We start from the raw sequence: 72,089 nt of genomic DNA on the forward strand, positions 1-72,089 counted from the left end.
TTCTATAGTAAAAAAAAAAAAAGAAAAAAAAAAGGGGCAGAGTTGATGAATGAAGATGTAAGAGGAAAACGAAAGCTCAAAAGTGGTTGGCAATGTATTTCAAGTTTGTGGCAACGTAGTTTGAAAAATTGGTAGATGATTGATTTTGAAAAAGAGGCTTCATCACCCTTTGCTTCACGGTTAGGCTAAGCACCAATTTCCAAATTTTTCCACACCCTTACCCCCTAGCCAACGTTACAACCCATTCAATGCCCTTTTGACCTAAGTTGGTTGAGTCACTAGTTGGTGGAGGGAGCTGGATCTCAAGCATATGGAGAGGGCATGACTTGGTAAGATGTTGGGTTCCTCTATTTTGCAGTGTTTTATCTTTGTTCCGGCTCTTTCGAGGAGTCACTTGATGCTATCTCCAAGGGCGGATATGAATCTTGATGAGGGAACGCAGTGAGATTGTATGTAATGCGGGGGGAGTGGTGCATGTTAGAGTTCTCTATGCTTAGCATGACTTATCCATCAATCAACCTTCGGCATCCCCTTGCATGCTCACTTCTACTACTCAGAAATTTTAGCATTCATTCATGTTTGTTATCTCCAAAATATCGATTTGGCTATGATTTGTGTTGGATTTTTTGTTTCTCTTTCCCTTGTTTTTGGTTTGTCTTGAACCCAATTTTGTACGAGTTGTGGGGTATGCTCTTTGGAAACTCTCACGAGATCACAACTCGTCCTCATCGGCGACCTTGGGGTTTAAATGGCTTGTTGCTTTTGCTAAAAGCAATTTCGGTTTTTCTTTTGTTCCTTGCTTGTTTGAATAACTAAATCTTTCTCCCTTGTTCATTTTCCTTTGCTTTGCTCGAGGGCGAGCAAAGGCTAAGCGTGGGGGAGTTTGATGAGTGACATTTATGTCACTCTTAGGGGTAGTATTTAGGTCTTTTTCCTCCTATTTTTCTTAGGTTTTTCCACCTCATTTCTCCTCTTATGGCTTCTTTATGTGTTAATGAGAAGTAATGCTTATTTGCGCTTGTTTTGATAATCTTTATGCATTTTTTTTATCATCCCCACGCTCTCGTGATCTTTGCTATCTTTTGCAGGTTCCATGGCGGTCCTAAGCACGGTGGGAGGCCCCTTGGCCAAGTATGGAGACATGGACAAAGGCAAGAGGAGCAAAAAGGGAAGGAATGGAAGCAAGAAAAGGAAGTGCAAGAGGAGGTGTGGCCGAACCTCTGAAAGGTTCGATCGAACCTAGGTGTTGTCAAACTTTTGAAAACTTTGACCGAACCTCCAGGGTGCAAAAAAGGCAGTGTCAAACCAATTTTCAGCAATTTTGCAGGAGGGGTCGAACCTCAAAAGTTCGGCCAAACAAGGATCAGGGAGGTTCGACCGAACCTACCCAGAGTTCGACCGAACCTACCCTGAGTCCGACCGAACCTACCCAGAGTTTGGTCAGACCTTTTCCCGATCTCAGCCAACTTTGTACTAACTATTTAAGGTCCTTTTTAGATCCTTATTGGAAAAAAGGAAAAAAACAGTAGAATAGTTTTCAGCAAAAACTTTCTCTTAGTTAGCACCTTAGTTCATTAAATTAGTTGATGATCTAGTTTGGAAACTCTAAAATCTAATCATTTGTAGAAGCAAATTTCAAGATTTATTTTTAAAATTTCAGCAATTATCCAACATTCTTGAAGCTTCAATAGTAACTTCTTTCATTTGTCCTTCACTATTTTCTGATTTTATTTTTGTATTGTAAGTCACTTGATTCTCTCTCAATCTTGATATATATGTTGTTGTTGCATGTTAGCTTTGTCCATAGATAATCACTTTTCCCCAAATTTTAGCATTACTTATAATCCAAACTTGGAATTTGCATGTTACTCACAATTCATTGTGAGTAGTCCTCTTGGCTAGGGGTAGGGTGAAACTTAACCTATTGGTGATTATGTGAATTTGGGAGCGATTTTGATGATGGATTGCAATTAAATTGGATTATATGGGATTGCTTGTTATTTCTTTATGATAGGAGTAATTAACCTAGATTATTGAACTTGATGGCATGAAATGTTTGGTTCGACATGGAAATGTGAGTTGAATGTTTCATTACCTATTGCAGTATGATTATGTATCTTTTGTTAGCTAAGTTAATGAGTGATCTAAGCTTAGTAATTCGAGTTGTTTTCATATCGTTTGATGTTGGTCTTGCATGTGGTCTTTGCTATTCCATTATCCCTATTCCTCCCTATTTGCCTAATTGCTATTGGTTGAGTGAATCCCATTCCCCTAGTGTTTTAATCCCTTGAATTCAACCTTTAGTTGTAGTTTGTTAGTTAATCACCACTCATACCTTGATTTTGATTTAGCTTGATCGTTGAGATTATTTAGCAATTGATTCCCGTTCTCCGTGGACCGAACCCTTGCTTGCCTTTGTACTTGTTTGAGTAAAGTGTTTGTTATAAATGTGTTTGAATGAGCCTAAATTGTGCGACCGATTTAGCGCTTGTCAGTTATCCACTTCCAAATATCGACAATCTGGTCGACTCTAAAGCCGGACATGTTTTGATGAGCTTTATGGACACCTATTCAGGCTTTTACCAGATACCCCTGTGGAAAAAAGATCAAGAGCAGACGATATTCGTCATTGATCAGGGGTTATTCTACTATACAATGATGACGTTTAGCTTTGAGAATGCGCCTTCTACTTTGCAACGAATGATTAATACAGTCTTCATTAATTACATTGGGAGGAATGAAGAGGCGTACATTGATGACATGATAGTCAAATCCAAGCAACAAGCGGATCACCTTGCTAACCTCCGAGAAACATTCGCTGCACTAAGGCGCCACAAGGTCATGCTCAATCTAAAGAAGTGTGTCTTTGGTGTTGAGTCTGAGAAATATTTCAGATTTTTTATTGATCAAAAGGGGATAGAGGCTAACCTAGAGAAGATACAGGTGGTCATTGACATAAAGTCACCCCGCACTGTCAAAGAAGTTCATAAGCTAATTGATTGTCTGGCGGCATTGGGGAGATTCTCAGCCGGTCAAATGACAAGTGCCTCTATTTTTTTCAAGTTATCAAAAGAAGACTACGTTTGAATAGGGGGATGATGCAGAGGTGGCCTTTCGGAAATTGAAAGAGCACTTGCAATCTTTGTCGAGGCTTGTCAGCCCTCTGCCAAAGGAGGCGCTTTACATGTACTTAGCCGTCTCAGACCATGCTCTTAGTGTTGTTCTCCTTGCTGAGAGAGGCGGCATGTAGCTCCTTGTCTATTTCATCAGCCATGTTCTTTGAAATGCTGAACTACGGTACCCAATGGTTGAAAATTTTGGCCTGGCTCTTTTCATGGCACTCAAGAAGTTGAACCATTAATTCTTGGCACATCTGGTTAAATTCTGCACAGACCAACCCCTCAAGCGGCCAATGACAACCTTGGAGTCATCTGGTAGGATGCTCAAATGGGCTATTGAAATGCAAAGTCTTGAAATCTCTTTCGAACCAAGGAAGGCAGTGAAGGGTCAGGCGTTTGCCGACTTCATTGTCGAAATGACAAGGTCGACTGGGATAGAGAATCTTGACCGGGTTTATGTAGACGGCTAGGCAGTGAAGTGTATGTAGATGGGAGCTCAACTATGATGACTATGGTGCAGGGGTTATATGTCAGTCCCCTGAAGGGGACAAGTATGAATATGCACTACGGTTCAAGTTTCAAGCCTCAAATAACGAGGCGGAATATGAAGCCCTGCTAGCCGGTATCCGCATGTGGAAGGCGGCAGGGGCAAGAAAAATTGACGCCTCTCTGATTCATAATTGGTCGTTAGCCAGTACCATGGTGACTTAATGCGGAAGCATTCAAGGTTTCCTTTCTTGGTCTGTTTCTTTAATGTTTCTTAGATTAGATTTTGGCTTACAAGTTTTTACCTTTCACTTGAAAGGGTTTTTCTTGTTTTAAGCGTTAGGATTTCTATTTTGATTAGGAATTGTTTTGGTCTAGTGAGTTCCTATTTGAATTAGGACTTGTCTTTAGCAAAAGAGAGTTCCTATTTGAATTAGGACTTGTTTTTAGCAAAGTAAGTTCCTAAGTGGATTAGGACTTGACTTTGGTTTTTAGGCGTGTCTAGGAGTTTTAGGAGGATTGAATAACCTAATCTAAGTTGAATTAAACTTAGTTAGTTTAGTCATATCCGAATTAGGAACTTGGGGATCAAGTTTTGGTTTTCTTAGGTTTTCTAGGTCAAATGGGATTCTAATTCAATAAGGATTAGTCTTCTTATTTGATTAGGTTTAGGATTAGTTTTGAGTCTATAAATAAAGGTTGTAAACTTCGAATTATACAAGTTTTTTTTTTTTATTAAAGCTTTATTGCTTGTTAATTTGGAACGATTCTTTCCAAGTTTTCTTTGTGTTTGATGAGTGAAGTTAAACATAAAAACCCTTAGATTAGGCGAGTGAAACCTGATTTAAGAGAGGTTAGATTAATTAGTGAGTGAAGCTAATTCAAACTATCCTAAAAAAAACCCTAAATCACGAGATTAAGGTGAGTGAAGCCTTGAAATCAGATTTAGAACCCTTAGGCGAAAACAAACGAGTGAAACTTGTTTAAACCTAAGACCAAACGAATCAAGAAACGCATCATGACTATGAGGCCACCCATCCGACCATGTTAAAATATTTGCAGGCAGTTAAAGCTGAAGTTGGGACACTTAATGAATTTCACTTAAGTCAGGTCCCTAGATCGTGAACAATCAAGCAGATGCTTTGTCCAAATTGGCTTCATCCGCCTCATGTGATATGCCTCGGTCAGTCATCTGGGAAGTAATGGAAAAACGAAGTATTGAAGAAAACCTAATTGGAGAACTGGTCTGAAGCTCAACCTGGATGGACGGCATCCGAGCTTATCTGCTAGATGACGCATTGCCAAATACATATGCTGAAATGGTTGCAATTAAAAAATGTGCAGCCAACTTTGAGATTCATGATGGAGAGCTTTTCAAGAAGGGTTTTTTGCAACCTCTTTTTAAATGCGTCACCCCTGAAAAGGGGCAAGAAATTCTGAAGGAATTTCATTCGGGCTACTATGCCTCTCATATAGGCGGCAGGGCACTAGCGGGTAGGGCCAGGCGGCAAGAATACTTTTGGCCCACACTTGAGGCAGATGCCATGGAATAGTGAAAATGTTGGATAAGTGTCAAAGATTCGGCAACTCATACACCGTTCGGCCACAAATCTGACGACCATTCACATCCCAATACCATTCGCAAAATGGGGATTGGACATTCTAGGTCCATATACGCCTGCACCAGGCGGACGGCTATATTCTAGTCGCCGTTGACTACTTCACCAAATGGGTAGAAGCAGAGGCGGTCAAAGGCATCAAAATAAAGGATGTCATTTCCTTTATCTAAAAGAATATCATCACCCGGTTCGGGGTACCTATGTCTATGGTCTTTAACAAAGGCCCTCGGTTTGAGACGTCTACCCTCAAGAATTGGCTGGGAGACCAAGGGTTCTCCCACTGTTTTGCATCAGTCAGTCGTCCCCAAGCAAATGGCCAGGTTAAAGCCTTTAATAAGTTAATCACAGGCGACATTAAAAAGAAAATTGAAAAATCTAGCGGTCTATGGGAGGATGAGTTGCCTCATGTCCTTTAGGCCATCTGAACAACAATGAAAGGGGCAACCGGCGAAACCTTATTTCTCATGGTGTATGGTGCTGAGTCCGTCTTGCCTATTAAGCACTATGAGCCGACTCCTCGAGACATGTTATGTGATGAAGAGGCAAACTTGTAGGCCATGCGGCTAGCATTAGATACACTCCTGGAATGCAGGGGCAATGCCGCCTTGCATTATGAGATTTACCGGCTGAGAATGACAAGATCCTACAATAAAAGAGTACACAAACGGCCCTTGAAAGTAGGGGACCTTGTGTTACAGAAAAAATAGGCAACCGGTAGGGCCAGTGAGCAGGGCAAGCTGAAACCTAATTGGGAAGGTCCCTATCGGATCTACGAAGAATTAAGAGGCGGCAACTACTACCTGGAAACTCAAGAGGGCAGGAAGCTAGCTAGAACTTGGAATGTAGACAACCACAATAAGTACTACTTCTAAGACTTGTAAATTTTTTGTTAACGAAAAGCCTATCAATGAAAAATTGCTTTTTGTTTTCAAATTTTGGTTATTTATGCTTTATTAGATATTTCTCCTAATGGGAACACCGCCTGTGCAATGAGCAGACGGTTAAATCTAGACCAACTGTTTGCTCCAACATGAGTAGACAACCGGCAACGCCCATTTGGGTGAATTCGTCGTAGAGAATATCTCCCATCGGGTGGTACATTGCTTTATAAATTTAAAAAACAAATGGCCCTACCGACTGTCTGGATTAAGATAAGCTTGCAGCCGTTTGAATTGATCTAATGAGACCTAGATAGCCAAAGATTACCGTCTGTTCTAAAATAAACGGTAACCGACTACTATCTTGGTTGGATACAATCTTATTTTGATACACCGTTAAACGCCTTCTATTGCACAAAGGCAATACAGGCGGCAAAATTCCAAATAATAAATATAAGCTAAGTCCAAAAACTTAGCAGCTAAGCATTGTTCGTTTTAGAAAGATTTGATGAGATCGATGCCGGATATTAAATGCTTATCTGCTTGCTCGATGGTCGACTGACTGCATGGTTTTGGGTAATCATCATGGTGATTGATTGACTTGGAAACCAATTATACTCTCTAAAGTATCAAAAATTTCGGAGTCAATCATTTCACCTTTGGAACCAAGCGCACAGCCGTCCACGGGCAAAAAAAGCCGGTATAGTGAAAATAATTTCATATAAAAAAGCAAGTTAAATAATTAGCTAAAATCTATGCATACAAACAATTGAAGCAAAATTAAAGAAAAATTGACAAAACCGACTCAGTCGGTCAATTCATAAATACCAAAAGGCCGAAAGAGTAATTGTTAAACCGGGTCCACGTCCGGTAAATTTAAAGTTTGTTAACAAGTACAACAGATACTCAGCATGTAGGCCGGAAATCCAGACGGCCAAAGGCCGAATAGAAATAACGAAAGCTAATTTTACGAAGGCGGGGCAACCGGCACATCCTTCCCAGGCAAAGGTAGAGCAGAGTTCACTTGTGCTTCGTTATCTAGTTGTTGTCGCTCCTCTCTCTCCCCTGCAGCTTAAGCTGGCTCTTCACCGTCTGAGGCCTCCTTGTTTGCCCACTCCTCAAACAGTTCCGGCTTCGGTTTTACCGTAGAGAGAACAAGATCTGCGTACTGGTAGGCCAGGGCCTAGACTCCATAATCAGCATCCTGATGCACAAGGTCCCATGCCATTCTCATCCGGTCTTCATTAACTTGTTCATTCTCTTCAATGTGGCGGCTTTGCTCAGCCTCTAGAGTTGCTCTTAAGTTTCCCTGGGAAGCAGCAATCTCACCCTTCAGACGGGTCACGTCTGCTCGGAGAATGGTATTTTCCTTGTCGGCGCCCTCCAGAGTTTGAGGTCCGCCTGAGCATTCTCGAGCGCCGCCTCAAGATTGGTGGCCTTCAGGTTAGCCTCAGCAAGAGCAGATGTAGCCACCCGATGGACTCTGCCTGCGACATTAGCTCAGTTTTATTCTCAAGTTAAGTTATTATATTCTGATACTGAGCAACATCAGCGGACTCAGTCGCCCGTTTATTGGCCCGCCTTACCTCTTCCTTCTTCGGAGCGTACGACTTCTTAAGCCCATTAACTCTTAGCATCGCATGTATACATGCAAACGGTGTGTTAAGAAAACAACCTGCATTATACTTCAAAGAATGAGAATAAAGTTATTATACCTCAGAGAACAGGGAAAGGATACGGTCAACATTGAATGACTGAATCCCAGGGATGGCCTCATTGTCCTCCTTGGATATAGAACTCAGCATGGTCTTGGAGAGCTGTTGCACATTTGGCCACCGGGGGGAGAGATCTGCAGCAAAAGGTAGGTTTGGTGAGTAAGCTACATAAGCGCCACGAACAGACTGCCGGCTGCCTAAGGAACCCTCCGACTATAGCTGAGAATGTGACTTGACCCGCATGGGCCAACCAAGCTCAAAGGGGGAGTCAAAGGGGTCATATGTACCTTGGGGATAAGGCGGAAGGCTTAGATTACCTGCAGCCGCTGCAGAACCGCTTGCAGCTTTGGGTGACTCGCCACCTCAAAGGCACCCAACTTGTTTGAAAGGTCTATCCCCTTATCAGCATTCCTGATACTCTTCCCTCCAGTGGCCAGACGGCCCTTCCCAAGAGGCAACTCAGGAGCCGTCTAAGTAGAAGATACCATCCTGGATATGGCCGAGCTGGTGACTTCGTCATCCGGCTTCCGTTTGATCACCTTAGTAAGGGATCTAGGAGCCCCCTTGTCTCCTCCCTGAAAAACAATTCAAACATTAGGCATACAGTCGGTTTATAGCCATCTGTATAAATAAACATGCAACGGGACAAGCTGGGGCTGGCGGTTTTTACCTGGCCCTTTGCCACCAATTCGACTTTCTTCTTCTCCGCGTTATCCTTGCGGATTTGAGCTGTAGAGCGGGTAGGCGTTTTATCTTCGTGAAGCATGCTTCTGCCGGTTTCTACAAAAGGAACCGTTTGTCAGATCATTAAGAAGATAATTCACAAGATATAAACAACAGAGACAGTATAAAATTACCGGATGCATGTTCTAGGTAGGTCTGTCAAACCTGGTGCTCAGACCGCAGGCGGACAAGAACGCCTCGTCCCTCGGCCATACATGTTTGGGTACCTAGTTCTTGGGTACACTTATTAACTCGCCGGTTGAGAGGGGGGTGGTTGTAAGCTCAAAGAACCCCGACTCTATTATTCTCTCATAATCCTCATCCGGAACCTTTGGGAGAGCACACTTTTGGCCTAATAGATTCGGTTTTTTATTGTAACAGCGATACTCAAAGTTATCTCACAGTTTGGAGGCGAAAACCAGGTAAAACCTAGAATCTTCTAAGAGGTTGTTTTCAATCCTAAATCCATTAGGATATATTATTAGCTTCAAGAATACTCTATAATGTTCTAATGTATCCTGTTTTTGAAAGGATAAAGACTAAGAATTTTATATCGCATAAATCACTTGTTTTTCAATGGTTTAATTCTGATAAAAATAGAATACACACGGAAATACAATTAACCCAATTTGATTGAAAGTCGGATTCCGTACGGATTCTATCTTCTTAAAAATACCGCTGAGCGATAGAAATATCGCGTCACTATAAAAATATCGCATTACGTTGAGCCTATCGCGTCGCGTTCAGCCTATTGCGTCGCGATAGCGCCAGTTTTACTCTGAGTCAGATTTTAACTCTCTTCTGATCTTTCGACCCTCGTTTCCCGTATAAATAGAGGTCGTTTTCCCCCGTTTTCTATCATCAACAACCTTGATCACCAACAATCATCATCTAATCCTCTCTCTAAGCTAAAAGCTTTTACTCTCTCTTCCTTAGCCTAGCATAAACACGTTCCTAAACACAACCTTGATCCTTCCTAAGCAAACACCATAAGTCCTTTGCGAGACTTCAATACTTCAAGCCCTTCTCGAAGTTGCCTTCCAGTTCTAAGGGTTTGGTCCCAGATCTATATTTCAATTTTTATTTGATTTATTTCTTTCTTGAAGTTACTAACGTGTGTATTGTTTTGATAGAAAGAGGTACAAGGCATCAAAGTAAGTAATTCAATTACTTAATTATTATTTTGATATAGAAATCATGTTAGGATGTTGATTTTAATTCCTAGTATCATGATTAGGGTGTTAACTAATATTTCTAATATCATGTTTTTAGTATCATGTTTAGGCTAATGCTTTTATTATGATTTTTGTAAGTGACATGCTAGGGTTTGTTATTAATCCGTTTAGTATCATGCCTAGGATCTTGCTAATCATGTTTTTATGAGATTGTGATTATATTGATGATATTTTTATGATGATGATTGTTGTGTCAATTAATTATACATTGCTTGATTATTCATGATATATTGTTATTGCTTGATCACGCCCTCTTTCCTGTAGGTTTAAAGGAAATTTGTACTTTAAATCACGCTTAATAAGATAATTAATAATTTGATTTAGGCTTAATATATTTTAATTCAAGTGATCATCGATAATAGGTTTATTTGTGCATTAATAATCAACCAATATAGATTAATCAGGTTTAGGGTTAACTTGTTGTATGTGTGTTGATCGGAAAGCGCACATGAATATTATAAGAATTAAGTAGAGGCCGATTTAAGGCGGGTTCAATCTCTTTTAGGTTGAATTTCTACCATCATCCCCGAATATCCAGTCATGGTTCCGAATCACTATGGAGTTAGCAATCTCCGTGATCGTGAATGGGGTGTAACCTTCACACCTGTGAACGGTTTACAAGTTCCTAAAACTTGTTGGTTGGTTTGGTTGAGTTGATACAATGTAAGCTTACCTCCTGAGTGTGGAGGTTGTCAAGCTATTGACTTAAAGAAGTGCTTCCGGGAGGCAACCCGAGTATTAAAAAAAAGAAGAAAAAAAAGAGAGAGAGAGAGAATAAAAAAAATTGAATGAGTAAAGAAAAAAATTGGAGATGAGGGCATATTTGAACTGATTTTGCTAACATTTTGGGAGAGTATATGTTCTTGTGTTTTTTATGTAGGATTATGGAGCAAAAGAAGCAAAGAAAACAATAACAGTAAAGTTATCAACAGCTTGGAGCGAGCGCTTCTACCTCTACGCACGCCCGCTCTAAGTTCAAACACAAAATCAGAAGGCTTCAAAACAGGTAGGAGCGGGCGCTCCTCAAGAGTTGCACGCTCGCTCCTCCATGCTATGTACATGTCAGTGTCAACAGGTTTCAGTTGGAGCAGGTGCTCCACTAGTGCTGCACGCACGCTCCTTTCGAAGTCTAGCAATCAGAATTGAAAGTCAAAGTTAGGAGCCGGCGCTCGAAGTGCACTACAAGCCCGCTCCTAGAAATGCAAATTCGAGGCAAGAACTTCAAAAAGTTCTGAAGCGGGCGCTCTACCAGAGCTGCACGCTCACTCCTATCTGGGTTTCACATCAAATAACGAGTTCAAGGTTTGGAGCGGGCGCTCCACACAATCAGCACGCCCGCTCCAACCTTATGCCTTAGCTAAATTCAAATTAGGAACGGGCGCTCCGAGTGACCAACACGCCCGCTTCATGTCTAAGTTTAGTATCAGGAACTCTGTTAAAGTTCAGAGCAGGCGCTCTTGAAGCACTGCACGCACGCTCCGAGTCTAGGTTGCTGAGGCAGGATCTTTATTAATGGCTGGAGCGCGCACTCCACCCTCACTGCACGCCCGCTCCAGACAAATCCGGTTAAAAAAAAAGATACTTTCTATTCTCTTTTAACCCACTTACCTTCATTCCTCACCATTCATTCACCATTATCATACTCTCTCTCCTCCTCCCATCTATTTCTCTCTCTTAAAACCCCATTTTTCTCCAATTTCTCTCTTCAAAATCTTCATTTTCTCACTAAAAATTCACAAATTCTGGTTTTTCACTCAATTCTCTTTCTATCAACACCAAATTTATCCAAATTCGAGCACAAAAGTTTCGAACCCTAGAAGGCCACCATTGTTAAAGCAAGGAAAGCTTGGATTTTTGAAGGAATTGGAGTAAAGGAAGCTTGAATTGAGCAAAACCTGGGAGTTTAAGAGTATTTCCATATTCTTTTAGTATAAATTTCCTTCCCTACTTCACTTTCCCTCTTAAACCCTAGTGGTTTTTCTTCAAATTTCATTATTCTTGCTTATTTTTGATGAATTGTGTAGCTTTCATAATATGTTGAAAATTAGAGAATTATTGTGCTTCATATGTTAGGGTGATTGATATTTATGACAGAACTTTGTTTGCTAAGTGAGTGATTGAGAATTGTGATTTTTATTGATTGAAATTATTGTGTGTTGGTTTGAATTGTTGTTGGTTGTGAATTTTGTGTGTTAGAAAGTATATTTGGTATTGTTTGAAACAAGTACTTTGTTTAAATCGGGGGTTTAAAGTTAAGGAGGTTCTTGTGTAGTGAGTTTTGGTGTTTGTGGTGAGGTGTTTTTGAGTAAATTCCTTTACCCTTTTCCTTTCTCTAGTCAACATGGTTATGAGATTGTTTGGAGGTGGAGGGGTAAAGAAAAGAAAAACTCAGCATATAAGAATCAAAATAAATGAAAACCAACCTAGTGACAACCAAAATCAAGACCAAAACCAAAACATCGCTCCTCCAACCACTAAAATCCCAGAAAAATTCAAGAAATACCACACTGAGCTTTTAAAACGAAAAATCCTTCCCACTAGATTCTACGACCAACATGCTTGCCAACTTTTAGGAGTCGATGAAAGAGTTCGGCGTGTGGCCAACAATTTCGGATGGTTACACTTCCTTAAGAAGAGGGAATTAACCTACAAATCGATCACACTCGAATTCCTTTCAACCATTACCATGTGCCGGATAAACGGTGAGGGAGAGCCTCTCGAGTGTGAGATTAAGTTTAGGCTTTTCAACCAAGAAAAGACCCTAACCTTAACTCTCCTCAATGAAATCTTTGAGTGGCCCGTCTTTAACCAAATTGACCATCCCGATAGTTTCTACCTATCAAGCTATGTAAGAGGAAAATTGGTGGAATACTATCGCGAAATATCCCTACTTTACCACTCAGTCTAGCAATGCTAGCCATATTGTCCACCCTATGCTCCGTAATTCATGAGAATTATAGGGTATGCTTGCTTCTCGAAGCAAGACCAAGGGAAGCTAACTAAAGAGGAGATGAAATGCCTCTTTATAGCTTCCCTATTTGAGGGGGACCTCGAGGGTAATGTTAATATGGGATATTTGTTTATCCAAAGGTGTTTAGAGATAAAGAGGAGTACGGAGTTGACAAGGGAGATAAAGTGTGGGGGAATGATCACGATAATTGCCAAAGCATTGGGGTTTACCAATTGGGTTGAACAATTGACCCCGATAAATGGTTCCAATGTCCTTGACATTCAAGGACTTTCTTCAATGCACATGCTTGTGGAAGTCCGAGGTCGTCTGACCAAATATTCTTGGTTGGTCAAGGGTAAACACCGTTGCATGCTACCCAATGCGGCACTAATGAACACCGTAGGGAGCACTTGGCAAGTGCCAGTTGAGCCAACCCTCGCGGGAGTTCCCGACCTTGACCAACCATCCCAGCCCCGTCGCCATAGCATTTCTACCATTCCTCAATATATGGGCGGGGCCTCCTCTTCTTCTTCCACTTTTGACCTAGAGTTGGCTTTCAACCATCTAAACCTAACAAACCAAAGAATTTTTCAAGAAAACAAGTACCAAAGCTATGTTTCGAAGATGAGTTATCAAAACCAAGTTGAGAGGGGAGACTTTCTCCCCTATGTCAACTACCCTAACCGCCCGGTTCAAGAAGGGTCGGTTTCGGGTTGGAACAACAACCAACCCACCTATTCTTATTAGCAAGGACCTCGTAGCTCCATTTCGGAGCTACGATCTTATCCTCCCTATGATTATACACAACCCGGGGGTTGTGATTCTAGGGGGAACCCTTCTTATTACCACGTCCCCTAGACATGTGCTAATATGACTCCCAAGGAGATCGATAACCACCCCTTAAGGGGATATTTTGGGTTTCCACCCGGGTATGATGGTGGTTGGGGCACGAGTAATGCACCGGATTTCGACCACTACCGAAGTTGCCCCAACTATGATCTTCCTCCCTACATGGATTAATCCTCTTATACTGGCGATGTAGACCCAAACTACAATTATTTGCTTGGAGTAGCATGTAGACATTTGTATTTACCGTTACCTTCTCTTCTTACCCATCATTTGTAACACTGAGGCCGATGTCGAGTTCTAGCTTGGGGGGGGGGGGGGAGATGTTTCTCATTGTGTACATTTAAGTGCGGGAAAAGTAATCAAATGTCTAACTTGGGGGGAGGTCTTGAGGTCTTTGTGTATAGGGTGGGTTCTTGGTTTTGATAATGTATGTGCTTATATGTGATGCTATTTATGTGCATATATTGAGATGTGTGAGTTTGTATGTGGAATGGTTGCATGTAAGGCTTGGTTTAGCCTTTGGAAATTGTGGTTGGTTTCATATTGTATTATGTTATAGTGCGAGTCTACTTTAGGTTGGTTGTTGTTCTTTCATGATGATACGGGCACGCCTAGGCTAGAATGATTGCATATTGATGTGTTTGTCTCACTTCTCTACTATATGTGTGCTTTAGAGCGTCTTTCTTCTATGATTAGCTTTGGTTTATTTGTGGTTGGTTGTCTTGATGGTCGAATGCATGGTATGGTTGGCTTGCGTTTGGTCTTTATTGATGATGATATTTTTTGTGATGATGTTGATGATTGATGAGTTGATTCTTTCCCCTAAAAATCCAAAACCCTAACATCCAAATTTCTTTCTTCCTACAAATCTTCTTTTCCCTAATATCCAAATCCCTAGTATCCAAATTCTTTATCTAGTTTTCTTATTCCCCATTCTTTCACCTAAAAAAATATTGAAAAATGAGATTTGAAAAAACGAATTTGTTTTTGCCTTTGATTGGTTTGCGATGATGATATTGGATTGTCTGTGGTAGATGCTTGCTTTCTTTTTGTAATAAAATTTCGAGCATGGTTTAGATGCCCTAGGTTGAACATAAAATTTAGTTTAGGCTAGTATGAGAATAACCTTACCGAATGTATGAGACTTAAAAACTAGGTTTGTGATAAGATGGTGTCGCCTGTCTCAAAGGAATTTGAACCCCGAAAGGTAGTATTTTATTCCACATTTGTCCTAAAAAGTGAGGTTGTATGTTTTCAACCCATCAACATTTTGAATGAGTGGAAAAGATCCTCTTTAAATTAGTACCTAGATCGAGAACTTGAGCTCCAACTCCTAAGATTGCGGCTTAAACTACTTTTGTCATTAATGAAGATTGTTTCATAAGGTGTTTATCCATAGTGTAAGTTAATGCACCTGGATTTAGTTTTATTAAGTGTATTTTCCTTTTTCATTGTAGATAATAGTTGGTTTCGTAGATGACTTAGGGTTGTTCTTAATGCATTACATTTTACCTAGGAATCAAATAAAAGCTCTTTTAGTTTTTTTCTATGCCTTAACTTGGTGTCGAGATCCTCATATTTTTATGTATTGTTTGAAAGAGTAGTTGAAGCCGTCGTCGGTGGAGGGAGTTGGTTCACAAGCATATGGAGAGGGTACTTTTTCATTGAGATGTCGAGTGTTTTAAAACCCGCTACAGTTATGTTTTTCCGGCTCCTTTGAGGAGTCATGACACACTACCATTAGCACTACAAAAAAATAGCAATTTAGAGACGGATCAAAACCGTTGCTAATTTGTACGATTCCGTCGCTGAAAGTAATTCGCGACAGATTTTGCAACGGTAACAACCCGTTGTTAAAACTGTTGTTGCTAAATGATTGTAGCGACAAATAAATTATTGTTCTGTCGCTAGTTTTACCAACAGATTAATTTTTCTGTCGTTAGTTCTAGCAACGGATTTCCTTATTTCGTCGCTAGTTTTAGCAACGAATTTTCTCATTTCGTCGCTAGTAGTGAAATTTAAATACGAAATACATTTTTCCAAATAATAGTTATAGAAATAATAATGATGAAGATTATACGGAGTAATAACTTGTTAGTGTTGCGACAATTGTGATTTGTGAACTAATATATGAAACAGAGTATACAATTTTATTGAATTGAAGCAATAAAACTCCATGTTACAATGTATATATACAGATTTGGGTAATATATAACCGTTTTACAAAATTAAAAAAACATAAAAATAAAACTTGCGGTTCCTTCCTTTGAACTCTTCATTTCTCTATCCTTTGTAATCTGCTGCTGTCCATATCCTTTGTTCAATTGTATAAGATTGATTTATCTGTTGACAGAAAAATTAAAACACAAAATTAGCCCACTTATCAATTAAATGAAAATTATCTTGTAAGAAAAAAGAAAGGAATTATACCTTGTCAAAATTTTTAAAAAATCTAAATTATTTTAAATAACTAATACTGACATGAACAATTGATACCTAAAAAATTAGATTTAAAATCAATCAATTTAGATAAATCCAAGAGGCATGAACTTGCATAAATTTTATTGATGAAATGAAAGAAGAAACAAAAATAAAAAAAGAGAATAAACCAAAAAAAACAAAGGATAATTAAAGTTAGTTGAGAAAATCTATGGATTTCTTGTAAAAAAATGAAAGGGATTGATTAAATTGGCCTAATAAAGAGATAAAGAGAGGACAGAGAAAGTACCTTCAGGGGAATCAACGAGCTATTGTAAATTCATTGAAGAAATCACTTTGAACCACCAAAAATTTAATGGAGAAAATAGAGAAAGAAGTTGATTCCAAGGTAGAAGAAAGAGATAAGATATAAAGAGGGGAGGCAGGATATGTCTAAAACCTAATTGCTTCACATATATATATAGGAAGGGTGGGTGAGCGTGAGTTGGCAATCCCTACAATCCAACACCAGCGACAGATTTATTAAGATTGTCGCTAGTTTAGCAACAGAAAATAAAACTGTTACTAGGTTAGCAACAGAAAATAAAATCCGCCGCTAGCTCGGCAACGGAAAATAAAATCTGTAGCTAACTTAGCAACAAAAAATAAATTCTGTAGCTACCTTAGCAACAGAAAATTTATAATTGTCGCTAGTTTAGCTACGGAAAATTTATAATCCGTAGCTAAATTAATTTTTCAACGGATTTTTGAATTCTGTTGCTAACTCAGCTACAATTTATAATTTGTCGCAAAATATCCATCTCTAAATCAAGTTTTTTTTGTAGTGTAGGGGGGATTTGAACTTTGTGATGGGGACGCGGTAAGATTTGTTGAATAGGCTTAAGTTGAGTATTTTCGTAAAGGTTAGCTAGGTCTTGGCTAGTCATGACCGTAGTTAATCATAGGCATATACCTCATGCTCGAGTTTTATTGCTTAAGGATTCTTTTATCTTTGCATGTGCTTTTCTTTGAGCAAACTAATCAATCGGGTTGTTTTGTGCTATGTGAATTGCTTGAGGACAAGAAATTGGCTAGCTTAGGGGGATTTGATAAGTGGTTTATTTGACCACTTATTGTGGTGATTTTAACCCGGTTTTGTAATCTTTCCCCGTCTTTCTAACCCCCTTTTGTATATAAATGTTGCATTTTGGCTTTGGCCCTGGCCTCCTTGTGTGTTTGTATACTTAATTTCCATGTATAGGTTAAGTGAGGCAAAGCAAGGAAGACCATGGATTAAAATAGAGGCAGAAAGTGATGAAGGGAGAGGCCGCTCCTGGTGGAGCAGGCGTGCACCTCCCCAGGAGCGGGCATGTTGGGTTAAGTTAAAGCAACTACATATTTAATCACATAATTAACAACATAAAAGAAACCCTTAATGCGTAGCGTAGCGTAAATACCCAAGCCTATAAATTAATCACAATAAATGTCCAACGCTACGCGGAAGAGAAACCCGCCCAAGACCCGCTCACTAATTAAAGCAACTACATATTTAATCACATAATTAACAACATAAAAGAGAGAAAGAGAAAAGACATTCTTACCCTTAATGCGTGCTTCGCTCGATTCACGAAATCTTAGTTCAAAGCCCGAGCCTCGCAAGTGCGACAGCCTCCTACGGCTCGCACCCTCGACCCGACCCGAATGGTCTTAGTCCTGAAGGTTAGTCGGGACTTGACCAATTAAAACTAGAGTATGTATTACGAATTTAAGGTTTTCTCACTTTACAAAGGAGATGCCTTTTTAGTTCCACTCAAGTGTTCTTCCCAAAACCCAAAACTTGGGTATTTATAGGAATGGAGACTTAATCTCCATTCTCCTAGCAATGTGGGAGATTTGCAATTTCCTCTATTTTATTTTAATCAAAACAAAATAAAAATGCAATTCAATCAACAAGCTACAAGTCGAACAAGGAGGGAGAGAGAGTAGGTGACGACCACCAAGGGGGGACCAACTCACCTTGCTCCCCAAGCCAAGCACCAACCATTGGTCCCCACACAAAAACTGGACCACTTCACCACTTGGCTGGCTGGCAGCCTGCCTTGGCTGCCAATGCTGCCTGCTAGCGCCTAGAACCAAGGCTGGGTTGTCCTGCCAGCACGCCTATGCATGCGTGCTGTTAGCAACCCCACATGCTGGGATGATGCCTATGCGCTGCTCTGCGAGGTGCTGGGCTGCTGCTATGCGAGGCCTAACACGCATAGCATGTTGCTGCTTGGTGCCCCTACGCTGGCACGCAAGCATAGTATGCAGCAATGCCTGGCCCAGCTTGGCTAGCAAAAACGCACAGCCTAGCACTTGCATGCACAGCACGCTCCTAGCATGTGCGATGCTTGGTGCTGGCGATGGCTTGGTGCTTGGCCTAGAATGTTAGCAAGCACGCAACGCACTATGCTTGCGATGCTTGCGGGCTGTGCTAGCCCATGCCTAGCATGATGCGATGGCTGGCGCAGCTAAGCTAGCACGCTTAGCCATGCATGCACAGCCACACCACACACACACATGCACGCATCATGCGATGCTTATGCCATGCGATGTGCGTGTGCTAGGGGATGCTAGGCACCCATGATGCGCATGGGTTGGTGACCTCGCCTAGCCTAGCACTCGCATGGCTAGGCCAATGCAAGGCTACGGCTTGGCTCGAACTTGTCGCTTGTTTGATTTTATGTCTCGTCGAATTCTAAATTCGAATCGATTTGCGACGCTTGGTCTCGACGCTCTAAGCTCGATATCCGACGTCTTTGTTCGTAATACACTAATGACTCATCTAATGGTTTGGATTAATTCGTCGATTCGGATCAGTTATTCGATTGGGGTGCTACCCGAAGGGTTCAGTCAAGATTAAGCTGTAATGTTAATTATGCATTAATATTACTGATCGGAAGCAGCCTCCACCTAGTCATTCTGATCACTTGACCTCACTGAAGAATTAGCTTTCTAATAATTTCGAACCCTCTATCGGAATAATACACTTGTTTAAAGGACACCTTTCCTTTCAATCTCCCACTTGTCCTTCCGGACAAGTGTGCATTTAGTGTATAGCCCTTTTCCTATGTCGCTTAATGTCTCTTCATGAACTATAAGGTAAGATTCTTCGTCATATGTATTACGTCCAGAAGTGTTTCTCGATTCCCGAGTTTCACTTTCAATAAGTAGATGATTTCTAAAATCCATCTGAGCACGGCCATGCATTTTTATAGTCTCGCTCTTCGAGAGGCCTTGTAAACAACAAAGACATATTCCCTATTGTTATTAGGGGGACATTCCCAGTATTGTACTGTAAGATTCCCTTACTAAGAGGACCTAGTCGCTTGAGTGTTGCTGTTATAATCCCCATTTACGGCAGACGTTTGACAACATCAAAACAACTAGTACTCAAACAAGAGAACTTGCAATACTCATGGTCAAGGAAAAAGGTTCCTATAGCTATAATGAGAAATATACTTGTGACAAATTTATATCTCTTAAAGTATTCTCATATGTCGATCCGATTCAGTTCCAAACTAGTACCTGTGCAAATGATTTATGACATTCATGTCATTGTAGCACAAGAAACGGTGCTATAAATCATACTACACACTACTCTCAAGTGGTCATTAATCGTCCATCGTTTAAATGACCTTGATTAGGGATAATTTTTGATTGAAATATTCAATGTTCACTTAACAAGTGTTTATTTATCCAAGACATGGTCTTAATACCTTGTTTTGAATATTCTCAGTAATCGAATGGACACATTATTTAATTCTAAACCACGATTAAATAGAAATGGAGTAATAATAAATTTGCAGAAAATTTAATTGCTCTAAAATTGAATGGTTCAACATAGTGTTTTACATTAAAACATCAAGTTTAATTAAAACACATATACATGGAATTCAAAGCCAATCTCCAACATGCTTGATCCCCATTGCCTCAACGTGCTTGTTGTGCTTCACTTGAGGCAAAGGTTTAGTTAATGGATCGGCTACATTGTCGTCCGTTCCAATCTTACAAATTCTGATTTCACCCTCGGACTTCCATTCCCTTATCATGTGAAATCGACGCTTGACATGTTTGACCTTCTGGTGTTCCCTTGGCTCCCTAGCCTGAGCAATTGCTCCATTGTTATCACAATGAAGGTATATTGGACCCTTAATGGAGGGTATAACACCAAGTTCACTAATGAACTTACAAATCCAAACTGCCTCCTTAGCCGCTTCCGAAGCTGCCAAGTATTCGGCTTTAGTTGTAGAATATGCAGTGGTACTTTGCTTAGCACTCTTCCATCTAAACACTCCTCCATTTAGGCAGAATATGTACCCTGACTGCGACTTGGAGTTGTCTCTGTCAGTCTTGAAGCTTGCGTTAGTATAACCTTCAACAACCAAATCATTACAGCCACCATAGACTAGAAACGTATCCTTGTTCGTTTTCAGGTACTTTAGGATTGGCCACAGTCCAATGCGCCTCTCCTGGGTCTGATTGGTATCGGCTCGTAGCACTCAAGGCATACAATACATCTGGCCTAGTACATATCATGGCATACATGATCGATCCAATAAGCGAAGCATATGGAATCTGACTCATCCTCTCTCGCTCATCAGGTGCCTGTGGACTCTGCTTCTTGTTGAGAGTTATTTCATGGGACATGGGTAGGTGCCCTCTCTTGGCCCCTTCCATGTTGAATTGAGCCAGTACCTTATCAATATAAGTACTTTAGCTCAATCCAATCATCCTCTTAGATCTATCCCTATAGATCTTGATGCCTAATATGTACTGTGCCTCTCCCAAGTCCTTCATTGAAAAGCACTTACCAAGCCAGCCCTTTACAGACTCTAATAGTTTAGTGCTGTTTCCAATGAGTAATATGTCATCGACATATAAGACTAGGAATGCATGTCACTCCCACTGACCTTCTTGTAAACACAAGACTCATCTAAATTCTTGACAAAACCAAACTTACTAATGGCTTCATCGAATTGTAGATTCCAACTTCTGCTTGCCTTCTTTAGTCCATACATAGACTTCTTAAGCTTGCATACCTTCCCAACATTGCTTCGATCAACGAAAACTTCCGGTTGTGTCATATACACAGTTTCTTCGATTCCTTCATCGGACACTCCGTTCCATTGTGGAGTTCCCAGAGGTGTCAACTCTGAAAGAATACCATTTTCTTTCAAGTGATCGTCGAATTCATGGCTCAAATACTCACCACCTCGATCCGATTGAAGCGCTTTGATTTTGGTGTCAAGCTGATTTTCATCCTCACTCTGAAACTTTTTGAATTTCTCAAAAGATTCAGATTTGTTCGATATAAGGTAGACATAGCCATATCTACTATAGTCATCCGTGAAGGTAATGAAATATCTATAACCATGCCTTGCGGGTGAACTAATTGGTCCACATAGATCCGTATGTATTAGACCTAATAAGTCACTAGCCCTTTCTCCTAACTTGGAGAAAGGTTGCTTTATCATCTTGCCTAATAGACATACTTCGCAATTTTCAAACGACTATAAGTCGAATGAGTCAAGAACACCTTCTTGAAGAAGTTTCTTGATGTGTTTGATGTTAATGTGGCCAAGACGACAATGCCACAAGTAGGTTTGATTCGACTTAATGGTCTTAGCTCTTTTGGCGTTATTATCAATGTTATAAACTTGTTTGTCTAGAGAAAGCACATAAAGACCATTTTATGAATATGCCTTACCATATAAAACATTACCAAAATAAAATGAACAACTATTGTTCTAAATTCGAAATTCAAATCCCTTGGCGTCCAACGCCGAAATTGAAATAATGTTTTTGGTAACTCTTGGAACATGATAACAATTGTCAAGTTCTAAAACAAGCCCAGAGGTCAAAGACAAACTGAGAGTTCCAACGGATACGGCAGACATCCTTGCTCTATTGCCGACCCGAACCTTGACCTCTCTCTTCTCTAGCCTCCAATTTATCCTTAGTCCCTGAGCATTGTAACATAGGTGTGAGCCACATCCGGTATCTAATACCCATGATGTTTTGCTAGTGAAGTTAAAGTCTAAAACAAAAATACCTGATGAAGAAGCAACGGTGCCGTTCTTCTTATCTTCCTTGAATTTGAGGCTATCCCGCTTCCAATTTCCCTTCTTCTTACAATAGAAACATTCGGAATCGGATTTAGAAGAGGCTACCTTCTTGTCCTTGCCGCTCTTAGTAGCACTTGACTTAGGCGGGAAATTCTTCTACTTTTTCCCTTTAAAGCTTCTCTTCTTGCCCGAGCGCTTAAACGGCTTGCCCTTTCTCACCATGAGCATGTCATGCTTTCCTTCATGCAATTAACGAAGCTCCCACTAAATTCCACATCCAACTTAATTAATCCAATTAATTAAGTCAGTTAACCTAATTTTGTCAAAATTATTTTTGCAAGAGCCGGAAGAACCGAGGCCTAGCCTGATTAAAAATAATTAAATAAAATTAAAATGGGAAAAATTCGCAAAACTCATAGCCCACGTAACATAAAAATCTTCCCACTAAAACCGAGTGCCTAGCATCTTAGCCATGGGGCTAGGCTTGCTAGGCATCAAGGTTGCGGCTTGTGCGTGCTTGGGCGCAGGCATGCTTGCCTAGCAAGGCACGCTACACCTGCTGGCACCAGCAGCATCGCAACATGCGTGCTGGTGCTGGCAGTGTGTGGCTGGGCCTGCTGGGGCTCGCTGCCTTGCTGCCCAGCAGCTCTTGCGAGCAATGTCCAGCAGCCATGCACCACACAGCAGCATGCACCAAGTGCACACTCCCAGCTCGCCACACAGCAACACCAAGTTAAGGTAGGAGCACAACCATGCGCACCTAGACAGCCACATGTGGGCTGCGTGAGCAGCCCGGCTAGCCTTGGTGGCGCTTAGGTATTTTACCTCGATTTACGTGGTTTTCTCTTGGGATTTTAATCCCGATATGTGTGTGACATAAAATTAATTCTAAATTCATTTTAGAACCAATTTAGAGCAAAATGAAAATAAAACAAGTCCAACTTAATTAAATTCAATTTTAATAGTGCACAAGCTTAAATTATTCAAGAACCATTCTTTAAATCAATGTAGGTCTATCTTGATGCTACAAAATTGAAGGGCTACACTCATAATTAATTTAATCAAATATAAATTAATAATGAGATTTGACAAAATTGAGGATGTTGGAAAAATAAACCCTTTCATCCAATGAAAAATTTCCAAAAATAACTTGTGTATAATTGAAAAATTACATCTTCCTACATGAAGATTAATTTAATTTCAACAACAAGTTTTGAACTTTTAGGACTATAATCAACTTAAAAATGATTAAATCCAAAAATTAGTTCAACATGGAATTTAGCAATCAAAGTTCCAACCAAATAAACAATTAAAGATTGGATCTTTATAATATTAGGGACTTCAAAAATCACAAATTCACTATAAACATTCACACTTGAAGCAATTTATTTGCAAAAATGTGAAAATTTCAATTTTATGTGAAAAATGAACTCACCAAATTAAGCACCAATTATGACTTCATAAACATGCTTCATGAGGTTTATAAGCAGTAGATTAGTGATGCAACAATACTTAATCTACCTTTAACAACCCATAATTAATCAAGGTTTAAAGATTTAAATTTTTTTGTCAAAAACGAAAAACCCCTCGAAAAACATGTTTTTGGGTGGATTTTGGCTTTTGGATAGTCCTTGAAGAGAATCAAAAACGATTTGGAATATCAATTCCACCCAAAAATCACTATTTTTGAGTCGAAATATGGGATCGTAGGCCAAAATTAGTAAAATACGAAATTAAAACTAATTAAAACGAGCTTATAATCTAATTAGAAAGCAAAACCAGAATTTAAATCCATTTTAAATCACCTCAATTAATTATTAGTTACAATAATTAAAATGAGCGCGGCTCCGATACCGTTGTTGGGTTTCGTAGTGTCTTACGCTACGCGGAAGAGAAACCCGCCCAAGAACCGCTCACTAATTAAATTAAAGCAACTAAATATTTAATCACATAATTACCAACATAAAAGAGAGAAAGAGAAAAGACATTCTTACCCTTGATGCGTGCTTCGCTCGATTCACGAGCTCTTACTTCAAAGCCCGAGCCTCGCAAGTGCGACGGCCTCCTATGGCTTGCACCCTTGACCCGACCCGAACGGTCTTAGTCCGGAAGGTTAGTCAAGACTTGACCAATAGAAACTAGAGTATTACAAACTTAAGGTTTTCTCACTTTACAAAGAAGATGCCTTTTTAGTTCCACTCAAGTGTTCTTCCCAAAACTCAAAACTTGGGTATTTATAGGGAATGTAGACTTGAATCTCCATTCTCCCATCAATGTGGGAGATTTGCAATTTCCTCTATATTATTTTAATCAAAACAAAATAAAAATGCAATTCAATAAACAAGGTACAAGTGGCACAAGGACGGAGAGAGAGTAGGTGAGGACCACTAAGGGGGGGACCAACTCACCTTGCTCCCCAAGCCATGCACCAACCATTGGTACCCACATTAAAACCGGACCAATCCACCACTTGGCTGGCCAGCAGCCTGCCTTGGCTGCCAAGACTGCCAGTTGGCTCGTAGCACCAAGGCTGGGCTGTTCATCCAGCACGCCTATACATGCGTGCTATTAGCAAGCCACACATGTTGGGCTGATGCCTATGCACTGCTATGCGAGGTACTTGGCTGCTGCTATGCGAGGCCTAGCACGCATAGCGTGCTGCTGCTTGGTACCCTACGCTGGCAAGCAAGCATAGCATGCAGCGATGCCTGGCCAGCTTGGCTAGCAAGCACGCACAGCCTAGCACCAGCATGCGCAGCACGCTGCAAGACTGTGTGATGCTTGGTGCTAGCGATGGCTGGGTGCTTGGCCTACCATGCTAGCAAACACGCAACACACTATGCTTGCGATGCTTGCGGGCTGTGCTAGCCCATGCCTAGCCATGCATGCACAGCCACACCACACACACGCATGCACGCATCTTGCGATGCTTGTGCCATGTGATGTGCGTGTGCTAGGGGATGCTAGGCACCCATGATGCGCATGGGTTGGTGACCTTGCCTAGCCTAGAACTTGCATGGCTAGGCCAATGTGAGGCTACGGCTTGGCTCAAACTTGTCGGTTTTTTGATTTTATGTCTCGTCGAATTCTAAATTCCACTCAACTTGTGACGCTCGGTCTCGATGCTCTAAGCTCGATATCCGACGTCTTTGTTCGTAATACTCTAATGACTCATCTAATACTTTGGATTGATTCGTCGATTGAGATCGGTTATTGGATTGGGGTGCGACCCGAAGGGTTTAGTTAAGATTAAGCCGTAATATTAATTATGCATTAATATTACTAATCGGAAGCGCCTCCACCTAGGCATTCCGATCACTTGACCTCACTGAATAATAAGCTTTCTAATAATTCCAAACCCTCTATCGGAATAATACACTTATTAGAAGGACAAAATTCCTTTCAAGGCGATCTTGCAAGAACTAAAAAATCTGCCCCAATTTGAGATATAGAGGAGCGGGCGTGAACTCACTGAGGAGCGGGCGCTCCTAGCTGCTCAGCTTGAATCTGCCAACCTTCTAGAACAGGAGGAGCGAGAGCGCAACTACCTAGGAGGGGGCTCTCCGCCCCTGGGAGTTGAATCTGCCATCTATTGAAGAACAGAGGAGCGGGCATGCACTAACCCTAAAGCGAACGCTCCTCCCTGTCGAGCTGAATTCTGACTTCTTCTAAGGACACCGAAGCGGGCGCGCACCTTTTAATTAGTAGGCGCTCTGGTGTATGGAGCGGGTGCTCATGATTGGAAGGCCACCTTATTTTTTACGGATTAACGTATGTAATTCGAAGAGAATAAATAATACCACTTTGGTTCATTTTAAAGACATCCGTCTTAGCTTAGTATAGTATTTAGCAACTTTCTCTTAGTTAGTAACAATCTCTTTGGTATTTTTGCTTAGAAACTCTCAAGTTAATCATTATAATAGCAAGTTTCAAAGATCATTTTCAGAAATTCAGCATTTGTATTCAACATTTGAAGCTTCAATTAGTAACTTCTTTCACTTATCTCTACTTATTTTCTGATTTTATTTTGTTATTGCAAGTCATTTGAATCTCTCTTGATCTTGATAAATTGTTGTTACTTGTTACTTTTATCCATAGTGAATCACTTTTCCCCAATTTAGAATTACTTAGAATCCTAACTTGGAACTTTGCATGTTACTCACAATGAGTTGTGAGTAGTCCTCTTAGCTAGGGGTTGGGTGAAACTCAACCTAATGGTTAATTAAGTGATTTTGGGAGAAGTATTGATGTTTGAATTGTGATTAAATTGATTACATGAGATTGGTTGTTAGTTCTTTCTGATAGGAGTAGTTACCCTTGATTTTGGGCTTGGTGGCATGATACGCTTGACTTGACATGGGAATGTCGATTAAGTATGTCATTTACTTATTGCAATTTTAATTATGTATTTCCTATTGCTAAACTAAAGAGGAATCGAAGTTGAGGAGTGTGAGTTGTTTTCTTAATTGCACGATGTTGGTCTTACATGTAGTCCTCGCTATCTCTTGTCTCTATTTGCTCCCAATATGCTTGATTGCCATGGTTGAGTGGATCCCACTCCCTAGTGCTTTTATTTACTTGATTTAAAAAAATAGCTTGTTTGTCTACTTGATGAACCCCCAACCAACAATAGTCTTCGAATTAGCTTGCGTGTTAAGATCTTTAGCAATTATATCCCGTTCCTTGTGCACCGAACTCTTACTTGTCATTGTGCTTGGTTTTGTGAGATGTTTGCTTATAAATCTGTTTAAATGAGTGTGGAATGTGCGACCGTTATAACGCCCATCAATGGCGTCAGATGTTTTAGGGTTTTTTTCCCTCGGGAAAGTTACATCAGCAAGACTGATTTTCCTCCGGCTGTACCTGCAAAACAACAGAAGCTCCGGGTGTTCGAAGTTTCGCCTCTGACAATCAAGTTAGGAAGTGTTCGGAGTGATGTAAAAGTGCAGAAAGTAAAATGAGATCTTCTCGGATTCTGAGATCAGCTGATGTCTCTGTTTTCGAGAGAATTGATTGTGTACTTGTCCCCAAAATGGGGGGAAATCTCCCTATTAACAGGGTAGTTAGTAAATGTGCCCCTACCTTGGTCATCTTGACCTAGATTTGGGGGGCTACGCCGTTTTTGCGGCTTTTCTCGGGAATTGGGCCCTAAAGGCCGTCTTTTTCCCTGCTAATTGGGAGTGCCACGTGTGAGCTAGGGATTGGTTCATTTTGAACCTCACCTTCTAGTTGGGCCATTTGGCCTAGGTATTTTTACCCTAAACATATGTCGTGAATACAGCCAGACGATCGCGGAACACTACAAAACTACGAATATTCTGATAGACGAAATATTCGCCTCCGACGATCAAGTTTGTGATCGGAAAACGAAAGAATGTAGAGGGAGAAAGTATAGAGAAGTTAGAGCTAATTGCTTATGCAATAAATGGAACATCTTTATCCCCCCCCCCCCATCATAAATGATTGTGGTATTTATAAGGGTGGGAATGTGTGCCCCTTTAGCGTTAGTGCCCTAAAAAGGTGTGACCGGATTAGCGACGCAATCAGGTAAGGATGCATGTCCTTTGCGGGGGTCATTTTGGCGCCTTTCTCGGGATTTGGGCATCCTGATGTAAGGAGGCCTTCTCACTTTCAGGTGCTCTTTGGTTTGCCACGTGTCATCTTCCTATAGGGACACGTGTCACTATGAGATTTGACCACGTGGAGGGGTATTTTTACCCTAAACATTTGCCCCTCAGAGGGGGTGGATCGTACCATATGGGCCGCCTCCTCTAATTATCACTCATCCAGATACGTTCGAGTACTAGGATAATTTGAGCAATTTTGTTGGAAGAGGCAGACTATACAGTCCGCCTGGTTTAAGAAAGATCCTTTGGACAAATTGCCTTGAGTCGTCCGCCTGGTTTCATCTTTGGACTTAAGTCTAGAAATCAGGTGGACGATGGGTGTCGCTTGTAATCAAGTGGGACACCTACCCTCTACATTTTTCGAAGTAACGGTTTAGATTAGCTGACCTAGCCATCTATTTTGACGCGTCGTTAAGGTAACCGTGCATCTTCCTGTCTTTATTGACGTAGCATTTTTCTGGTTGAGCTTCTAGATTAGACTTTTCAAAAACAGTCGTTTGAGCTTCTAGGCGGGAAAGGAGATTTTACCATTTTGCCCCCATAAAATTTTCCTATAAATAGGCCTTGTTTGACTTATAAAAACAGTTTGGATTTTTGTGTTTTCTAGAGGGAAGTTAGAGCTTTTAGAGAGAGAAAGTGCCTCCCTTCCCTAATCTTCAAGAGCTCTGTCCCGTGCTTCATGTTTCCGTTCGAGTTTTTGAGTTTGCCGGTCAACTTATTCCAAATCTTTCAAGTCGTTCAAACTTTCTACTCGTACAGAGGTAACCGCCTGTTTCCTCCTTTTTACATATTTTTTATCTTTCCATACTTGTTTTATTTTTTAAACACGAATTGACACAACACTCGGATTCGTCCGTCTCTCCTAATGACGTTGACCGTTTGACTGGCACTGAGGAGTCTAGAGTGGATGGAGCCGACTCCTCTTTTTGGAGTGGGTCCATTTCTAGTGCGTACCAACTCACCCCCACCTATTCTTCTCTGTCCTCGAAGTCGAACTTGGTGCGTACGAGAGGAACGTACGACCGAGATGCAGCAAGAAACTCAGACGGAAACAGGGTTCAACCCTCGGTACCCTTAAATACGAATGACACAAACAATGAGACCACGAACTCCTTGTCCGGGAAAGACATCTAACAAAATCCTCCTTCCCTGTCTTCAACAGGGAGACAAGGGAAACTAATGCTGGGTGTCCGGCCAAAACCCGCAACAACCCCCTTCACGATACATTAGCTTGATCCTGATGCCATTTAAGCTACTTTCTTCTAAAAGGCCTCCTTCCTCAATTAGGGCGGACGCTAGATTTAGGCGAGGAAGAACGTCAGGCAAAAATTCCCAACAGCCCCTAACACAACATACTAGGTCGGCCAGGCTACGGATTAGGATTCACATCTATGAACCGTTCGACCTACCTTCTCGCAGCGCTCCTCCTTTGGAAAATCAAGCGGACGCTGATCAGAGGAAGATAGATAAGGGAAATAAACCCTTGGTACGTGAAGGCACCATTGTTACTGAGGCTGGCCAAGGCTCTAGGGGAATTAGCTCAGCCGAGGCTGCCGAATTGGATAGAGTGTTGTTGTAGACTCTTGGTTGTGTCTCCCCAAAAACCAAACCTAGTGATGAGTACCTTTCATGTCTTTGATTATTGAATTAAGTGAAGAGTTGAAGAGTCTAGTGAATTTTCCTTTACCCTTGACCATTTCTAACCTTTCCTAAAATATTTTAATCCAAAATCATTTATTTCGTGCCTTTAAACCCATAATCATTCATTTCATGTCTTTGAAAATCATTCATTTCGTGTCCTCTTTATAAAACGTCCAAACCTGATTATTTTAGTCCATAATCTTGGTTCAATTATTGTGTATTTAGATGGGGTTTGAAAAGAGCTTTCCAACGATATATTTTAAGCCCAAATCCGACTTAAAACAAATAAATTATGGCCAAAATATTAAACCAAGCCCAAACCGAACCTAGGTCCACCTAACCTACGTCTTAATGATCATGTGGAGGGTCCATTAACCTTAATCCCAATCCTAAACCAATTAGGATTCATTAGAAACTTCTAGAAGACTCTAGAAGGTTCTAATCTATCCTTTTTGGAAGATAAAGATCAAAGAGTTTGAAATTGAATAAAACTCTCTTTTTGGAAGTCCTTGTTTTATTTAAATTCAAATATGTTCAAATATGATTTTTGTGACTCATAAATTTTATCCAAAACTTTATATGATTGGATAGTGCTTGTAATTATCTTTCCAATGGTATATCATAATCTCAATTTCGAGCTATAAGGAAAAAGATATGAATGAAATACCAAACTCTATCTAAAACTAACACCTTTCCACTATTTTGGCCATATCGTTTATTCTACAAAAGATATAAACTTGATTATAATTGGGTTGGAAAGTAGACTTTTACTGCTTTCCAACGACATATTATTTATCTTATTCTAATTTTTGTATCAAAAGTTATGATACAAACAAAAATAAATAAAAAAAAAAACTATTGTCTATCGCGCCGCGATAATTCTATCGCGCCACGATAGATCCAACGCGCCACGATACTCCTATTGCGCCGCGATGGATCCTGCTTTACTCAGAGTCAAATTCTGAATCTTTTCTGATATTTCGACCTTCTTTTTCTTATAAATAGAGGTTGTTTCACCCCGTTTTCAATCATCAACAAGTTTGATCACCAAAAATCATCATCTAATCCCCTCTCTCTCTAAGCTAAAAGCTTTTCTCTCTCTTTCTTTCTAGCCTAGCCTAAACACATCTTAACACCATCTTGATATTCTCTTCAATCACACATCATACTTCCTTCACGAGCTTTGAATACTCCAAGCCAATCTCTTGGTTGCCTTCGACCTCGACGTGAAAGGTTGATTATTCTGAGGGTTTTGGTCCCTAATCTATATTTCAATTATTCTTATTTGATTTATTTGATTTATTTGATTTAATTTTTCTTGAAGTTACTAACGTTTGTATTGTTAAGATAGAAAGAGATACGAGGCATCAAAGTAAGTAATTAGATTACGTATTTATTACTTTAATATAGAAATCATGTTTAAGATATTATTTTATTTCCTAGTATCATGTTAGGATGTTGATTTTGATTCCTAGTATCATCTTTAGGGTGTTAATTAATATTTCTAATATCATGTTGATTTCTAGTATCATGTTTAGGCTAAAGTTTTGATCTTTATTGTTTAGTGACATGTTAGGTTTTGTTATTAATTCGTTTAGTATCATGCCTAGGATCTTGCTATTAATTAGGTTTTGATGAGATTATGATGATGATTTGTTGTGTCAATTTATACATTGCTTGATTTTTCATGATTTATTGTTATTGTTTTATCACGCCCTTTTTGTAGGTTTAAGGGAATTTGTACTTGAAATCACGCCTAATAAGATAATTAATAATTTGATTTTAGGTTTAATATGATTTTAATTCAAGTGATCGCCAATAATAGATTTATTTGTGCATTAATAATCAACCAAAGTAAATTAAACAGGATTAGGATTAACTTATTGTATGTATGTTGATCGAAAAGCGCACATGAATATCTTAAGGATTTAAGTAGGCCGATTTAGGGCGGGTTTTATCTCTTTTAGGTTGGATTTGTACCATCATCCCCAAATATCCAATCATGGTTCCAAACCACTATGGAGTTAGCGATCTCTGTGCTCGTGAATGGGGTGTAACCTTCACACCCGTGAACGGTTTACAAGTTCCTAAAACTTGTTGGCGACTCTTTTATCACTAGCTTCTCTCCTTTTGGACGCCACCATGCTTAAATGCATGATCATAGTGGGGCTCAAAGTTAATGTTTGAAATATTCCCTACAATTGTCCTCTGATTTTTGTTCGGCTAGGGCCCTTGAGCCTTAGGCTGCAGAGCAAGAGGCAGAGAATTCGGACACTAATCAGGCAGTCGAGGAGGCCAACGCCATTAATTTCAAGGACCCCTTCCCCTGTACTGTCAACGATGTTTCTCTGGGTTTTCAGAACCATAAGTTCAAGGAGGTTAAGGAATTCTTCATGTTTGGTCCTGGTTAACATATTCAAGCGCCTAGGCGCTCCCTCTATGTGGCTTCTTAGGAGGGCGAGTCACAGAGGAAGAAGTGCTTCAACTCTTGCATCCATTCGTCTATGAGCTGCTGGACGAGTATGGCGTTGCGCTTTTTCAGCTTGTGTCGAACAGCTGGGTGAACATATTTGGCTATCTGGTGACGTGCTTTAGATAAGGCTTCACCCCCCCCCCCTCATTTCCCAGTATTCTGCGAGATGCACTCCACGGTGCGTCTGGACGCAGAGACGGACGGCTGGCTCATCCTCAACACCCTTAAGGAATACCTGGTCTTCATGCATAAGCCATCTAAGTGGCGTTACTCTACCGTGTGAGAATCGGCGACCAGGAGTTTAATTTGCGGATGAACCGCTTCAATGCAAGCCGATTCAACTCGGACGTGGGAAACACAAACCTACCAAGCCAAAAATTCATCCGGACCTCACGCATCAACTTGAATACTTTAGGGTCAATAAAGTGTTTAGAAATGGAAGGCAAGTGTCCGTGCCTTCTAACTAGATCCCACTAAAGGACTGGATCAGGGATTTGATTTTTATATCGGCATGCGGCCTCTAGAACTATCCCCAAGGTGGAAATTCTTGACTTAACCGTCCGAAAAATATTTATTTGAAGTACAATCTAACGCTTAGTTCTTTGTCTTATCAGACGAAGCCAAGTCTCAACTGGACAAAGAGAAAAATGGTGAGACTGATATGTTCGAGTTCCAACTCGAACACTACAGGTCTACAGGCTCCTTAGACAAAGTTATGATGCGACCAAGAAGGTACTTATCTTTCATTCTTTCTTCTTCTTTTTTTTGGCGTCCGACCAGCTATTTAAGGAAGGGCATCCTTCCAACTTTTGTTCAGACGATATGATTTTTTCCAAATTAGTCATGCTGGTATGTTGGGAAGGTTGTACTTTCCATTTTTCGCTCGGCCAGCAAATCTTATTCTTTGTATTTTTCCTTTTTTTTAGACAGCTACTCCAAAGCTGGCGAGGAAGCTTCCATCATCTGCTTCTAAGGATGAGGGGTTGTCCAAATCTCGCAAGAATACTGCGTCCAAAACTCCCTAAAGGCGCAGGCGGCCAAGTAAAGGTTGTGGGTTGCCAAAGAGCAGCCCAAAGGAGAACAACCCTAACTGACACCAAGTGGGGCCTCGAAGCCCTTGGAACCACAACCAACTGATGTGGTCCAAAAGAAAACCGCTTGTGAGGGCGAAGAGGGGGAGTCGTCCCTAAACCAAAACGCTGGTGACAACACCTCGACTACGCATGTCGAGTTTTAGGGAATGCGGCAAAAGGGTTTCTAAGCACTCTACGCCCTTTCGCCCTCTCGTACTCCACCATATTTATCAAAACGTTGGAAATCTGATCTTTCTATTGGCTTTATTATCTTTGCCTTATTCTAATTTTCTAACTTGTCTATATTTTGCAGACATTGGCGAGGAGATGGAATTACGCGCTCCTGGTCAATCATTGACCGGGACCGAGCGCAAGGCCGTCCGAAAGGCCATGGTAAGGGGCCGTCACGACGGATATTCAGGATAAATTTCGAGGAATCCACAAAGGGTTCCTCAGCCCCATGATAAACGACTGCGCTGAGGTATCTAGGCTTCTTCGAGCTTTGGTACTTAGTTTATTTTGCACTTGTTTTCTTTTACTGACTTGTTTCCGTCCTTCCACACCTCTTCCTTAGGTCAATTCCTTCCTAGATTGGCGCGCCCGTGAGCAGCGTCAAATCCGAGAGGCTTGGGATGAAATCAAAAAGATCTAGGATGAAAATACCGGGACTCTTGCCCTCCAAGATATCTGGCACAAGGCCGACCTGAATGCACTGAGCGAGAAGTCGGCCAAACAAACTAAGGACATCGTTAGAATGGGTGTGCCCTTAAACAGGAACGACACGCTCATGAGGCTCTCCTAAAGGAGAAGGATGAGGCGGTCGCCAACGCCTCCCAATGGAAGGAGGGCATTGAAGCTTCTAAGAAGCTCAAGGCCGAGCTCGAGACTGGCCGTGTCTCCCTTGAGACGACTCTGAAGGAGGCGGTAGAGCTCAATCAGGAAACCGGGCATCTTAGAAAAGAGGTGAAGGAGTTGAAAGAACATGTCAAGGCTCCCAAGCAGATCTCTCCTCAAGAGATGGTCCAGATTGAGTAGTCAGCCGAAAAGAGGCTCAAGGACCGGTTTGAAGACACGTTCGCCATGATGTTTGACATCAGTAAGGTAGTGTACTACCACGAGCTCTTTGTCAAACAGATGAACCATATCTCCCTTATGGAGGAGTATAGGGTTGTCGAGCTACCTGCCCCTGAGTTTTTTGAAACTCCTTATCCTCCTCAGAGTGATGCGGATGATGATGATGATGGAGATGAGGAGGAGGAACCCGTCAAGGGAGATGAGCAAGCCAAGGAGGATGGCACCAAGGATTCTGCCAAGTGAAGAGCTCTTCTGCTGCAACTTGTTTATGATCTAAGCTTTTCGTTTTTCATTTGAACAATTTCTATCCTTGCCGCCTGTTATAAGCGATTCTGTATTATAACTTCTTTATATTGCCGCCTGTTTGAGCGGCTTTAATCTATGCGAGTTCCTTTCTTCATTCATACTTAGCATATTTTTGCATTTTTCATGCCTTGTTTTGTTATGCATTTTTCACACGAATGATTATGTACTGGGGGTATGCCCCTTTATTTGGTATTTTGTCTAGTCCATATTCAAAGAGGATTGATTAACTTAGTAGATTTTATACCTTGAAGTGTATGAGAATTTGTAAGTTAATCAAATCATAAAAATGATTGCCCTTGGACTAGGCAAATGCCGAATGAATTTCAGGCATGCGGCCGTTTAATTGGCTTTTGTCGAGTCGTCCTTTGATACTATCTCCCGGACTTGCTCATGAAAATTCAAGTATGATCTCAACCTGAGAATTTCTAAGTATTTTTAGGGCTTTGTAGCCTAGGTATGCGGCCGTTTAATTGGCTTTTACCGAGTCATCCTTTAATACTCTCTCCCGGACGTGCTCATAAAATTTCAAGTATGATCTCAACCTGAGAATTTCTAAGTATTTATAGGGCTTGGTAGCCTAGGTATGCCCTACCCTTAGGTTTAAATGCCTTAGATAATTTTTAGGCTACCTTATTTCTTATCTGTTCGACCAAGTTCATAGCCGGATGGAATTAATAGCAGTCTGACCATTGCGACCGAGGTTCTTTGTTGGGAGAAACCTTTGTTAGGCATTTTACCCGGATGTTCAACCCTTCCCAGGGCCGATCTACTATGTGACAAGCAACCTTTGTTTCCGTTTTTAGGCGGCATTTCTGCTTAACATTAGTTAGACGTACGCAATGAATGTGCAAAAAATTTAATAACAATGTATGAATTTTTCATTAATTTTGTCAAGATTACATTGTTTGGCCGTATGAATTTAATTACATAGCTCAGTCATCAGACCTAGTTGTATATACAACTTTTAAGGCTAAGTACAAAAACTTAACATATAGTATTTTTTGAGATTGTCCGTATTCCATGTACGTGGAATAGGAAGGCCATCCAAGTCTTTAAGACGGTAGGTACCATCTCTTACTTCTTCTTTAATTTAGTAGGGCCCTTCCTAATAAGGGGTTAGCTTGCCATCTTCTTTTGCTCGGCCTACCGCTTCCATTTTTCTCTGAACAAGATCTCCCAACTTAAGCGGCCGCTTTGAAACTTTTCGATTATATTCCCTTATCATTCTTAGACGATATATTTCGTGTCTAAGCGCCGCGTTGCCCCTAGCTTCTGGAAGAAATTCTAGGGCGGTCTTCATGGCCTCCCAATTAGCCGATTCAACATATAGCATCAGTCGTAAAGAGGGCTTATACATTTCAATTGGGAGCACGGCCTCAGCATCATAGACTAGAAAAAATGGGGTCTCCCCTGTTGAACAATTGGCTATTGTTCGAACGAACTTTAGAACATTAACCAACTCATCATCCCACAAGCCACCTGCTTTCTCAACCTTCTACTTGATATCATTGGAGATTAACTTGTTGTATGCTTCAACTTGGCCATTGTCTATTAGGTGTCCGACCGAGGCAAAGCAGTGTGCTATGCCTAGTCACTCAGCCAATCCCTGAGATGATCAGTCTCAAACTGTGGTTAATACTAATAATAATATAGCTGACCAGAATTTTAATAAAAGAAAATAAATTCATTAAATGCTGACATCATTTATAATTTTGGAGGGAAATGTTTTAATCACAACATGACCTGTGCCAATTTTATAATAGGATGATATCAACGGTTGATGTTTTAGTATTAGTTATAGAAGCTCTTTGTTAGTACAGAGCTACTGACTCAACCCAACCTAAACTGATTCAACCTAGTAAGAATTAATCTGTTTTGACATCGATTATTGCCATTTTGAGGATAAAAAATCTATTCAAAAATCAATAACATAATATTGAAACAGACACCAGAAATGTCACGTCCTTGTGCTATTTATTTCCTCCAAAATTGTATTTTTCTTTCTTTTTTTTACCTTCAACTACTTATTTTAAATTATTCATTATATATATTCATCAAATCATATACTTGTGATGTGACTCACTTTCTTAGAAAAAATAATCATTTGTGATTTACATACTTTTCATATCTTTTATTGTATAAATTATTATTTATATCTATATAATTCCATGTGTAATCAATATATTATATAAATTAGGTTGATTTTAAAATATATTTTATTGACTTTGATTGATTTCAAATGATTGATTATCACAATTTATATATTTATGGATGTGTTATTATTGTTTATTTAATTTTAAAAATATTTATAGAAGTATATCTTTTTCACAACTTATTACTAATTGAATTATCTTCGTTTTTTCCCAACGAAATTAATAGTTTGATTTATAAACTGTGTATCGTACGGGCACTATGCTAGTGTTTGATTGAATATTTAGGTTTAAGCATTCAATTATATTGACTAGTATTAGAAAGGTACAAACTATTTTTTTAGTTGAAAGACAATCTGCCCAAAACAAAGTCAATATGAATGCAACCTTACATGTTAGTGAACGGCCGTCTCAAACAATTTGGGGGCCTTGTGCTATTTACAATAATTCACAATTTAATTTTTGTTTGCTAATTTTTTAAGGCCCAAATAATATCTAGTAAATATATTAAAGTAATTAGTAAGATGTAATAATTAAGGAAAAACAAAATTAGCCAAATAAAAAAAAATCAAAAGAACAGGAAAGGTAAAAGCAAAAAAAGGGAAAAAAAAAACCATAAAAATGAAAGCAACAATATTAGAACCGAGTACATCATGTGTGATTAAAAAGCTTCCTACCAACTATGCAAGAATACGGTAACACATTATAGTTGCACTAAAATAAATATTATACTTATTTGCTATTCTTATATTTTTGGACCCCTAGAGGTTTGAGGCCCTGTGCTATTAGGATGTTTGCACAGCCTAATAGCCGGCCCAGTGAACCTTTTCAACAGCCTATATTACCTGACCCAATTAAAATTTGTGACCCGAGGGAGTATAATCGAGTAGTGGAAAATCGGTTCCGCTCATAGCAAAAGTTAAGTTAACAATTGAATTGCAATTAACGAAGAGTATTATGACTTTGTGAGCATCATAATAATATAGTTCCGAGATTCATAAACAGAATAATTAAATAATGTTCCAACAACAATGATTACATTTGTATAAATCCTGTAAAAGTAATTCAAACAAATTTCAATTTCAATAATAATAAGACTAATCTTCTTTCAAGAGTATATTTATACTTGTGAGCTGTTGCTCATGAATGATCCCAAAGCTTTGACAGCGCCAGCTCTAAGAATAAATTGGTGGTAGAATGCCGCTATAGCTGCTCCAATGAAAGGTCCAACCCAAAATATCCACTACATTACCAAAAATTATGAACAAAACAAATGTGTTATAAGTCCATGCGACTGCCAGTATATACATAATATACAAATACAAGTACATTCAAAATATATACTCAGACCAAGCAAACTAATTTTGTTGCCTAGGTCATTTTTTTCATACTATAATGTAGCCGAGTTAATATATAAGATATATATTTTAAAAAATAGGAAAAATTTTCAGATTAAATTTTTTAAAAGATACTTTTTGTTAAAAATTACCATTTAATTTCACAAACTTTTATGTGGGCTACACAGTGACCAGCCACAATTTTTAATTTTTTTTTTTTTTAAATAAAATTTCTTTCACCAATTTTCTCGCTCCTCTTTTCTTCTTCTCCAAGCGAACATATCTGTTCGTGGTCCTCATCCAAGCCACAATTTTATTTATTTATTTTTTTTTCAAAAAAATCTTTCACCATTCAAGCTTTCTCTCTCTTACCTCTTTCCTTTGCACTTTCATCTTCTTCAATTCTTTCAATTTTTAATTTTCACAATTTTGTTGGTAATTATCGAAGAAAATGCAAATGTGAGGCAAAACCCCTATATTTGAGCAAATCCGAGCAACTGGTGGCGATTTGGTGAATTGCGGTGTGATTGATGGCTGTTGGTGAATTGTGGTGTGATTGGTGGCGATTTCGTGAATTGCGGTGGCTGAACTGGTTGTGTTGATGGCTGGTCGTGTTTGTGGATGGAGGCGGGGGGCTGGGCGTGTTGGTGGCTGGAGGCGGGCGACTAGTCGTGATGGTGGCTGGAGGCGCGCGGCTGGTCGTGGGGAGATGGTTGATTGTTGTGGTGGTTGGAATTGGTGGTTTGGTGGCTGCCTTAGCAGTGGAATTTGTGGTTAGGTCAGGGGTTATCGGTCCGGTACGGGGTTACTAGGTACGGTTAGGGGTTATTAGGTCCGGGGTTACTAGGTATGGTTAGGGGTTACTAGGTCCGGGGTTACTAGGTCGGTCGGGGTTACTAGGTACGGTTACTTATTCGATCATGGGTTTCTAGGTTCGGGGTTACTTGGTCGGTCAGGGGTTACTAGGTTTGGGGTTACTCGGTCGGTCAGGGATCAGGGGTTACTAGGTCGGAGGGGTTACTAAATCGATCAAGTGTTACTCGTTTAGGAGTTACTTGTCTATTAGCTGCCCACACAGTACACAAAACCTGCGGTTTAAATTTTATCTGGTAAAGTCAGACAATAAAAAAAAAAAAAAAAAATTTGTTACAAACTAACATTACTCAACTTTCGGGCTTTGACTGGCAAACATTCAGTGTTGATTCACTTACACAGGGCATGTGACTCGCTCTTAATTCCCTTATTGCACCCCTCTTTTTCCTCCAATTTTATAACATATTAAGTTCAAGTAATCAAGTGTATGTCTTTTGAATCTCGCTCTCAATAGGGAAAATAATAGTGAAATGAGGGTGCAATTATAGAAAATAGGAGTCACTTGCCCTATACATGTGAGTCAACGCTAGAAGTTTGCCGGACAACCTGTGAAAGTTCAGTAAGGTTATTTCTAAAAACAATAATTTTTATTTTTACGGTTTGATTTTGCCAAAAAAATTAAAAATAATGCTTTTGATAAAAAGTGTCATTAAAAAGGTCATTTGACAAATTTTTAAAAATAAAACATGTGGAATAGGTATGGTAGAGAATGCTTATTTTTTATTTTTTTTTTTTATTTTTTTTTTTTTTTTGGAGTGGGTAGAACTGTAGAATATAAGGATTTAAATTTTGGAGCATTATTTTTAAAAGTGACATTTGAATTAATACATAGATAATTTGTAAGAAAATGTATATTCACTATATATTCTCATAGAGATCAAATGTGATTTAGTATTTGATTTGTTATAAATTAAACGTGTATGTAAAATTTACTCTGTACAGTGATTATGAAATTAAGAGAGAGAGGGAGAGTAGGGATTTGTTTACTAACATGGTCATTCCAAATCTGGTGCTTGTTGTAGATAACAGCAGCTCCAAGACTCCGAGCAGGATTGATGCCAGTTCCGGTGATCGGGATAGTGGCAAGGTGAACCATGAATACCACAAATCCAATAGGAAGTGGTGCCAATACCTTCATTTAGATCTTTCATATGTTATTATGTATTCATATAAATCTCACATATACCAACATTAGTTGCATTACAACATGATACTTAATAATTTTGATTCTCTCTTTTTTAAACTTCATAGTCTCATAGGGTTAGTTATTATCTAGTCAAACTAATTTTTTCTGTGAATTCTAAACTACATGGATTATAAAAATTAATTTAGTCATGGTTTTAACTAATCACAAAAATGATACTGGAAGTTATTTAACTTTTCTAGATATGATTCATGCAATGAAAAGGACCCTAGGAAAGACTATCGTTGATCATGCATCATGACTATCAGAAATCTTCTTAAATTTGACACAACTAAGCATTTGTATATGAGTGATGTGTAATCGTGTAACACAGTACTAATGACGAGCTAATTGAAAATTAAATTTCGGAACTTTGCATATGATCCATATATATTTCAATTTTGGTAGATATATTTCCTGAAATAGAAAAAAAAAAAAAGTAAACATTACAATGACGTACAACCCACAAATCACTGTGTTAAGCCATGTATAGTTAGATTATTGGGCTAAGTATGTTTATAAGCCCGAATTAGTTTGTATATATACTCTTCTCTATACTAATACAACATAAGGAAAATCAATTCCTGACATGGTATCAGAGTTAAACCCACAGTATGGGACCTTTAATAGCTTGAGTATATTGTCAGGCCCAAGGCTTGGGACCTTTAATGACATTAAGTATTTTGAGCCAAATTGAATTAGATCAAGTGATTCTTGAGTTAATAAGACCTTATATGTGAGAGGGAGTGTTGAAGTATATTCTACCAAATAACACATGTAAGTGTCCCACATTGAGAAAAGAAGAGAGAGTCAAACATTTTATAAGGCTAAAGGACTACTCCTCTTATTGTCATATGGTTTTGGGATGAAACCTCCTTTGGACTTTGATCTCTTGGTTTGCGGGTGCGGCCTAGACCCGCATTTAACATGGTATCAGAGCCCTGCTGCGGCTCACAGCCCACACCGCAGCCCTGCTGCAGCGCCCAGCCAGAACCGTAGCTCACTTGCGGTTGCTACTGACCCAGCGGCTGCCACTGAAAATGCAGCGGCTGCCACTGATAATGCTGCTGTTGGCATCACAATCCGCACCACAGAGGAAGCTACAACATCATCTAGCAGCGCCTCCACTAATATCTTGCCCGTGGTCTTCGACCTAAGCACCCACCGGGTTGGCACCGTGATTGTGTCGCACATACTGTATCTATTCTGAGTCCATCTTACAGTTTACTGTCCGCTAGCTCCTCAGGTACTCCTTATCCCTTAGCACATTTTGTGAATTGTACTAAATTTTTTGTTGGCCATCGCACATTTCTTGCAGCCTTGGATGTAGGTTGTGAGCCCTGTAATTTCAAGGAGGCTATGACTGATGCGAGTTGGAAATAGGCTATGCAAAAAGCGATTTCTGCCTTGGAGGACAACGAGACTTGGGTGATGGAAGAGTTGCCTTCGAGGAAGAAAGCTCTAGGGTGCAAATGGGTCTACAAGACTAAACTTAACTCTGATGGCACTATTGAATGGTTAAAAGCCCGTCTTGTTATATTTGGCATTCTTCAGGTTGAAGGGATTGATTACATTGAGACTTTTGCTCCCGTGGCAAAAATGGTTACTGTTCGTGCTTTCTTGGTCGTTGCAGCTGTAAAGAATTGGGAACTACATCAAATGGATGGACATAATGCATTCCTTCATGGCGACCTTGATGAGGAGGTGTATATGAAACCCCCTCCCGGATTTCATGGAAACAAACCGGGCTTGGTGTGTCGACTTAAGAAGTCTCTCTATGGTCTTCGACAAGCTCCGTGTTGTTGGTTTGCAAAGTTGGCAGGCTCACTCAAGAGGTACGATTTTTCACAGTCGTACTCTGAACAATCTCTATTTACTCTGCAAAATGGTGATGTGCAACTCAATGTTCCGGTCTATGTTGATGATTTGATAATTTCTGGTAATTCCTCTTCTGCAATTTCTAAGTTCAAGAATTATTTGAGTAAATGTATTCATATGAAAGATGTGGGTGTTTTGAAATATTTTCTTGGTATTGAAGTTGCTCGGAGTCCCGAATGCATATTTTTGTGCCAGCGGAAATATACTCTCGATATAATTGCAGAAGCAGGTTTGTTAGGGGCTAGGCAATCCGGTATACCGATTGAGAAAAATCATAATTTGGCAAAATTGGATGGTCCGTTTATTGATGATCCGGAGATGTATCGACGCTTAGTAGGGCGCCCGATTTACTTGTCATTCACTCGCCCAAATTTGGCTTACACGGTTCACATACTATCTCAATTTATGCACCAACCGCGTCAACAACATTGGGATGCCGCATTACGTGTCGTACGGTACTTGAAAGGCTGTCCGGGAAAAGGTATTCTTCTTAGCTCTGATTGTGTGATCTACAGTTAACTGGTTGGTGCGACTCGAATTGGGCTAGTTGTCCTTTGACTCGTTGATCGATTATTGGTTGGTTAGTGTTTCTTGAGGGATCTCCGATTTCTTGGAAGACAAGAAACAACATACAGTCTCCAAGTCTTCCGTAGAGGCAGAGTATCAAAGTATGGCAAAAGTCACGTCATAGTTGAAATGGTTGAAGGCTTTGCTTGTTAGCTTGGGAGTGGCTCATCCGCGTACGATGAGTTTGTTTTGTGAAAGTCAATTCGCATTGTACATTGCTCAAAATCCGGTCTTTCATGAACGTACAAAACACATTGAGGTTGACTGTCATTATGTGCGCGACGCGATTCAAGAAGGTACCATCTGGCCATCTCATGTGAAAACAACGGAACAACTTGCGGACATTTTTACCAAGGCTTTAGGCACGCACCAATTTTCTTATCTATAAGCCAAGTTGGGCATTTGTGATTTGCATGCTCCAATTTGAGGGAGGTTGTTAAGCCATGTACATTTAGATTATTGGGCTAAGTATGTTTATAAGCCCGAATTAGTTTGTATATATACTCTTCTCTACACTAATACAACACAAAGAAAATCAATTCTTGACACACTGCATGCATATGATTTGAAACTAATATTTATAAATAGCTAATTTGGTAAAGAGTTTTGCTCAAGTAGTTAATTCAGTAAAAGATCCATTTAAAATATATCAAGGTATAATGAAATTATAAACATACACACACAAAATTATTATTTTTTTTTTTTTTTTTTTTTTTTTTTTTTTTTTTTTCTAATAGCAGAATGTACATAACATGACTTAATTTTTAAAGTGTATATATAAAATGAGTAAATGACACATAGTTCCACTTGATCAACAAAAATGATCTATAACTTTATTTTCATAATCACAAAAGATAAACGTGGAAGGAGCGATATGTAAGATTCTAATCCATTAGTATACCTCCGTCCATTTTTGTTCTTTATATATTGAATTTCACGGTATTTTAATGCTCAGCTTTAATCATGTATACGCTCAATAAAATAAGAGTAACAATAATGAAAAATTAATGTTTAGACACTTCATCTTATGTCAAAGATAACAACCAAAGCGCAATAGTGCAATTCTGCAAACAATAAAAAGTGACGAAGGGAGTATTTTATATGCGTTCGAATGAGATCTGATTTAGAATATGCATTGTGAATATTTACTTCATAAAATACTTAGAAAAATGATCATAAACAAAGATTAGCATACTCACAGGAATATGTGAGTCCCTTGCACTTCTCTTAGGATCAGTCGCAGAAAAAATAGTATAAACAAGTACGAAGGTACCGATGATCTCGGCGGCTAAACCAGTGCTGGTGCTAAACCCAGTAGACAGCTTGTTCGCCCCTCCACCATACTTGTCGTAGTATGTACTTTGGAACGCCCTAACTAATGCTACTCCACATATGGCTCCTGAGCATTGCGCTACCATATAACACAAGGCTCGCAGCAGTGAGACTTTTCGAGCCAAGAACAGCCCGAATGTCACTGCTGGGTTTATGTGCCCACCTAGCTCAACAAAATTCACTAATTTTAATTTTACATAATAATATGTAAAATAATAAACCTACTATACAAATTTAATTACAATGTTTTAATTGAATAATAAAGATATATACGTAAATTTGTCTAACATTAGCTGTTGATTAAGGAAGGCTACATTTACTTAACAAAGAATACAATTAAGACTAATAATTAGTTTCAATGTTTTAATAGAATGCGTGCATTCCAATTATATGATAATATGGCATGAATTATCGTTTAGTTCTTGTTTGGTAAAGAGATTTTTGAATAGCTTTTAGCTTATTTTGCCAAATTAGAGGTTTGACCAACTAAAAAAACTAATTTGGATGTTTGGTAAATAGCTTAGTAAAAGAGCTTTTTGGGCTCAAAAAACTTTTTTAGAAAAAGCTCGCTATAAGAGCTTTTTAAATTAGCTTATTGAACAATTAGCTTTTTGGCTATTAAATACATTACAACAATTAATAATTAATAGCTATTTACCAAATACTTTTACACAATCAACTAATTATAACCAGCTTGTCAAACCAGCTAATATAACCAACTAGTCAAATCAGTTAATAGAATCAGCTATCAGCTAATTACCAAACCGGGTCTATGTATATATATATATATATGTATATATATATATAAAACAAAAAAGAACAAAGGGATCTAGCAAGTAGCTAACTAGTATGCATATATCTTTAATAGGAAAAGCATACATTTAACATTACAATTTACAAATAAATCTAGTATAAGGTGGACTTTTGTTAATTTTATCAAAAAAACGGTCAATTTTAAGGTAACTTTTATAATTTTTATGGTAACTTAACACATTTAATGGTAATTTTTGATTTGTAATGAGTTCAGTTGTATTTTAACATACTTTATTTTTAATAGATACGTTTTATAAAATTTAATATGATTAATCTAATAGATTATGAGTGTTTATTAAAGGTAAAAGTTATGTTGAAAGAATGATAACATTTATAAATAATATAAGTATAAATGTAAATACTTTTAGAATAATTTTAACCCATCTTAAAATAAGTAAATGAAAAAGTCATTTTATTCTAGAATTTGTGTTATTTATAAAAAGCTAATGATCTAGTAGGTAACTAGTATATATATTTATCATAGATTTAACAAAAAGAACAAAGAGAGATTATATATCTAATACATTTATGATTTATCATGCATATTCGTTCACCAAAACAAAGTGTAAAATTAAGAAAATGTAAACGGATATGTCCAACGTTTAAGCTATTGTAGGAATGTAGGATTGTAGGAATCTTACCAGAAATACCGGCGGTGCAGTAAACAAGAACAAAGATCATACCACCAAAAGCCCAAGCAATGCCAAGAATCCCAACACCGCCACAAGCGTCAAGGCTCATGGCGGGGTCGGTTTGGGCTTTGTTTCCAATCACTGTAAGAACAGTGATGTAGAGAAAAATAAGAGCAGCTACAAACTCCGCAATGACAGCTCTATAGAATGACCATTGGCTTAGTTCATCGGTATCGAATAACGGAGCTGGTGGAGGGTCATAGTAGTCTTTTCCCGAGCCAAGCTGTTGTTTCTGTGAAGCCATGTTATTCTTCTTATCACACTAAGTAATGTAGAAGAGAGGGAGAGAAAGAGAGATGAGCTAAGTATGAAAGAATAGGGGGGAGGGAGTGTATTTATATGGACTAATTAATACTCCCTCTGTCCTTTAATTTTTGTCCCATTGTAAATGTATGAGTCAAATTTTAAAACTTTGACCATAAATTCTTATTAATCAATAACTAATAATATATGCATGTGAGATCTTGTTAGAATCGTGCCATATTTTTTAATATATGTTTGAAAATACGTATTAAAAAGACATAAATAGTCGAATGGGACAAAAAAAATAAGGAATAGAGGAGGGATAATCAAAGGTTTCTTAATTTTGATGAAAATCCAAAGAAGTAAGTGGACTTTAAGGAACAAATTTTTCCTAATATTGTTGCCGTCCACGGCAGTGGCCAACCAAAGTACCAAACCTTCCTAATTTAGCAAAATTTTGGCATTTTAAGTGGCCCTAATTTCACACATCAGCTCTTTGAGATTTTAGTCTCAAAGGGTACAGGCTGTAAGTTATGTTGTCAAATCTTTGTGGGCTCACCGACTAGTCTTAATTGTCACTAGTCAGTAGTCACTACGGTAGCATTGTAAATTTTTAAATCAAACCTTTAAATTGCTTGCTACCGATTCGAATCAGCTGGAACATAACCGATTATAAACCGATTTGAAACCAAAAAAAAAAAAAAAAATTGAATTGTTTATAGTCAACCCAAAACTTAACTAACCATTGATGTTAAGCCGTATAAGAACAGTAACTAATAACGAATCAGAACAATCACGGTTTGAACCGTTGTTGATTCGAACTGTTTCTATCCTATATCTGTTTCAACCCAGTAAAAAACTATGTCTATATTGAACCATATTAAACCGCAACATGTGTAAACTGAACTGATTCCAAACCACAAACCGTTTAAACTGAAACATTTAGAAACCGCAAAACATTTAAACTGAATTGTTTAGAACATGTTACCATTTACAACTTTTCTAAATTCTTCTCAATTTAGGCCCAGTTCATTTCATTTTATTTTTATTGAATTGAAATTTTTTTTGATGAACTTAAATTATTTTTATTGAACCACTTTTAATAATTCTCTACTATATTTCTTCTTTAAAATAATTGCTGGTTTTTACTAAACTGAACTTATTTTTTCTAAACTGAAATTATTTATACTGAAATGGACTGCACTTATGTTTACTAAATTGAAATTATATTAATTGAACGAAAATTATTTTTACTGAATATTATTTTTTAAGGTAAAGTGAATAAGGCCTTAGTTGAAGTTTAAATGTTTAATAATGTGTATAATTAAAAAATGGAAAAAGCTATATGCAGCCCTTAGGGTTGCATATATAAGAAGCTAAAAGTGGAAAGAATAGACATTAAATTAACATTTATTACACCGATTTACTCATGAATTATCGATAAATTTCCAACTTAATTCTAAAAAAGGAAGTTATTAAGCATATAGCATTACCCTTAAAAATTTAATAGTGAATACCATCTAATTTTTTTTGTCAAATGTGTTGTAATAAAATTTTGGTACTATAAGTGTTTTTGGGTTTTTTGCAAGTCCCACAGAAGAGCTATATATGGCAATAAGAATTGAGACGTCTAACGTTATTTATAAACCCACGAAACTTTTTTTTTTTTTTTTTTTTTTTTGACAATAGCAAAGGAAAGTAAAAACAAAACCTACAACAGAGTCAAAAGATTAGTCCGACATTTCCTAGCAATGTCGTTCGCCTTTTGGACTTGATCACGCTGTACCTTCAAAATCGTGCACCTTTGAAAAGATGCCTCCAATATTCTTAACTCCTTAAGTAACCAAGATATCGAAATATCCTTACCATGATTCCCTTGTAAGTTGGTCAAAAGACCAATCAAGTCAGATAAAACAAGAATTCCTTGTTTACCTTTCACTCGGGCCCATTTCATTGCCTCTAGGCAAGCCCAAGCTTCACATTGAATTGCTGAAGCGGCCACTCCATGCTTTCCACCCTCGTCCATTACATTGCCCTGTTGAATACTCTTAACTTCCCAACCTATCCCTGCCCTTCTAGTCTTCTTATCCCAGGAACCATCGGCTTCCACAGTGAAATCATCATAACCACTTTTATCCTTTCCCAGATGCACGTGATAAAACCCCGGAGGAAAAGTCGGATTTCCCCGGTCAGAAACCTCCAAATCCGGAGTTGGGCTTGCTTGAAGATTAAAAATTTCATGATCATTCATGGCAAGATTAATAAATTCCCTTACTGAACTTATCGTCTCTGTAGAACCCTTGAAACATCTAGCGTTCCTAGATTTCCAAAGACCCCACAGTGTTGCAATAAACACGGTGCAACGATTGCTATGCTTACCATCCTCGCTATTAAACAGCAGGATATAGTGCTGGATCCATCTTTTCAATGAGTTGAACCCAGGAAAGTCAGGGCAAATAGTTAGGGAGCCATTCTCCCAAACTTCCTTTGCCAGAGTACAGAACCTGAAGAGGTGTTGGCTGTCTTCCAAGCCTACCCCGCAAGGATCACAAATTGCATCCACTTGTATTCCCCTTCTAGCCAGATTATCTTTAACTGCAATACCATCATGAAAAAGTCTCCAAAGGAACAACTTCCATTTTGGCTGAATGTTCAATCTCCAGACCAGCTTTACAAAATCATGATCCCTTGCTAGAAAAGTGGATCCTTCTAATCCCAAATACTTTGAAAGATAATAGTACCCAGTTTTAACAGTGTACCTCCCAGACTGATGATAATTCCAATAGAGGAAGTCTTCTTCCTCAGTAGATTGAGGAAGTTCCATGGACAGGATCTCCTTAGCACTATTCCAGTCGAAACATACCCTTACTTTCCCCGCATCCCAAGTTTGAGTCTCCCTATTGATAAAATCCTTCACTCTCCAATTCGCAGCTGCTCTAAGAGTTTGACCTGACTTTACTGAAGGAATTTTGCCATTCACCCAGGGCATACTAATTGCTCTAATGTTATTCCCATTCCCTACCTTCCATGCAAACCCGTTCTTGAAGACCTCGGTGACTTTTTGGAGACTTAACCTTCTTATTGAAAGGTTCCCTTTTCTTTTCCTTATATTCGTACTAACAAACCTACATATTCCACACGGTTGGAAACTATTATAAATTCTCGATAGTAGCAATTGGGGGTTCAAGTGCCTTCTTGTTGCTTGTTTAAATAGGAGAGCCTCGTTGAGCATGGAGCAACCTCTAATTCCCAGGCCTCCCAAGCTCTTAGGAATTTGGATGATGTTCCTGTTTACCCAATGTAGCCCCTTAGCTCCCTTTCCAGCCCACCAAAACCTAGTGATTAATGCATCGATCTTGTTTGCAATGCTTAGAGGAAGTTTTAGACATTTCATAACATGAGCAGACATGCTTACCAGCACTATGTTGATAAGAATTAATTTTGCTGATTCAGAGAGTCTTAAGGAAGACTAAGAGATGATTTTCTCTGTGACCTTATTAACCAAAAATTGGAAGTGAGTACTCTTTTTCCCCTGAATGTCAATTGGGGCTCCAAGATGAATCCCCATATTATCAGTTTCCGGCATAGAAAGTATTTGTTTTATGGCAACTTTCATATCATTATCGACATCCGGCGAGAACTTAATAAGAGACTTTTGGAGGTTCAACTTTTGGCCGGAAGCTTTACCAAACCTTAAGAGGATGTCAGAAATACACATACATGCCTCCTTACTTGCCTTGAAGAAGAGCATAGCATCATCTGCAAAGAAGAGATGAGAGATCGAGGGAGACCGACGCGAAACCTTTAAACCTTGGAATTGATTTATATCCTCTGCCAGGTGTAACATTCTCGACAGAATGTCCATGCAAATAATGAAAAGATACGGAGAGAGAGGGTCTCCCTGCCTCAGACCACACTTAGGGGCAAAATGGTCAGTAGTTTTTCTGTTAATAATTGCCTTAAAACTTACCGTTGAGATACACTGAGATATCATCCTTATCCAGTGACTTGAAAACCCCTGAGCTTGTAAAACTTTCAGAAGGAAAAGCCAATCCACTCTATCATAAGCCATGGACATATCAATCTTAACAGCTGTGAAACTAGAGCCTTTTCTTGAGTTTATAAGGTGCATAAGTTCATGACTTAGGAGGATATTGTCCTCCATATACCTGCCGGGGATGAAGGCATGCTGATTTTCCGTAATCAGACTTGGGAGGACCAAATGTAGCCTATTCACCAAACATTTAGAAATGCATTTGTAAACAGTGTTGCACAGACTGATTGGTCTAAAATGATTAGCAATCTCTGGAATTTTCACCTTTGGTATCAACACTAGCAAAGACTGGTTCCATTCCTTGAGCATATTCCCTGTCCTCAGGAATTGCATAACACTATTAGTCACCAACCGTCCCACCTCATTCCAATAAACTTTGAAGAAATCCACCGTAAATCCGTCTGGACCGGGAGATTTAGAGCAATGCATATCAAACATAGCCTTCTTAATCTCCTCTTCCGAGAAGTCCCTGTCAAGCCAATCCCGCTCCTCTTCTGAAAGACAAGGTATGGCAAGTTGCTGAAGCAGGAGATATATATATTCCCCGTGATTGTCATTCGTAATCGGATTGTAAATGTCCTTGATTGAGGCTAAAATCACATCTTTTACCCCTCTTTCCCCTTCCACCCACATATCCTCCTCATTCCTTAAAGTAAGAATCGAATTTTGTAACTGCCTTTGCTTCACCTTCCTATACATTGTAGGCGTTGGGCAGTCCCCATACCTAATCCAATTTGCCTTCATTCTTTGCTTCCAAAAACTAAATCCCAATTGACTCTCCGGAATAAGAAGGTTAATTTGCTGAATGTATCCCTCCCCTTCATGAAGAGTGCTTACATTCATCCCTAAACTTCGGAGATCCTTTGTAAGTTTCCTCCAGTTGATCCCCCAAACCTTCTTATTGTCTAAGCACCAATATTGCATTTTTGACCTTAGCTTATCTAGCTTTCTTGACAGCTGGAACATGAAAGATCCCCGAACCTCTTCCTTCCACAGATTCCCCACTATTTCTTTGATTTCTGGGAAGGCCAAGCACCAGTTTTCAATTTGGTATGGTCTATTTGAAGTCAAAACTTTAGGTTGCTCATGATAAGTTATTGCTGCATAGTCAGAGCAAACTATCGGTTCATGATTAATTTTCCCATCCGGAGAGTGATCAAACCATTCCTCTGTTATATAGGCCCGGTCTAGCCTTTCTAGAATAAGGTCGTCCCCTTCCCGTTTGTTGCTCCAAGTGAATTTCGGACCCGAGAACGGAACTTCTGTCACATTGCTACTAAACCTCCAATCCAGAAACGCCTCAATTCCTCTAATCCGATTCGAGCCCCCTAGTTTGTCACTTCCCCTTTCAACTTGATTAAAATCCCCTATAACAAGTACGTTTTTAAATTCTTCTAAAAACCATTGCAATTGTTCCCAAACAATTCTTCTCTTGTCTACTTAAGGTTCACCATAAAAAAACAAAACATACTTCAAACTGCCATTTGATTCATTTATCTTACATAAAATAAAATTAATTGAGGAATACAAGCAAACAACTTCCGCATTAGACCATCCTAAAACAAGAAGACCACCACTACTACCTTCCGAATCCCACCCAAAAGTGGTAGTAGGGGCAAGAGCACCTAATCTAGCTGCCGCTGAGGCAAAATCCATTTTGTTTTCTGATACAAATAAAAACATAGGTAATTTAGACTAATAGAGCCACACTAGATATGGGATTGCAAGGGTGTGTGGATCATTTAACCCCCTGCAATTCCAAGCCACAATATTCATAATTCCTTCGGGGGCTGAGTTAGAGCAGCCTCCTCACCCTCCGTTGTTAGCTTGATTGAGTCAAAGATAGATAACTATAGATCGATGTCCATATCATCCCGTATTTCCCTAAGTGTCGATGTTACCTCCTCACTTTTTTGCCTTTTAGGGGACCCGGAAGAAGAAGATGAACAGTTTTGAGGCCTCTTATTTTTTCCCCTCATACGGAGGTCCCCATCGATATCTACTCCAAACTCCCTAGTCATGTCGGGATCAGAAATTTCCTTTGATGCAAACCTACATGCTCCTTTTTCGTCTTTGAGCCATATTGTAAATCCACCCTTTTCAGACCACCTGTGAAGCCTCTTGAGTCTCTTCCGCTCAACCCACTCATAATCCGATTCGCTGTATTGGATTGAGTCCCCATCACATGAATGTGGTAAGTGACCAACTGCCTCCCGAATTATCTTCTTGTTATTTGCACTGTCATCATAATTAAACAAATCTGTAAAATTGTAAGAACTAAAATGCGATACCGGAGTGTTAGGGGGATCAAACTCCGAGAGTGGGAGGTTTGGCAGTCCCGCCAAGTCTGTTGCGGACAGCCGTAGAAATGGCGACGTTGATGCTCTTGCACTTCTATGAATTTCCTGGATTTCAGTCCTCCTTGCATTTCGTATTCCCAAAGACAAGATGGTGCTTGCCTCAATAATGCTTGCATACTCATCATCAACACGCTGCTCCTCCTCCTCAATTCTTCTAATTGTCATTCTCGCTGGACTTTCTAGCCACCCATAAGCAGGAGAATCAAAGGTAGCAACCATAGCCGTGCTCCTTGCACCTACATTCCCATATATAACCCCATTGTTTCGTTCGAACTCGATAGGCGAGGTTGCCCAATCAGTAATCCCCAGAGTGTGAAAGATAGTCCCTGGCCCCCCTCCTTGTTGTTGCCCTTGTCTCATTGAGGATGGTTCACCTACCTCAAACGTTGAACCCGCAAAGAAAGACCGAGTCGGAATTGGGGGATTTATGGTTTCATTCCCCACCGAACCCCGTATTCCTATGGGTCTGCTTAGGCTTGATGCCTCCCTTCTTCCTGGCGAATCTCCTTGAGCAACAACCATTCGAATCCCCTCACTGGAGTTTCTCATGTTTCCTTCATCATGCCCTACTGAATTTGGAGCAGGCCATTGTTGATGCACGAATTCAGCATATGGATCTCCAGATAGACCCAGACGTCTCCCCGGAGATAGGGTGAGGTCCGGTTCCATCCTTTCCACCTCTCGTTCAATCAGTTCCGAGTCGTCATTCGACCATTCATCCCTCCCCGAGTGAAAATGTTCACTCTCATCACTTTCCTAAGAAGCCAAAGAATCCTCATACGGGTGCCCTTCTTCAAAACCCCTCTCCTCCATTTGCCCTCCCCCATATAAGGGGTTTTCCCCCGGATTTTCCACTGGTCGAAGGTCCTACTCAGTGTTACAAAACCTATACCAGTCCGGAAGCCCTCGATTAAGATTCGAATAGAATGGATATTCGGCTGGACCATATAATACTCTTAACCCATCCAATTCCACTTCGTTTAATCTACGTCTGACCCTTCTTCTTGTGACGGCTGCATGGAGAGTGCACCGGGCTGTGGCATGACCTGCACATCCACACGATTTGCAAAATTTATAGATACCTTCGTATCTCAGATACACCCAAATCACTCTATTTCCTTCCAAGGGGATAAAACACCCCGGTATTAGGGGAATAGAGAGGTCGATTAGGACTCGCGCCCTTAGTTCACCATGTATGGGGAGATCCTCTCCATCATGCTCTAATTCCTCAATGTATCCCACGTGCCGAAAAATTTGCCTTGCCCAGCTTGATGTAAGATAGGCTAAAGGTAGCCCATAAACCCTCACCCAAACTCTTGTTTGCGTGAAGTTCATGTGGTGAGATACAAAATCAAGTTGGTACCTCCTAAGATTAATGATTCTTCCATCCATAACAGTTGAGCTTGCAGCTACAAGCCCCTCAAGATCCTGGCTGTGCCTACATTCGAACAAGAAATACGGCCCCGAGCTATGAACCCTAATTTCACCTCTCCTTATCCAACGTGAGGTAACAATATGTTGAACAAAATTTTCAGAGGGAGGTGAGGTCCAATGAATAAACCAATTACACACGAGTTGAAGTTAATAGGCCCACTCCTTAGATCGAAGTCTTCTGGAGGGGGGATAAGAGGTCCCCCTCGCATATTTTGGGCTTGTTGCCTATCATGGGCATTAGGTGAATTTCTGTGATGGCTCATGATAAGAGCCAAAGAATAAACTCAAAACCAAAAGACTTAAAGACAAGAAAGAGTGTAAGATAGATTCCGTTGAAACTTAAATGTCTAAAGACAAGAACAAGAAGAAGATGATAAGACAGAAGGTATGAATGATTGGGAAGAACTCTTTGAATTTATAAGTAAACTTCACTTTCTTGGAAGCTAAAACACCACACGCATGGGGAGCAATAACTGAAGCATTTAGTCGACCTACTGGGTAGCCGCCTTTAGCTATGAAACCACTGCACCAATAAACCGAAGAGCAATTACTGCTCAAATTAAGAGATGTGGTAAAACCGAGTAAAGGATCTCAGCAAGCATTGGAACAGGCAGAGGATATTGAAAGGTTAATGCCTTTTTTTGTGAAACGAGGATAAGACACAAGGTTCCAGAAAATAAACTTTTCGTTTGAAGAGAAATTGGTTAAGAAAACCACAGACACAAGAAAGCCACTGATATTCCTCCTACTTAAAGGCCTAGATACCCAGGAAAAATTAAGTGAGGCAAGAACACGATGCATGCAAACCAAAGAACCCTAGTTACACTAAGGAAACTCACTTCTTAGTGAGATAAGCTCTCAGTTTTTAGAGAGAGAAGTTTTTGTAATGCCCATTGGAAGTCAAACAAGAGTGAAGAGCCACGAAACTCTAGTGTATCGAAGAATCGCCTCCAACTATCAAATTAGTAATCGAAAACAATTATTTAAGAAAGAGAAATAAATTAAAGAGAAGGAAAGCAAGAGTCTGACTATATTGTATTAAATGAACCTGTTGATATATAGGTCGTCATCGAGCCTAAGATAAAACCAAACTCGGTCCCTTTAATGGGTAAAAAAGGCAAGCAAGGGTCGATCCCACAAGGATTGAAGGGAGCGTTAACAAATATTGATATATGATAAACTAAGTCAAGTCTTTTTTTGGGTTATAAGTTATAAAGAAAAACTACAATCTATAATAAAAAGGATCTTAGGAAGGTATCCACCAATCAAGTCATTCACAAACTAATATTTCACATACAAGACATATCATTTGGGGATAAATTAAGGGAATTTATCTGTGGCACCCAACTACCTTGAGTCACGGTCATAACCTACTCTCGTGATTACAAGTATGAAACAAGTGTTATAACATTAGCACGATGACATGAACATTCCCTTGACTAGAAATTATCATGGTATTTTCAGTCAATTAAGCAAAAAGGAGCTAACTCAACTTCACCTCTCGATCCTTCATTGAGAAAGCTTGGATAAATAGTTTTAGCAATGGTCAATTACATGAACTAACATTGAAACCACTTAAGCCCAACTAATTAAGAAGCTCCCTACATTAGCTAAATCAACACATAAAACACAAGTATTTGTTGATGTGAATTCATCAATCACTAGACGAAAAAGCTAATTTGGCACCGGTTCAAACCCCTCCTAAGGCACCGGTTTTGAACCGTTGGGGATTTGAGGGGTGCCAAATCCGCAAAAATTTGGCACCGGTTCAAAACCGGTGCCAACTAAAGCAATTGGCACCGGTTAGCCGGTGCTAAATACACACTTTGGCACCGGTTAACCAGTGCAAAATGTTAATGCGCAATGTTTTTTATTTTAATTTAAACTTCAATTGGCACCGGTTAACCGGTGCCAAATACGCCTTCAAACAGTAAAACAAATAAATTATTTCAGCATAAAATTTATTCATCAATCCAATTTATACATTCAATCCAAAACTTGAAATCAAACAAGCTAAGGCTATATTCATCAAATAAATTGTTTTTTTTAACAGTTTATTAAAAAAAACAGAAAAATTGCTGAAAAATAAACTACAATCCAAAATCCAAAAACTTCGAACATCAACTCAGCAAATTCACGTCCTTCAAACCTACATCAATTGAAACAATAAAATCAGATAAATTCAACAAAAATCGAACAAATAAACCCACAAAATCGAACAAAAATTGAACAAATAAACCCCAAAAAAATCGGAAATCAATAGAACAAATTAACCCAAAAAATCGAACAAAAATCAATAAAAAAACCCCTTAAAAACGAACTATTAACCAAGATAAATTCAACAAAAAAAACCAAAAATATATAGAAAAAATAAACCCCAAAAAAATCGAAAATAAATCGAACAAATAACCCCAAAAAATCAAAAAACGCACTAAGATTCAACCCAGATAAATTCAACCAAAAAAACAAAATATAAATAAATCAAATAAACCCAAACAAATCGAAAGACAATCGAACAATTAAACCCAAAAAGTCAAACAAAAATTGATCTAATAAACCCCTTAAAAACGAACGATTAACCCAGATAAATTCAACCAATAAAACAAAAAATAAATAGAACAAATAAACCCCAAACAAATCGAAAAAAAATCGACAAATAAACCCAACAAATCGAACAAAAATCGATCAAATAAACCCCTTAAAGACGAACGATTTCGCACAAAAACACCCTCACAAATTCAACCCACAAAAGCCATAAACCTAGAATCGTGAAAAACCCAGAAATCGTGAAAAACCTAGCCAAAATTGTGAAAAATCCAAAACCCAGAAACCCTAACCTCAAATTTGACGGCAGCAGCTTGGTTGTTGTGTTGGCTGTTGTGCTTGGTTGGAGAGAGAAGAACAGAGATGAGAGATGAGATTAGAGATAAGGAATTGAAGGAGAGAGAGGCATGCATGCATTCAGAGATAAGGAATTTCAGAGAGCTAAGAGAGAGAGAATAAAAAATGAATTGAAGAAGCAATGAAGGAGTTAAAACCCAGAAACTCGGCATAGCTTTGTTTTAAACTCGTTTTATTTATTTATTTCTTTTTTAAATAATCAGTTGGCACCAGTTAACCGGTGCAAACTATATTGCTTTTCTTTTTTTTTTTTTTAAAAAAAAATTAATCAGTTGGCGACGGTTAACCGGTGCGAACTCTATTCTAAAAAAAACAGTTGCCACCGGTTTGAACCGGTGCTAATTAGCGTAATTGGCACCGGTTCAAGTAAGAACCGGTGCCAACTCTGAAATTTTAACTCGCGCTCATTTTAGTTGGCACCGGTTTTCATGAACCGGTTCTATAGGGGGGTGCCTATTTAGTTTTTTCTACTAGTGAATGGTTTCAACCATCCCAAATAAAACTACTACTCACAAATCATAATAGATTGCAAAACTAAAAGTGTTAAAAACTAAGAACATGAAATCAAACACTAATCTAACATAAACAAGTAATAAAATAGAAAAGATACAAAAATAAGTAATTAAAGCAATAAAATAAGAGAACAAGTAAGAAATTCTCATAATTTTTTTTAATAGAAGAAATTCTCATTTATAATGCAAGGAGCATTCAAATCTTCAAGTCTCCTTCGCCTTCAATTCTTTATATTTCAAGATTTAAACAAGTTTATCTCACTTTCTCTCTCTGAAAAATGAAATTTTCTCTCTCTAAAATCTCTAACCTTATCTAAAACTTAAATAAGAAGATCCCGCCTACATTGGGAGCTAATGGGGTATTTATATGACCCACAAAGAAAATGGACTGAGAAAATAAGAAAACGACTCGGCACCATACTTGCACGGGCATGCCAAAGTTGGCATGGACGTGCGAAGGGGTAAAATTTGAGGCAAAAGCTACTACTAAGTCTAAAGCAGAATGGCACGCTCGTGCCATATAATTGGCATGGACGTGCAACTTTTGGCACGCCCGTGCAGTCTAATCTAGCAAAAACACCTTTATTTTGGAAGGCTATAACTTCTCTGTTACTCGTAAAAAAGGGGCATGTGGCTAGTCGTTAGAAAGTTCTTGAGATGAAATTTAATCTTCAATTTGAATCCCTTTAAATTATTGAGTAGAAAGAAAGTTATGGTCAGTTGAAGTTATCATCGTTGCTGGGTTCAACCAACGTCCAATGAACCTGAATATTGTGATCTACTTTGTAGTCCCAATGTAACATTTCCAAATCGCTCTCTAGGTAAATATTAAAATACTACATAAAAAAATACCGTGGAGATAGATTAGGGTGTATACCGTCACGTGAAGACGTACAGTTTACTGAATTACTCAAAATGCATGGCAACAGAAATAACTGACTTTTACTCCCTCCGCCGTGTTTAAATAAATGAAACGTTTCCTTTTAATAAATGAAATGTTTCCTTTTTTAGTAATTTCTCTCTATTTTTTTTATTAATATTCTCTCTGCCTTTTAATACTATTCTACTAACTAATAGTCTCCACAAAACCCCTTATTTTTTTTTTCTCTCCTCAAACTTATACCCCACTGCCTATTACTTTTAATAAATTTAACTAATCTTCCTAAAACACCATGAAAGTCAAAACATTTCATTTATTTAAACACGGAGGGATATTATTAATGAAGGAAACCATAATACTGTTTAGAATGCTCCAAATAAAACTGTCTAACTCGTGAGTAAATAAACTCCTAAACTAGGTGATCCAAATCTCGACTCAAGAATAAGCACGATCGAATCCACACCTAAAATAAAGACTACTTACCAAAATGGTAAATAAGGCGAACCAAAACGAATAGGAATACGGGTTAGCAAAAACGCGCGCTAAGTACATATACTACCTCCGTTACATATTAGTTGCAACTTTTGCCAAAACGGGGTGCTACATGTTTCGGGTGTTTTTAGTCCCTCGGGAGAGTTATACTGGGTATGAGCGCCTGACTCCTGTACCTACAAAACCACGAAACTCTGGTTGGGTGGAGTTCTGCCTTCGAAGATCAAGTTAGTACGATTCCGGATGAGTAAGCGTGCGGAAAGTAAATGGGTGTTTTTTCTCTAATTCAGGGAGATTCCGCAATTAATATTGCTCGGGATTTGTGTATATATTTATGAATGCCAATAAATGAGGATGATTCCTCTATTTATAGCAGATAAAAATCTGCTCCCCCATTGGGGGTTCAATTCCATGTGGCATCCTCTAATAGGATCCCTTTGGGCCTGTAATAGGGTGACACGTGTCAGACCCTCATTGGGCCATGTGGCAGGGGCAATTTTTACCCCAAACATTTTCCCCTTACAGGTGTGACGTGGCTTGCCACGTGGCACTTGTGACACTTGTCACCATGCGGGAGGGCGACGGTTTGCCTCCTTCCCTCCAGTTTTTGAATTTGAAACTGAAGGGGGGAAGGTGACGGTTCACCTTCTGGGATTTCCTATAAATAGGAAACTCCCTCCTCTTATTCCTCACTTTGCCAAACTTGAGAGAGAAATTTTTTGAGAGAAAAAAGAGAGCTCCTGATCCCGCCTGCTTTTTCGTGCAAACAACCTTCAACCTCAAGTCATTTGAATACCGGTTGAGTATTTCTTTCCCCGTCTCACTAAGGTATCCGTCTGGCCTTGTTATTTTCTTCAATATTGATTTTTGATAAGGCTGCAGCCGGTCTTATGCCGTCTGGAGCCTCTTTAAGCAATCTCATGATGAATTGCACCTAGTAGACCCTTAGCCGGTTTACACCGTCTGAGGTGTCTTCAAGCAATCTCATTGTGAGTTGCATTCAATAGACCCTCAGCCGGTTATTCACCGTCTGGGGTATCTTCAAGCAATCTCATTGTGAGTTGCATTCAATAGACCCTCAGCCGGTTTTTCACCGTCTGGGGTATCTTTAAGCAATGTCATTGTGAGTTGCATTCAATAGACCCTCAGCCGGTTTTTAACCGTCTGGGGTATCTTCAATAAAATTTTCTTTTGAATTGCTTCGTAGTTCCCTCATCCGGTCTCACACCGTCTGGGGTATGTGCGAGCAATTCCCTTCTGAGCTACTTTGCTGACACCCCAACAGGCCTTATACCGTCTGGGATATCTACGAACAACCTCTTAATTTATTGTTTTAACGGATTCCCAACCGGCTTTCTACTGCCTGTGGTAGTTCCGTACAATTTTCTTCGTAAATTGTCTATGATGGTCCTTAGCCGGTTTATACCGTCTTGGGGTTCATTGGACAACCTTCCATAAAATCTCCAGACTACTTGCTCTATATGTCTAACACAGCCGGCTTTTTCCGCCTGCGGTGTCTTTGGGCAACATTGGTAATTAACCTTGCTTTCTTTTGCCAATTTGCAATCTGCTCAAAGTGATACCGTCTGGGGTATCTTTGGTCAACAATCTCAACTTCTTTTATCATCTCCTTTCAACTACAAGGTAACGCCTTTGTTCCTCGCTTTTTTGAAGGTTGTTTTAAAGTTTCCCCGGCTGTATATATTGTTAGAATAATGGGCTCACCCAACACACACACGGCACACCACGATTTAGAGGTCAGCCGGTCTCTTGGAACGACTGAGTCTAGGATTGGGGGTGCCGCCTTTAGGTACTGGGACTCTCCTTGTTCATCTCCAAAACCGACCGTCTCTGTCTCTGTGCAGGACCCAATGGCTCGGACTAGGAAAACAGCCGTTGATCCAGAGTACAGAGGGGAAACCTCTGAAGAATTGCCGCCTGACTCTAATTAGGCTGAGATGACAAGGAGATCACCGCATGGCACCCCAAGCACTCCCAGTGATGGAATAATAGGGTTGGGTCAGGAAGGCGGTGAAGATGCCGCCTCCCCCTCCAGGGTTGAACAAGAAAACCCTTCAGAGAACGCAAGAGGTGAAGAGACCGCCTCCTCATCCGGTTCAAAGCAAAGCGGCAGTAGCAGTAGCCTTCTTACACCGGATGCGGATAGCGAGGAGGAGGAGAGGCCCACATGGAACAATAAGGGAGGCCCTTTCCTTATTGCCGTCTCTGCAAGAGACAGGGCCAGCATGGCCAGTAACTTAGAGGACTTTGTCAAAATACGTCCTCTTGGAGAAGATTGGAGAATAATCTTGCCGCCTAAGATGGGCACTATAGTCTGGGAAGATGATCAACCGAATTCAAACAGGTATTTCGGTTGTTACGAGGCGGCGTTTCTAGCCGGTCTCCGCTTCCCTTTGCACAACACCATAAAGGCCATTCTTCGAGGGTATGGTCTGGGTATTCGGCAGTTAACCCCTAATTCATGGGTTAACATCTTAGGCTATATCTCCGCCTGCGAGATGCTGAACATCAACCCCGGTTGGGAAGCCTTTGCCCACATGCATTATCTAAGTAGAAGCCCAGGCGCGTGGAGAGCCTGGTATACATTGACCACCTACCCTCAATACTTGATGACCCTAGACAAACCGTCCAAGTGGTCGGACTGGAAGAATAGGTTTTATCTGGTTTCTGCTCCCATAAAGGAGGAGAACCGAGAGTATAGGATATACAACCGGAAGCCAGACCTTCTCGGGCACAAATGCAAAAAACCTCGAATCCCGGATGGGGACTACGAGAGAATAATAGAGTCAAAATTTTTTGAATAGACCACCACCATCCTCTCCAATGGGGAATTAATAAGTGTGCCCAACAACTGGGTACCAAAGCACGAATTCCTTCCTGATGAGGCGTTCTTGTCCGCCTGTAAGCTTAGCACCCAGTTTGACAAACGTAGGTTGCTCTAGTGCTTGATCCTGTTTTGCCGTTTGTACATGATATGCTTTCTCCTCCTTCTTCTAACCGGATGAGTTGTTTTTTGCAGCGCGAGCCTTAGCCATGTTGTCAACAGAGAAGACACCGGCTAAATCTGCCAAAGAAATCCGCAAACAAAATGCGGAGAAGAAACTTGCCGACAAGAAAGCAAAAAATAAGGTATATAGCTTTTCCTTTCTTTCTACTTCAACTTCTGTTTGACTTCTTGCCGGCTGACCTTTTGCGTGCTTATTTTAGGATGGGAGCAAGGTTCTCAGTCCCTTACAAAGCTAATAAGGCCCAGGCCGGGGGAGGAGCCGGCCACTCAAAATAAGGCGAGGAAGACTTCCTCCTTGACAGTTCCCAGCCGGCTGACGGTTGGGGGTAAAACTGTAAAAAACACAAGCCAGGGGTTCGATCTTACTTCCAGGCAGCTGGATGTCCAAGAGGCATCCAAGGAGACAGCGCCGCCTAGGGCATCCGGCGCCTCTATGTCGGCTGAGGGCAGTCGTGGCCCTCATCCAATATCCCAAGGTACTAATGATCCTTTCAACCCTTCTTTGCTTGGCAAGCCCATGCGGGTCAATTCGCACTCCCAGCTCCAGCCAAAAGACTCTTCTGGAAGCCGGCAGTCAATAGGAGGGAAGTATGCTGCCTTCTCACCATCTTTTTCTACTGCAGATCACTCCCCTCGCTGGCCGGATGTACAGTAGTACGCCCGGGCCATGCTGACGGCTATCCCAAAAGAGGAGAAGGAGGCGATCCCAGGGATCAACGCCTTCAATGCTGACCAGGTTATGGCCGGCTTGGCTGAGGTACATGCTCTTCCAACTGTTTAAGTTATTATGCCGTCTGACCCCTTCTAACACCGCTTGGCTTTTGAAGTCGATGCTGCGCGTGGAGGGGCTTAAGAAAGCTTATGCCCGCAAGTGTGAGGAGGTAAGACGGGCTAAACGGGATGCGTCTGAGGCACATAACGTTGCCCAATATTCCATGATTATGCATGAATTAAAAACTAAAGGCATAATCATGCAACAGGTGGACTCCATCAAAACTCTTTAGCAATCTCTCAATGAAGCCCACACCAAGATTTTCAACCTTCAGGCGGCGAAAGAGAATGCTGAAGCGGAGTTGAAGAAGACAACAGATTCTACCAAGCTTTTGGACCTGGCCAAGAAGGAGAATTCGACGCTCCTAGCTGACAACGTCCGCTTGAAGAAGGAGGCGGCCATTGCCAGTCAGAACTTTAAAAACACGCTGGAAGCTGAACAGAGCCGGCTCATTGAAGAGAATGAACAAGACTGCGTTAAAAGAATGCAAATGGCTTGGTCCCTGGTTCATCCGGACATGGGGTATACCATCTGGGAACTTGCCTATAAGTATGCTGATCTTGTCATTGAGGCGTAGGAATCAAATCAGCCGGCTCTGGAGCCTTATGAGGAGTGGGCCAAGAAGCAGATCGAAGCCATGCAGGCGGAGATCGAGTCAGACGGAGGGGATAATCAGTATGAAAATCAAGAAATCGTCCCTCCAGCTTCAGAAGCCGTCTCTAAGGACCCAACTAAACCTCAGTCTTAAAGCTTTATGTCTTCAACTTTTTCCGGCCTGCGTGCCGTGTATCTGATGTATCTTTTTTCAACGGACAAGGGTCCGGCTAATATTTGCACATTTTATTTGAATATATATTTATGCCGGCTGAGTCGGTTCTCTTTGCAATCGTAGTTTGATTTTCTTCAATTTCTGCAATTTTGATTTTTTGCAATTTTGCTTTGGATATATGCTTGCCCCTAGGCGATTGGTTTCTTAGTTCCAACTCTAAGCAGGCAGCCGTCCATAACCATCCGCATCGTTTTATAATAGAATTGCCCGGCTGAGCTCAAGCGGCTTAGGACCGGACGCGTGTCATTCGAGCCTGTTAGGTATAAGACAAGGTTTTGGCCTGTTAGCCGGCTGCATACTAAGGCATCGGATGCCGTCTGGATTGCACTGGGGCAAAAGTCAGACGGGTACCGGGGTCAATGTGACTTGACCTTTCTCATGGGGGATTGGGCCGGCTGGGGTGTCATTGGGCAAAAGCCAGCTTGCCATCGAAGTCAATATTACCGTCTGTATGGCATTGGAGCAATAACTGGTGATTTGAAATGTAATTTCCCGGCTAGGTTACCTTGGGGTAATAGACAGTTAAAATTTTAGAAATAACTTTAGTCAAGTTGGAATTTGAGTCATAGAAGCGGTAGCCGACTGGGGTACTTTTGGGCAATGCCGACTGCCCAAAAAGATTTAAATCACCGTCTGTATTGCCTTGGGGTAATAACTAGGTGTATCTCGTTTGCGATAGGTCATTCAAATGGCCATAGGTTATCTTTAACCTGACTGGCTAAAGCCGTTTGAGTTTATGACGCATAAAACAATGTACCACCCAGAAGGGAGATGTTCTCTTCGACGAATTCACCCAGATGGGCGTCACTGGATAACTGCTTATGGTTAAAGCAGTTGGTTTAAAATATGTTGGCTTTGTCCCTTTGAATGCCTAAGTTAGGTACTTAGCATTTTAAACGGCTAAGTTGGGTACTTAGCATTTTATTTGAATGTCTACATTCCAGGTTCTGGACAATTTCTTGCCGTCTGGTGTTTCCAGGCAGTAGGTGCCGCCTCTTACTTCTTCAAAAATCTGGTAGGGGCCTTCCCAGTTGGGGGTTATCTTTCCTTGTTCATTTTCCCTATCGGTTGACCCATTTTTCGTAGCACAAAGTCCCCCACTTTGAGGGGCCGCTTGTGTACTCTTCTGTTGTAAGCCCTCGTCATTCTCAGACAGTATATATCACGACGCAAGGCGGCGTTGCCCCTGCGCTCCGGGAGTGAATCCAATGCTAGACGCATGGCCTCCCAATTAGCCTCCTCATCATAGAGCATGACTCAGAGTGTTGGCTCATAAAGTTCAATAGGTAAGATGACTTCAGTGCCATATGTCATGAGAAACGGGTTTTCACCGATTGCAACCTTTTCAGTTGATCTGATGGCCCAAAGACGTGAGGTAACTCATCCACCCAAAGACCTCCGGCTCTCTCAATCTTCTTTTTTATGCCGTCTGAGATGAGCTTGTTAAAGGCTTCAACTTGGCCATTTTCTTGGGGCCAGCCAACAGATGCAAAACAATGTGAGATCGCCTGATCTCCCAACCAATCCCTGAGGACAGACATTTCAAACTGAGGGCTGTTGTCAAAGACTATAGACATAGGCACCCCAAACCGGGTGATAATGTTCCTCCAAATGAAGGAGATGACGTCCTTTGTCTTGATGCCTTTGACTGCCTCGGCCTCAACCCACTTGGTGAAGTAATCTACAGCCACCAGAATGTATCTTCTGCCGCCTGTGGCAGGCATATAAGGACCCAAGATGTCCATGCCCCATTTTGCAAATGGAACCGGGCTGTAGATAGCCGTAAGATCTGTTGCTGGACGGTGTATAAGCCGGCCAAACCTCTGGCACTTGTCACATTTCTTCACCAATTCCATGGTGTCTGCCTCAAGGGTGGGCCAAAAGTAACCTTACCGCCTGGTCCTCTTTGCTAGAGACCTACCGCTTATATGTGAAGCACAAAAGCCCGCATGCACATCCTCTAGGACCTGTTTTCCCCTTTCTGGGGTAACACACTTCAGCAACGCCTAGAGGCAACCCTTTCTGAAGAGTTCTCCCTTGTACATTTCAAATCTTAAAGCTCGTTTTTTAAGTGCAGCCGCTTCTAAAGAGGCATCCGGCAAAGTGTCGTCTACAAAATAATCCCGGATAGGGTCCATCCAGGTAGAACTTCGGTCAAGAATTCCAATGTGGTCATGTTCAATACTTCTTTTTTCCATGACCTCCTAGAATACTGACCTAGGCGTATCACAAGTGGCAGATGAGGCCAATTTGGACAGAGCATCCCCCTGATTATTTTTTGACCGAGGCACCTGACTTAAATGGAATTCTTCAAGTGCTCCCGCCTCATCTTTTACCGCCTGAAGGTATTTGATCATTACCGGATGGGTGGCCTCATAGTCACCATTAAATTGTCTAACAATCAACTGTGAATCCGAACAGGCGTTAACGTTTCTTGCCCCTGCCGCCTTACACATACGTATACCAGCTAACAAGGCTTCATATTCAGCTTCATTGTTTGAAGCTTGAAACTTGAACCGTAGTGCATATTCATACGTATCCCCTTCCGGAGATTTGCAAATTACGCCTGCACCATAGCCGTTCAAGGTAGCGCTTCCGTCTACGAATAACTTCCAAACCTGATCGGAATTATCCGGCTGTTCCGGCCTGGTCATTTCAACAATGAAGTCGGCAAACGCCTGACCTTTCACCGCCCGCGTGGGTTCGAAAGTTATCTCCAGGCTTTGCATTTCAACAGCCCACTTCATCATTCTGCCGGATGACTCTATGGTAGTCATTGGACGCTTGAGTGGCTGATCAGTATAGACAGTCACCGGATGAGCCAAAGAGTAGGGCTTTAGCCGCTTGACTGCTTTGTAAAGAGCCAGCCCAAAATTTTCAATCATAGGGTACCGGAGGTCAGCATTTTTAAGTGTGTGACTCATGAAATACACCGGGAGCTGTTTGCCGTCTCTCTCAGCAAGGAGAACAGCGCTAAGGGAGTGATCTGAGACGGCTAGGTACATGTAGAGGACCTCCTTAAGCAGGGGGCTCACTAGCCTTGGAAAAGAGTGAAAATGTTGCTTTAACCTCTGAAATGCCGCCTCAGCCTCTTCTCCCCACTCAAATCTAGACCTTTTCCTGATTGCTTGGAAGAAGTAAAGGCACTTGTCACCTGACCGGCTGAGGAATTTTCCTAGGGCCGCCAGGCAACCGGTTAATTTTTGGGCCTCCTTGACGGTTTGAGGTGATTTCATGTCAATCACCGCATGTCAATCACCGCCTGAACCTTTTCTGGATTGGCCTCTATGCCTCTTTGATCAATCAGAAATCGGAGAAACTTCCCAGACTCAACACCAAAGACACACTTCTTGGGATTAAGCATGACCTTATGCCGCTCGAGGGTGGTGAAGGTTTCTCGGAGCTCAGCTAGATGATCCGCCTGAAGCTTGGATTTGACTATCATATCATAAATATACGCCTCTACATTCCTTCTGATTTGATTGGAGAAAACCGTATTGATCATTCGTTGGAAGGTAGCAGGTGCATTCTTCAACCCAAACGACAACACCGTGTAGCAGTACAATCCCTGATCAGTGACGAATGCCGTCTTTTCCTTATCCTTCTTCCATAGGGGGATCCAGTGGAAGCCTGAGTAGGAATCCATAAAACTCATCAAGGCATGGACGGTTGTAGAGTCGACCAGGCTGTCGATCTTAGGAAGTGGGTAGCTATCCTTCGGACATGCCTTGTTCAGATCTGTGTAATCTACACACATCCGCCAGGTACCATTCGGCTTCTTGACAGGAACAACATTTGCTACCCAATCCGGGTAATAGCATTGCCGAATGAACCCAGCATCTAGGAGCTTTTTAACCTCGACGGCTGCCGCCTGAGACCTCTCCTTGCCATGATCCCTTTTCTTTTGCCTAACCGGGTTTATTTTGGGATCAACAGCTAAATTGTGGACAGCTAGATCCGGGCTGACGCCTGGTATCTCTTCCACTTCAAAGGCAAAAATGTCTTTGAATTCTCTCAAAAGTTGAAGCAGGTTTGTCCCCAACTTTTCAAAAGCTACCGTCCTAATCTTGTCTGTTCTGTCAGGACGGATGTCGTCTAGGACGACATCCACACTCTCACCAGCCGGCTGGGGTCGGGAGTCATCCGGCCTTTCCCCGGCTAGTGATTGCTATTTTGTTTTTTCTGGCGGGGGCCATCTGATCTGCCTTTCTCTTTTTACCGGCTGCCTTGAAGGCAAGCGCGGCTTCCTTGTCTTCGAGGTCAGTAGGCTCCTCATTATGACCGGCTGCAGTTGCAGTTAGCCTGACGTCTGAGAGATAGCACTCCCTATCCGTCTTTTGGTCCCCGCTCAGGGCACCCACTGATCCGTCATCCCTCTCAAACTTGATCAGCATAAGAGAGGGGATGATGACTGCCTTGGACTAGTTGAGGGTAAGACGACCCAGAATAAGGTGGTAGGCGGTCAATTCCTCGACCACCAGAAATTTTACGACCATGTGCCATCCTTCCCCTTTGTCCCCTAGCCGGATTGGTAGGTCAATCCTGCCTACCGGATGCACTACTCCTCCCCCAAAGCCGATTAGGGGGTGATGAGCCTTGTGCATACTGCTAGGCTTGTACTTGAGCTTTGTCAAGCATTGGTAGCTGATCAGGTCAGACGAGCTCTCGGTATCAATTAAGATCCGGCCAACTTGTTGATTGGCAACTTTGCATTCGATGACAATGGGGTCATCGTGAGGCCCCCTGACCATGCCCCTATCCTTCTCAGAGATGAAGACCTCAAGCAAGGTGTCTTTCGACGCCTGGCCCTCATCTTCTAGGTTGGATAATTTTCGGATGTTATCCTTGGCACCCCGGATGGTAGGACCTCCGCTTGCGAAGCCGCCTGCTATAGTGAAGATGTGCTCTTCATCGATTTCAGAGCTAGCAATCGGCTTCTTGAACGGTTGTCCACCACTTGATTTGGGGTTGCCATTGGATTTTAACAGATAGGACTTCAGAGCCCCTTCATCAGCAAGACTGTCCAATAGCCGCCTGAGGCTATAGTAACCATTGGTGTCATGGCCAACATCCTCATGGAACTGGAAGTACTTGCTTTTGTCCCTGTTCTTGACAGAGCTTTTCATTGCAGCCTATTTCTCAATTGTCAACCGGTCTTTTATCTCCATGAGGATGGAGGAGTAGTCCTTGTTGAACTCGTACTTGGGAACGTACGGTTCGAACTTTCTTTGTTTCTTCTGGGACGGCTGACCAGAGCGGTCTGCTGCCCAGACTTCTTTTCTTTTCTTTTCTTCTTTTTTGGCAGGCTGGGTTGGCCGACTGTATCTTCTGTCGGACCTCTTGGGTTCCGACGGGTGCTTGATGGCGCAGAGTTCAGTTGCCTGTATATAGGCCTCAGCCTCCATCAGCGCCTCCTAGAGGGTAGCCACCCTCTTACGAACCAGGTCAAATTTAAAAGTTGACCCATCCTTCAGACCCTTAAAGAAGTCTGTATATGCAACTTCGTCAAACAGCCCCTGAATATGAATTCTCATTAGAAAGAACCGCCTGACATAGGACCGAAGTCCCTCCTTGTCACCCTGCTGTATAGCCCCTAAGTCGAGACTTGTCTTTATGGTAGGGATTTTCATGGAGAAGTTAGACGCAAACAGGTATACAAGCGTCTTGAAATTATTGATGCACCCAGCCGGCAGGTTGCCAAACCATCGTTGGGCTGTGCCCTTCAACGTAGCCAGGAAGCATCTGCACCAGGTGGCATCATCCAACCCCTGTAGGTATATGAGGTTGGTGTATGCCATAAGGTGGTATTCCGGGTTAGTGGTACCGTTGTAGGTACCAACCAACACATTTTAAACCTTGGCCGGCTGTGCCGCCTCAGTTATTTCCCGGGAGAAAGCCGAAGGCTGTTCCCCAAGGTTAAGCAACCGAAGCTGCCAGTTTATAGGCTGGACCTGGTATGCTGCCTGACCCCCGAAGGGAACCGACTGTAGGAATGGAGATCCATACGGAACGTATTGCTGTTGGGGCACATACGGAGCCTGCTGGATCACGTGAGGGCCAGTACGTGCAGACATTCCGCGCGACTGACTCCCTTGTTGCGTCTCCGAATGCTTCATTGAAGCATTTTGGAAACTGTCTGAGTAGGTCGATGTAGAGGCCGACTGAGACATGCTCTGACTTCTTTTCTCCTGGATGAACATCCTGGCGTCAGAGAAAGTCTTCTTTGACCCATCCAGCTGTGTATGTCGGATGACCTTCCTTTGCCCTGATTTAGGGAAACGAAGTTTAGAGAGGTTGATGGGCGTTGGAACGGTCGTACATTCCACACTGAATCAAACACATTTATTAACAAACACCTTACAAACCAAGCATAATGACAAGTAAGAGTTCGGTCCACAAGGAACGGGATATGATTGCCAAAGATCTTTACACTTAAGCTAACTCGAAGTCAATTGGTGAATTGGGGTTCGTCTAGAAGACAAACAAACTATGGTTCTAAATCAATGAATTAAAGATACTAGGGAATGAGATCCACTCAACCAAGGCAAATAGGCAAACGGGGAGTAAAATAGACAAGATATAGCAAGTACTATATGTAAAATCAACCTCATGCAATTAGAAAACAACTCACACTACTAAACTTAGATTCCTCATTAGTTTAGCAATAGATGATACATAATCAAATTACAATAAGTAATGACGTACTCAATTTACACTTCCATGTCAAATTAGGCATATCATACTATCAAGCTCCTTAGTCAAGGGTAGCTAAACCTATCATGAGGAACTAACAAGCAATCTCATATAATCAATTTAATTGCTATTCAAACATCAATGCTTCTCCCACATTTTCATAGTTAACCCAATAGGTCGAGCTTCACCCAACCCCTAGCAAGAAGACTACTCACAACTCATGTTTATCAACATGCAATCAAGAATTAGGGTTCTAAATACTTCAATAATTGGGGAAAAGTGGTTAACAATTGAAATAACTATCATCCAATAACAAATTACCAAGAACTAGGAAGATTTAAATAACATGCAAATACCAAATAAAATCTGAAATTAAAAGGAAGAAGGTTGGAGAAATTACTAATTGAAGCTTCAAATGTTGAATACAAATTGCCAAACTTTGAGAATAATTCTTGAATTTCACTAATACAATGATTTGATTTGATGAAAACTAAGCTAAATTAATCCTAAGGAATGTTTCAAACTAAGAGAGGTTTTTGAAAACTAGGCTACTGTCCCCCCTTTCTAAATGAGCTAAAGGGGAAGTATTTATACTCCCCGAAACACATAGGGAAGTCCGTCAAAAGAAAACGGATTCCCAGCGAGGAGCGCCCGCTCCACAATGAGGAGCGCCCGCTCCTAAGCTGGGAGCGCCCGCTCCTTTCGGCTGCACGCCCTCTCCAGAATGCTTAAATGAAGGATCAGATTTGAAAGTGTCAGGGAGGAGCGCCCGCTCCTCACATGATGCACGCCCGCTCCCCTGTTCCAGCAGCATGGGCAGATTCAATCTTCAAAGGGAGTAGCGCCCGCTCCATGAGAGGTGCACGGCCGCTCCTAACAGCACCTGAACTTGGGCAGAATGTGGCTAGAGTCGAGGAGCGCTCGCTCCTTGAGAGGTGCACGCCCGCTCCTAACAGCACCTGAACTTGGGCAGAATGTGGCTAGAGTCGAGGAGCGCCCGCTCCATGAGAGGTGCACGCCCGCTCCTAACAGCACCTGAACTTGGGCAGAATGTGGCTAGAGTCGAGGAGCGCCCGCTCCATGAGAGGGGCACGCCCGCTCCCCTGGAGCGCCCTCTCCAATCTTCAATCCTCTTGTCTTAAACACGATTCATGCACCGAAAGCCTGCCTAATTGAGCTCATAGACCTGCAAAACATGGACAAACACAAACCAAGAGGGGGGGAAAGCCGAGAAAAAACATTTTCATTCAAAATTGGGTTAGAAAGAGGGGAAATGATCGCAAAATCGGGTTTAAATTTACACAATAAGTGGTCAAATAAACCACTTATCAAATCCCCCCAAGCTAGCCAAATGCTTGTCCTCAAGCAATTCACATTGCCCAAAAACAAACCCAAAGATCAATTTGCTCAAAGAAAAGCACATGCATAGATATGAGAATCCTTAAGCAATAAAACTCGAGCATGAGGTATATGCCTAAGATCAACCACGGTCATGACTAGCCGAGGCCTAGCTAACCTTCCCGAATGTACTCAACTTTGGTCCATTCAACCAATCTTACCGCGTCCCCAACACAAAGTTCAAATTCCCCCTAATGGTAATGTCTCATGACTCCTCGAAGGAGCCGAAAGAAAAATAGACCCAAGAAGGTTTAGAGCACTCGACATCTCAATGATAAATACCCTCTCCATATGCTTGTGAACCAACTCCCTCCACCGTCTATGGCTTCAACTATTCTACTAACATTACAAGACTCAAGGAATACGGCACAAAGTTAAGGCATAGAGAAAACTAGAAGTGCTTTGCAATTAAAGTCAAGCTAAGATATATAGCACCTAGAGCAAACCTAAAGAGGTTTCTAACTTTGACCCAAAATAAAAACTATGAATAAACTTGAAACAAAAACGCACCCCCAAGCTTGTTTCATCGCTAGGGTGGTGGCTATTCATTACTTCTCTTTTTTTTTTTTTTTTTTTTTTTTTTTCAAACTTGGGTATTTACATCACAAACTATTATTTATAACAACTTAAAGATTGAACTAAGGAAACAAGAATGACATGCCTTAACTTTGTGCGAATGAACAATACATAACAACTTCATATTACTAAGAGTAGTTTAGGCCGCGATCTTGGGAGTCAGGACTCAAGTTCTCGATCTAGGTACTAAATCAAAGAGGATCCTTGCCACTCATTCAAATGTAGTAGGCTTGAAAAAATAATATTACACCCTCACTTTTGGGAACAATGTGGGATCAATTACTACCTTTCGGGGTTCAAATTCCTTTGATATGGGCGACTCCATCTTACCACAAACCTAGACTTTAAGTTTCGCACATTCGGGAAAGTTATTCTCACACTAGCCTAAACTAACCAATTCTATGTTCCACCAAGGGCATCTAAACCATGCTCGAAATTTTATTACGAAAAGAAAACAAACATGCACCACATACAATTCAATATCATCATTGCAAACCGATCAAAGGCAAACAAAATCCTTTTTAATTTTTTTTTTTTTTTTTTTTTTTTTTTTTTTTTTTTTGGAAATAAAGGTTGAAAATGGGGGAAAGAGAAACTAATTAAAGAATTTGGATATTAGGGATTTGGATATTAGGGAATTTGGATGTTAGAGGGGTTAGAGGATAAGAAAAATAAATTTGGATATTAAGGGAAATCATCATCAAAATTCACCATCAAGCAAGACCAAGAACAATGCCAATCAACCATGATACCAACCAACAATCAACCCAACCAAAGCATGATCATATCAAAGCCATAG

At 40.5% G+C, this 72,089-nt stretch overlaps 2 protein-coding genes and 1 long non-coding RNA gene across 3 annotated transcripts; all 3 read right to left on the reverse strand.

The window, feature by feature from the left end:
• Nucleotides 1-15,703: 15,703 nt before the first annotated feature.
• On the reverse strand, nt 15,704-16,476 carry LOC110722369. The gene is made up of 2 exons (XR_002511575.1): nt 16,303-16,476; nt 15,704-15,917 (listed from the first exon to the last, which is right to left on the reverse strand). It is a non-coding gene; the product is annotated as an uncharacterized LOC110722369 (long non-coding RNA).
• Nucleotides 16,477-37,405: 20,929 nt separating this feature from the next.
• On the reverse strand, nt 37,406-45,475 carry LOC110722426 (probable aquaporin PIP2-5). Its single transcript, XM_021901694.1, has 4 exons — nt 45,068-45,475; nt 43,481-43,776; nt 39,645-39,785; nt 37,406-37,686 (listed from the first exon to the last, which is right to left on the reverse strand). Exons 1-4 carry the CDS (start codon nt 45,360-45,362, stop codon nt 37,564-37,566), a joined length of 855 nt encoding a protein of 284 aa, XP_021757386.1. The 5' UTR covers nt 45,363-45,475; the 3' UTR covers nt 37,406-37,563.
• A 1,597-nt stretch (nt 45,476-47,072) lies between these two features.
• LOC110722350 lies at nt 47,073-48,350 on the reverse strand. The gene has a single exon (XM_021901625.1). It carries the CDS (start codon nt 48,348-48,350, stop codon nt 47,073-47,075), a length of 1,278 nt encoding a protein of 425 aa, XP_021757317.1.
• Nucleotides 48,351-72,089: the final 23,739 nt, after the last annotated feature.

The sequence above is a fragment of the Chenopodium quinoa genome, unplaced genomic scaffold, assembly GCF_001683475.1.
Source record: "Chenopodium quinoa cultivar QQ74 unplaced genomic scaffold, ASM168347v1, whole genome shotgun sequence".
Lineage (NCBI taxonomy): Eukaryota > Viridiplantae > Streptophyta > Magnoliopsida > Caryophyllales > Amaranthaceae > Chenopodium > Chenopodium quinoa.

Coding starts and splice junctions, on each gene's coding strand:
- LOC110722426 (XM_021901694.1), bottom strand. CDS start 45,362: ATGGCTTCACAGAAACAACAGCTTGGCTCGGGAAAAGACTACTATGAC. Junction 43,777..45,067: donor CTGCACCGCCGGTATTTCTG/GTAAGATTCCTA, acceptor TTGTTGAGCTAG/GTGGGCACATAAACCCAGCA. Junction 39,786..43,480: donor CAAGGGACTCACATATTCCT/GTGAGTATGCTA, acceptor ATCTAAATGAAG/GTATTGGCACCACTTCCTAT.
- LOC110722350 (XM_021901625.1), bottom strand. CDS start 48,350: ATGCCCTGGGTGAATGGCAAAATTCCTTCAGTAAAGTCAGGTCAAACT.